This window comes from Sciurus vulgaris (genome assembly GCF_902686455.1).
Source record: "Sciurus vulgaris genome assembly, chromosome: 5".
NCBI lineage: Eukaryota > Metazoa > Chordata > Mammalia > Rodentia > Sciuridae > Sciurus > Sciurus vulgaris.
Window position 1 is genome coordinate 150,915,718 of NC_136465.1, and position 72,089 is coordinate 150,987,806.

The window sequence follows — 72,089 nt, forward strand, 5'->3', positions numbered from 1 at the left end:
AGGTGTCTTTATAATTCAAACCAGGAACAACAATATGTAAAATAAAAACAGCAATAGCAGCGATAATGAAAACAATGAAATGAGTGATAATAAAATAAGATACCTAAGGTGCAAACTCATTTCATGTTTTTAAAAGCACTTTAATGTATATGATCTTCTTTTATGGTATTTGGAAGCAGGAATGTTATTTTAGTCCTCTTTGATAGACATAGCATTTGAGATCTGAAATGTATGGGAACTTCCCTGAAGTGTGCAGCTAGTAAATACTTTCACCTATCTTTAAGTCTGGCTAAGATCCTTTCATTAATAATTTTCCTATTCTTCTTGATAGGAGGAAAAGCTACTTTTCTTTGTTCCAGAGAATAGTAATAGAGTCTGAAGATGGTATGCACAATGTTGGGAAGAAGGCTTTGGAGAATTATGGGAATTCCTTTGGAGAGGAATCATAGCTTCCCCCCTTCGTAACCTCAGATATTTTAAGACTTTCTGGCCAGATTGTGAAAGAATTTATGGAGAAGCAACTTCTTCCCTGGCCAGATCTGTTGTGAATTACCATACTGAGAATATTGCTTCCTCTGGTGTTACACACGAATGTGTCTGTAAATTCTAAAAATTCAATCATTTAAATCAATTTGAATGATTCATCTGTACAGAGCCCTATAGAATATATAAAGGTAAGCAAGATACTGTCCCTGACTTCATGCAGCTTCTAATTATAACTTATAAAGCATATTGGAACTGTATTTTAGAAAGTAATCCATTCGTTCATCCATTTGATAAATGATTTGATATCAACTATATATCAGATCCTGTGTTAAGTGCTAAAGACACAAGGTGGACACTATGCTTCTGTCACAGTCCTCACAATTTCAAGGAGGATACATGAATATTACCTTTGCTCCTACCTTGTGACAGCTACTTAGAATAGCCTATGAGAAATTCCAATGGTTTCTTAAAATTACCTTGTTATGATGAAAGTAACCCCATGGCGTTACCTTCAATGGGTGTATATCCCTGCAACTTCTACATATGAAATCTAGGATGTTTATTTTTTGTTTTCAAAAGAGTAGAGTTTGAATTTTAACAATTAGTTAAACCAGAAAAAGTAATAACCTAGTTGATCAGATTTACCTAAAATATACAGAAACAGCGATGTGATGTAATTGTTAGGAAAATGCCTGGTCAGTTCAACTTGATTTTCATGATTTGGGTGGCTTTGAGAGTTCAAAGATCTAGTCAAGCATCCAAATAACATAAATCAGAAAACTTGTATAGGTGGATGGAAAGGGGATATGACAGAGAAAAATTAGGAGAACTTTTCAGCAATCTAGGAAAGAGTGGTTAATGACTCACCTCAGTTGGCAGCTGAGAGAGGCACAGGAGAGATTATAGAGGTAAAATGTGTAGTAACTGGAATTGATGGTGAGAAACAAAGGAGAGAAAAAACAGGTGACATGGGATTTTTAAGCCTGGTACTGTTACCCAAAGTACAGTACACAGAGAAGAGGAATTTGATAAGAAATTATAAGTAAATAAGAACTACAGTGCTCTATGATCCAACAACTTAAAAACAACGTCAGCAGATCATCCTGGCTGAATCTAAAGAGGGATTGGGATTGTGGGGCCCAGAATCCTACTCTATGCCCACTTGAGGTCCATAGGTATGTGCTGATATGCATACCATATTTTTGGATTTTGGCTGAAGAGGGAAGAGAAACTGATAGAAATGCACTTAGAGAAGAGGAAGGGGGGTAGGGTGGGGATAGGGTGTTTTTTTTTTGTTGTTGTTTCCTTCAGTCTTGCTTCTGGGACTAAGTTGATCTTTTTGGCAGAGAGAAAGGGGAAGAAGAAGAGGGTAGAGAGAGAGGGAGAAGCTTGACTGTAGCTATTCTGAGCCAGCCCTTGTGAGACTGACCCATATGCAGGTGGTTTGGGGAGCTCTCTTGGTGGCTGGAGGTCTTCCCCTGGAGAATGGGAATAGGAATAAGAAAACATAAATTATTATTGTTGCTATAATCATTATTATGTGATTTTTTTTTCTTTTTTTTGTACAAGAGACCGATGAGACCTGGAAACTTCTGAGCTACAGACAAGAACCTCTGAGAGTTATACTATTAAGTCAACACAAATGTAGTGGAATAGAGATATTCAAAATGGATTCCCTGCCCAATTGGACTGGGGTATAACTTGACTTATCTAAAAAATATATGTTAATTAAAAAAGAGGTTAATCATGCTTGGAAGCCTTATAGAATTATCTTATCAATCCCCACAACAGTCCCTGAAGGTCGTTATTATTAATTTTCCCTTTCTAATTTCTCATATGAGGAAACAGAAGGCAAAGAAGTAAAGAAACTCGCTCAAGTTTACTCACTCAAAGTTGAAACTCAAACCTGAATCTGTCAACTCTTAAGGACCATGAAAGGGAGAGGAAGTACAAATCAATGTACTAAGTATTGTGACCTCATGATCACAATTATTCCAAATATTTCTCATCCTATTAGCCATTCTGGGCCTAGATACACTCAATATTGATTCATCTGGTTATGTATCTTTGCTGTGATTCTGTGATCATTGAGCAACTTTCTGAATAAAATCTGGCTTCTCCTCTGTGTCTTCCACCATTAGATAGACATAACTCTTCTGTATGTTATCATGTTTGCATCTCTTTGAAAATTATTTGATATCGGGACAATAATCTCACAAAAGCAGGAGTTGATAACACCAGTAAGCACAATTTAATTCTTAATCTGTTTTAAAAAAATCAGGTAATATATGGAGAAACAAATCATTTTCACCCCATGAGAACTTTGGGAAGACAACAGCATGATATCTTTCTTTCTTTATTTATACAAGTGCTTGCCTATTGTTATCTTTCATGACTTCACTTTTCTTTGTGTTTTTCTATGGTGCCCAAGTCTGTGTCAATCATTGGAGACACATGGACAGCAGCAAACATATTTTTCTTGTACTTGAGACCTAGTTTACTATGAGTATACGTGGATATTGAAAAAAATCCTTGTACATGTAGTTAACTTTTACAATAGAAGGCCTACAAAGAACTTCAGCGTACAACACAGGCATGAAGTGAATGGAATGAATGGACACGGGGAATCAGTGTTTCTCTGTGGATATTTCTCTGCATTGGTTTTTTTTAAATTTTAATTTATTTTTATTGTAAACACATAGGATACATGTTGTTTCTGTTTGTACATGGAGTAACAGCATACCATTTGCGTAATCATACATTTACATAGGATAATGATGTTTGATTCATTCTGTTTTTTCCTTCCCCCGCCACCCCTCCCACCCCTCTTTTCTCTCTATACAGTCCCTTCTTCCTCCATTCTTGCCCCCCTCCCACTCCCCATTATGTGTCATCATCCACTTATCAGCAAGATCATTCTTCCTTTGGTTTTTTGAGATTGGCTTAGCTCACTTAGCATGATATTCTCCAATTTCATCCATTTGCCTGCAAATGCCATAATTTTATTATTCTTTATATCTGAGTAATATTCCATTGTATACATATGCCAGAGTTTATTTATCCATTCATCAATTGAAGGGCATCTGGGTTGGTTCCACAGTCTGGCTATAGTGAATTGAGCAGCTATGAACTTGATGTGGCTGTATATCTGTAGTATGCTGATTTTAAGTCCTTTGGGTATAGGCCTAGGAGTGGGATAGCTGGGTCAAATGGTGGGTCCATTCCAAGTTTTCTGCATTGAGTTTTGAAGACGAATTATCTTCTTTACACTCAACAGGAATTTTTGGAGAGATGATGCTAGGGTTTTAATTGGTGCAACAGTTCATTAAAAATGCACCAGCAAGTGATCTAGGAATAAGTTCTGAGAACTTGGAATTGAGAGAGAGGGGGTTAGGAAATAATGCTGATAGCTTAAATGATGGTAGTGACTGAAGAACTGAAGATGATGTCAGAGAGTAATAATGACCTCTAAAGCGTTCATTCTACTCTTCTGTTTTATAGGTAAGTGTATTTCTGATTCTTACCTGAGCACAATGTCACCCAATTAAAAGATTGCATATTCCCATCTCTTTTACATCTTTATATAGCCACAGAGTAGTTCTGAACAATGACATAAAGACTTATTCTTGAGTTTAACATCTGGCAAGTATCCTTTAGAAAGAGAGATAATTTCTTTCTCATTTTCTTCATTCACTAGTTGCTTGCTATGTTGGTGTGATGCTTGAGGGTCCAGTAACCATGTTGGGACAGAATCCTAGCATTATAAGGATGTTAAAATGTCTGACATCTTTCTTCTATTTTCTCCATTCTAAGTGAAGGTATTAGCTTTGAAGAGAAGAAGAGAGGGCATCAATAATTTTTTGAGGTGTGTGTAATGGTAAAATATTGAGGAGATTTTATAGTCTTTCATTATTTTGAACAAATAATGGTGATACTTCCTGTTTTCCTTGATTGTAGGAAAGATAATGCAGATCCTTAAAAAAGTATAAATGATCTCAAACTGACAATGGTTTGACTTATGATTTTTCAGAATTGTATGAAAGCAATATGCATTCAGTAGAAATCATACATCACATTTTGAATTTTGAAATTTTGCAGACTAGCAATATGTGAACAAGATTCTCTTGCTGTGCTGGATAATGCTACTGGCCAAAGTTTTTGGTTAGCCACCAGATCAGAGGGCAAAAAACTGATGCTCTACAGTGTTCTGTTTGCTAAGCTCTGATGTTTGGTGGACCAGGTGTATTGAATACATTCTGAACTTATGATACCTTCAACTTATAATGGGTTTGTGGGCATGTAACACCATCACGAGTCAGGGAGCATCTGTGTAGTTTTGTTCTGTCTCTGAAACCGTTATTAAGATTTTGAAGGCCATGTTTTCACTTGTCTTTGTGTTTTCCTATGGTGTCTAATAGACATCATATCAAATGGTACAAATTCATCTCTGTTCTATGTGACAGCAGCTCCTAGACCACAACTGGTTGGACCCTGGTAAGACACCTGACCCAAAGATGATGCAATTATGTTGACTTTTTCAGAGTCTTGGAATTAGGATTTGAAGATACTGGTCACTTGAATGAGAATACTTGAAAACTTTGAGGCAATTACTATCCCATAAGAACAAGACTAAAGATGACAGATCTGAAGAAAGATGGAATAAGAAAGCATCCATGTCAGAGAAAAACCTGTTGAGAGAGCCTGACAGAGTGGCTTCCTTGCTCTTTCTGGTAGGATTCCAAGCTTCTGCTGCCTACCTACACATCCACACACCCCTCACACACACTCTCCTGAGGGCTCTTTGTAACTCACAAAACAACAGCAACAAAAACCACACACCTTAATCTAGGATGTTTATCCCACAGTTCCATAGAGACCATCTAAAGGAAAAGAATAAATCCTCTCAACCCAAACTTAGAAGGCCTGATTTTAGTTTTGTGACAGTTCCTAGTCATCCAGAAGAGTGTCCTGAAGGTCCCCAGGTGGCAGAGACACAAGACTATAAAAACAGCCAGGAGTAAAAGCCTGGTACTTGAGGGTATGCTTGGGACTGTAGCTGTAAGTGATAAAAGTGAGTAAGATGATCAGTTCCTGATTTTCCCAAGCTCAAATGCATAAGCAATCAGAGCATTGTGTACAGAAAAGAAAAAAAAAAAGTGCATTCCTAACTTTAAGATAATTATAATCAACCAACACTGAGAAAAGTGAAATATATATACATATCTATATACACACACATACACACACATACACACACATATACACACACACACACACATACAGCTAGAGCTAAATGAACACTGTGGATTATGAGCATCAAATTCAGAACAGACAGCTATTAGTGCTGGACTATTATTTATTTATTTAATTTTAATTTTAATTAAAAATCATAAATTTACATAGGGCAATGTTGTTTGATTCATTTTGTTATTTTTTTCCCTTCCCCCCTCCCCTCCCACCCCTCTTTTCCCTCTATACATTCCTTTCTTCCTCATTCTTACCACCCTCCTTATCCCTAACCCTAAACCTAACTCTAACCCTAACACTAACCCCTCCTACCCCCCCCCCATATGTCCTCATCCGCTTATCAGTGAGATCATTCGTCCTTTAGTTTTTTGAGATTGGCTTATCTCACTTAGCATGATATCCTCCAATTTCATCCATTTGCCTGTGAATGCCATAATTTTGTGATTCCTCATGGCAGAGTAATATTCCATTGTATATATATGCCACAGTTTCTTTATCCATTCATCAACTGAAGGGGGCATCTGGGTTGGTTCCACAATCTGGCTATGGTGAATTGAGCAGCTATGAACATTGATGTGGCTGTATCTCTGTAGTATGCTGATTTTAAGTCCTTTGGGTATAGGCCAAGGAGTGGGATAGCTGGGTCAAATGGAGGGTCCATTCCAAGCTTTCTGAGGAATCTCCATACTGCTTTCCAGAGTGGCTGCACTAGTTTGCAACCCCACCAGCAATGTATGAGTGTACCTTTTTCCCCACATCCTCGCCAACACCTATTGTTGCTTATGTTCTTGATAATCGCCATTCTAATTGGGGTGAGATGAAATCTTAGGGTAGTTTTGATTTGCATTTCTCTTATTACTAGAGATGTTGAACATTTTTTCATATATCTGTTGATTGCTTGTACATCTTCTTCTGTGAAGTGTCTGTTCATTTCCTTAGCCCATTTGTTGATTGGATTATTTGTATTCTTGGTGTAGAGCTTTTTGAGTTCTTTATAGATTCGGGATATTAGCGCTCTATGTGAAGTATGAGTGGCAAAGATATTCTCCCATTCTGTAGGCTCTCTCTTCACATTACTGATAGTTTCCTTTGCTGAGAGAAAGCTTTTTAGTTTGAATCTATCCCAGTTGTTGATTCTTGGGCTATGGGAGTCCTGTTAAGGAAGTCTGATCCTAAGCCAACAAGTTGAAGGTTTGGATCTACTTTTTCTTCTGTAAGATGCAGGGTCTCTGATCTGATTCCGAGGTCCTTGATCCATTGTGAGTTGAGTTTTGTGCAGGGTGAGAGATAGGGGTTTAATTTCATTCTGTTGTATATGGATTTCCAGTTTTCCCAGCACCATTTGTTGAAGAGGCTATCTTTTCTCCATTGCATATTTTTGGCCCCTTTGTCTAGTATGAGAAAATTGTATTTATTTGGGTTTGTGTCTGTGTCCTCTATTCGGTACCATTGATCTACCTGTCTATTTTGGTACCAATACCATGCTGTTTTTGTTACTATTGCTTTGTAATAGAGTTGAAGATCTGGTATTGCGATACCCCCTGCTTCGCTCTTTCTACTGAGGATTGCTTTAGCTATTCTGGGTTTCTTATTCTTCCAGATGAATTTCATAATTGCTTGCTCTATTTCTGTAAGGTACATCATTGGGATTTTAATTGGAATTGCATTGAATCTATATAGCACTTTTGGTAGTATGGCCATTTTGACAATATTAATTCTTCCTATCCATGAACATGGGAGATCTTTCCATCTTCTAAGGTTTTCTTTAATTTCTTTCTTTAGTGTTCTGTAGTTCTCATTGTAGAGGTCTTTCACCTGTTTTGTGAGATTGATTCTCAAGTATTTTATTTTTTTTGATGCTATTGTGAATGGGGTAGTTTTCCTAATTTCTCTTTCTGAAGATTCATCACTTATATATAAAAATGCATTGGATTTATGATCATTGATCTTGTAACCTGCTACTTTACTGAATTCACTTATGAGTTCTAAGAGTTTTCTGGTGGAATTTCCAGGTTCCTCTAAATATATAATCATGTCATCAGCGAACAGGGATAGTTTGAGTTCCTCTTTTCCAATTTGTATCCCTTTAATTTCTTTGGTTTGTCTAATTGCTCTGGCTAGAGTCTCAAGAACGATGTTGAATAGAAGTGGTGAAAGAGGGCATCCCTGCCTTGTTCCAGTTTTTAGGGGGAATGCTTTCAGTTTTTCACCATTTAGAATGATATTGGCCATGGGCTTAGCATAGATGGCCTTCACAATGTTAAGGAATGATCCCACTACCCCAATTTTTTCTAGTGTTTTGAGCATGAAGGGATGCTGTATTTTATCAAATGCTTTTTCGGCATCTATTGAAATAATCATGTGATTCTTAACTTTTAGTCTGTTGATATGGTGAATGACATTTATTGATTTCCTGATGTTGAACCAACCTTGCATCCCTGGGATAAAACCCACTTGATCGTGGTGCACTATCTTTTTAATATATTTTTGTATGCGATTTGCTAAAATTTTGTTGAGAATTTTTGCGTCGATGTTCATTAAGGATATTGGTCTGAAATTTTCTTTCCTCGATGTATCTCTGTCTGGTTTAGGTATCAGGGTGATATTGGCTTCATAGAATGAGTTTGGGAGGGTTCCCTCCTCTTCTATTTTATGGAATACTTTGAGAAGTATTGGAATGAGCTCTTCTTTAAAGGTTTTGTAGAACTCGGCTGAGAACCCATCTGGCCCTGGACTTTTCTTTGTTGGTAGGCTTTTGATGATCTCTTCTATTTCATTGCTTGAAATTGATTTATTTAAGTTGTGTATGTCCTCCTCGTTCAGTTTAGGTAATTCATATGTCTCTAGAAACTTGTTGATGTCTTCGAGGTTTTCTGTTTTGTTGGAGTATAGATTTTCAAAATAGCTTCTAATTATGTTTTGTATTTCACTCGTGTCTGTTGTGATATTTCCTTGTTCATTCCGCATTTTAGTAATTTGAGTTTTCTCCCTTTTTCTCTTTGTTAGTGTGGCTAAGGGTTTATCAATTTTGTTTATTTTTTCAAAGAACCAACTATTTTTATTGTTAATTTTTCTGATTGTTTCTTTTGTTTCAATTTCATTGATTTCGGCTCTGATTTGAACTATTTCCTGTCTTCTACTACTTTTGGTGTTGGTCTGCCATTCTTTTTCTAGGGTTTTGAGCTGTAGTGTTAAGTCATTTATTTGTTAATTTCTACTTCTTTTGTTGAATGCGCCCCATGAAATAAATCTTCCTCTCAGTACTGCTTTCATAGTGTCCCAGAGATTTTGATATGATGTGTCTTTGTTCTCATTTACTTCTAAGAACTTTTTAATTTCCCTCCTGATGTCTTCTGTTATCCATTCATCGTATAATAGTGTATTATTTAATCTCCAAGTATTGGAGAAGTTTCTGTTTTTTATTCTGTCATTTATTTCTAATTTCAGTCCATTATGATCTGATAGAGTACAAGGTAGTATCTCTATCTTCTTGTATTTGCTAACGGTAGCTTTGTGGCATAAAACATGATCTATTTTAGAGAAGGATCCATGTGCTGCTGAGAAGAAAGTGTATTCATTCTTTGTTGGATGGTATATTCTATATAAGTCGGTTAAGTCCAAATTGTTGATTGTGTTGTTGAGATCTATGGTTTCTTTATTCAATTTTTGTTTGGACAATCTATCCAGTGATGAGATAGGTGTGTTAAAATCACCTAGTATTATTGTGTTGTGGTCTATTTGATTTCTGGAATTGAGAAGGATTTGTTTGACGTACATGGATGAGCCAATGTTCGGGGCATACATATTTATGATTGTTATGTCTTGCTGATTTATGCTTCCTGTAAGCAGTATGTAATGTCCTTCTTTATCCCTTCTGAGTAGTTTTGTCTTAAAGTCCACATTATCTGAAATGAGGATGGATACTCCAGCTTTTTTGCTGTGTCCGTGTGCATGGCATGTTTTTTCCCATCTTTTCACCTTTAGTCTATGGGTATCTCTTTCTATGAGATGAGTCTCTTGCAGGCAGCATATTGTTGGATTTTTCTTTTTAGTCCAATCTGCCAGTCTATGTCTTTTGATTGATGAGTTCAGACCATTAACATTCACAGTTATTATTGTGATATGATTTGTATTCCTAGTCATTGGACTCATTTTTGTTTTTTGACATGATTTGGTTTCTCCTTTATTTGGCTATTTCTTTAGGCTAATTCCTCCCGTTGCTGATTTACATCGTTGTTTTTCATCTCTTCCTCATGGAATATTTTGCTGAGAATGTTCTGTTATGCCGGCTTTCTTTTAGTAAATTCCTTTAGCTTTTGTTTATCGTGGAAAGATTTTATCTCATCGTCAAATCTGAAAGTAAGTTTTGCTGGGTATAAAATTCTTGGTTGGCATCCATTTTCTTTCAGGGCTTGATAAATGTTGTTCCAGGCCCTTCTAGCTTTTAGGGTCTGGACTAAAAAATCTGCTGATATTCTTATTGGTTTCCCCCTGAATGTAATCCTATTCTTTTCTCTCGCAGCCTTTAAAATTCTGTCTTTATTTTGAATGTTAAGTATTTTCATAATAATGTGCCTTGGTGTAGGTCTGTTGTAATTTTGCATATTTGGAGTCCTATAAGCCTCTTGTACTTGGTTTTCCATTTCATTCTTCAGATTTGGGAAATTTTCTGATATTATTTCATTGAATAGATTGTTCATTCCTTTGGTTTGTTTTTCTATTCCTTCCTCAATCCCAATTATTCTTAAATTTGGCCTCTTCATGATATCCCATAATTCTTGTAGATTCTGTTCATGATTTCTTACCATCTTCTCTGTTTGGTCAACCTTGTTTTCAAGATTAAATATTTTGTCTTCAGTATCTGAGGTTCTGTCTTCCAGGTGATCTATCCTATTGGTTATGCTTTCTATGGCGTTTTTAACTTGGTTTATTGTTTCCTTCATTTGAAGGATTTCCGTTTGGTTTTTTTTCAGTATCTCTAACTCTTTATTGAAATGCTCTTTTGCTTCCGTTATTTGCTCTTTTAACTGTTGATTAGTGCGTTCATTTAATGCCTGCATTTGTTGTTTCATCTCCTCGTTTGCTTCCCTGATGGTTTTAATTATGTACCTTCTGAACTCCCTTTCAGACATTTCTTTTGCTGTGCTGTCATTGCGTTTTATTCATATAGTATCTGGCTTGTTTGGGACATTTTCTTCCCTTGTTTTCTCATATTAGTCAGATGTCAATGGGACTCTGTGATATTGTAGATTTCCTCTATTGGCTTATAGTGACCCTGTAGATTTCCAGTGTATCACCTACCAGCCTTCAGTAGCCAAAAGTCTTGGATTAATTTGATAATGCAGTGCTTCCAAAGAACGCTGCCCCTAACCCGCTACTGGTTCTAGGGAGAGAGACCCGGAGAGGTCTCTTGTTGCACAGCCCTGGTTCCAGAGGCTGGTTGTAGGTCAGAGGTCTCCACTGGCTTGGGGACTTGTGGCTGGCTCTGTGTAGACAGGCTCTCACTGGGTGATTTGCCCTGAGAAGCTAGCCTAGAGAGGTGCTTCCCACCGGAGGGGGGCTGGGCTGCTTGGGGAAGTCCCTGGCACCCTGTGCTGGTTACTGAAGCAACCTGCGGGTGGGCCGGAGCTGGCCATGCTGCTTCTGTGCAGAAGGGCTCTCACTGGGGGGCTTGCTCCGAGAGGCTGGAGGATCTGTCCCTGTGGGCAGAGCCCACCGCCAGACTGCACTGAGCTGCTTGGGGGAGATGCTATCTGCCCTGTCCCACTCTAATAAGCCACTCGAATCAGGGCCTGCCGCCCAGCTGAGCTTCGCTGGGTGGGGGAGACTCACCCCGTGGTTCTATTTTAGTCCGAGACTCTCAATGCCTCCCCTTCTTGAATCCTGGGTTCTGGGGCAACTGGAGATGCAGTCACCCTCTAGTCCACCATCTTGGATGGCCCCGTGGAAAAAGCCTGCAGCTGGAGGGGGACAATGCTGCCTTGAAAGGTCTCTGGCTGCCCAGCCCTGGTCCCAGAAGCCGCTTGTGTATCGGATGTCTCCGCTGGCTTGGGGACCCGTGGTTGGCTCTGCGTCAGGAGGCTCTCACTGGGCAGTCTGCCCCGGGAAGCTAGCCTAGAGAGGCCCTTCCCGCCGGAGGGGGCTGGGCTGCTTGGGGGAGTCCCTAGCGCCCTGTGCTGGTCTCTGAAGCAACCTGCGGGTGGGCCGGAGCTGGCAGCGGGCTGGTCTGTTATTTTTGGGGACTGATTAAGGCTATGCAGTGTAACAGCAATCATGCTGGAAAGAGTAGCCTACTTGAGGACAGCTTTTCCTTTCAGTAGTTTTGTGATTGTGTGAAGTGAGCCACCACCATCACCACTGCCATTTCTTCCTTTATAAAATGATTGCCTTGTATTAGATTATAAATCTACATTTTAAATGCCCACTATAATGTACAGAACTAGGGATGTTAAGTAAATAAAAGATTCAATCTTTGTTCCTCAGGAATTTATGACCAGGGAGGAGAGATCTCAATGCAATTAAGTGTCAGTCTTCTAAAAAAGGAAGTCACTATGGTTGAGTGGTGAACAGACAGTGCGACATCACTGGGCTGCCTACAGGTAAGGAAAATCATCACTGGGACTGTCTTTGGATGAATAGGAATTGCTAAGTGAATCAAACAATGATGAAAATTTCCAGAATTGCATGAATCTTTGCTGATGTCTCCTGTAGCATTAATATTTTTCTTTGCTTCTGCTTTTTCTGGAGGAGGAAAGAGTGAACAAATGTAGGGTAGGAGTGTGGGTAAGGATTAATAAAGAGAAGATAGAATAAAGTAACTTTCCGGGTTTCTTTAAACTCCTTAAATGTATTCAAAGTAAATTTCATGAAGAAGAACACATGAAAAAGTAGTTAATTAAAGCCTCCTTTGCCTCCTCCATATTTCTGTCTAGAACAAGGTCTTAGAGAGGCTGCACAAACAGTATAATCGGATTCATGTCCCTTGTAGACATTCAGTACTCCCATCCAGAGGCTTAAGAACTTGGCCTTTGAACACAGATCACTTGCCAACAACCCCTTACTAGATCTTAAAAAGTTGTTAAGCTCTTTTGGTCTTTGTCCCCTCATCCATAAAAGAGAAATGCTAACAATAGCTACTTCCTCTTCTGAGCTTTAAATGTGTTAAATACATAAAGTGCTTAGAATCAGTCTGGCACATATATGCATCAGAGTATTAGCTGTTAGTACTGCTTATTCATGGTGTCCACCACCCTGGTGAGGTGAGTAATGGTGATGTGTCTGTGCATTGATGAGTAACCTGAGGGTTCTTCCCTCTGTATGACTTTCAATGGGTTGGTTTAGAATCCATTCATTTAATTATGATACAAAGGTACATTCAGTGAAGCTCTGTTCCAGGTACTGTGAACCATATCAAGAGAAATAAGCAGTGATTCCAACACAAGGCAATACATTGTAAATATCACATGAAGGTTTAAAAATTCAGAGGAGACTGCTGTAACTGCTGCCTGGAACATGCAGTGGATGTTCCTGGGTGGCATCGGAAGTGTGCAATGACAGACTTCACTTCAGGAATTAGAGTTAGGATTTGCCTCAGCTGGTTCATACAGCCCCTTTGCATTCACAAGCCTTCCTTCCTTCTACCCTGTGCTTTGAAAGGAAAATTAAAGCCAGCAACCCAGGACACTGGAGCAGAATCAAGCCCGGAAAAGTATAATACACTAATAGCCACCAACATAAAAGATGTTTTTAAACAAAAACAAATTTTTAAGCATGCATGAAAAGAAACAAAAGGCTTTTCTAAATGAATCCTGGTTAGAAACGGTTCTTCTTGTTCTGTGACTTTTATGTCACTTGGATGACAAGTCGGTGCTTAGAAACGGTTATTCTCCTGTCGAGGTCACCGCGTGGCTTCATCTCCTTAGAACAGTTTGAAGGCATTAGCGCTCAATCCCAAGCACTGCTCACTGGAAAAAAACAATAGGGATATCTATGCTGGGTGTCTCTCCCTTGATTATACTGCAGGCACAACCTGTGTGGGGAAACAATATCCTGGATCACACTGAAGGTTCGCACAGATGGAACATTAGTGGGAGGAGCTGCCAGCTACTTCCCTGCCAGCTCGTTAGTGCTGGAGACAGTATCCCCTTGTTTTGCCAGTTTAATAGAGGATCAGTTGTAAAGATTCTCTGTAGGCTCAGCAACATAATTATTATCTATGGTCTCTGCATTAACTGTGAGAAAACATCATGGTCTGAATCTGCCTCATTTTAAATGCCAAGCTGTGCCCACATTCAGCCCACAACAGAACCTGAAAACTCAATATACCCTCAGCACTGCCCCTGCTGTCATCATGGCGGATGTGAAGTGCATGTTCCTCTCGATCATGAGGTTGCACAGTTGCTGCACAGTCTCTGTATTTCTCCCTTCCCCTGACCCTGTCCAGCACCAGTGGCTTCACCATTCAAAATTATTAAAAAGGTAAAGATCTGTGTCACATTTAGTTCTGGTACTCAGTCCAGAAGTGCCAAGCCCCTGCAAATTTGGAAAACAAACTCCTTAACAGATGGGCCACATAAAGTTTACAACATGTGCAGTGTGGGAGGTAGCATGGCTCTGGGCGAGAAGCAGAAGACTGGAAATTTGGGAGCTCAGAGTTTTTGAATTTGCTCTTGTTTTTTGCTTGTAGGCAGATCACAGAAGCATATATTCTCCATTTCTTGTACACGACCAAGTATTTTAACCTTAGAATTGAGTGAGTAATAAGAAAATCAGACACATTTTTTTTTTCCTTCATAGTAAAACAGGATCAAAATGCTTTTTGCTACTAGTAGGATTATGTCTAACTGGTATCCACCTGAGAATAAAATGTGGCTGCAGGATCTAGAAAACTCCATGATATAATTTTAAATCCAAAAGGCAGTTCCCTTTCACTGAAGACAGGTGTATAAATAGTGGGTGAGAGTTACTGCTGAAAAAGATGTTGCTACTCTTGGAAAACTCAGTGAAACATTATTGGATTGTGATTTCTCAATCTGTACTGGCAACATTCCCCATAATTGATCTCTGGAAATCTAAGAGATGTTAGAATACTGAATGGTTATGACATGAATTTGATAATGATTTAGGAACAAAAGAATGTCAGATATCAGTGTTATCTAGGGGATCTATGGCCTAATCAACTTTCATCTCCTGAGGATTTGTAGTTGTGACATTACAATTCCAGGTAGTTAGTGGCAGGGGATGGACCTGCTGGGACACGGACATGTTAACTTGAAGTTTAGGATGACTATATTTCCATTTTGTCATGTGCCTGGAGGGGCAAGGAAAGCTGGGCAGCATTTAAGAAAATAATAAAGAATATGAAAGTAAAACTCATGGAAAGAATGAAAAAAGGAAGGAAAAGAGAGAAGAGAAAGGCAAAGGGAAAAGGAGAGAGAGAGAGAGAGAGACTGTTGTGGTTCTTTATGCTTTCCCAGATTTCATTTTCAGTACCTTGCGAGACCCACTGTATCTCTTTAGTTAAGCTAGAGTTAATGTATATCTATTGTTCCAAACGCAGAGAGACTTAATGAAGACATGTGAAAAGGTGGGTAAGGAAGTCACAAAGATAGGGAAAATGATGAGTCAAACTGTAGAGGGGAGCACAGGGTACTAATGACATGATCTTCATGTCTTCCCTTTTCATGACCCGACTTTTTTTCAATTTTATTGTAAACAAATGGGATACATGTTGTTTCTCTGTTTGTACATGGAGTAAAGGCATACCACTTGTATAATCATAAATTTACATAGAGTAATGTTGTTTGATTCATCTTGTTATTTTTTCCCTTCCCCCCACCCCTCCCACCCCTCTTTTCCCTCTATACAGTCCTTCCTCCATTCTTGCCCCCCTCCCTAACCCTAACTCTAACCCTAACACTAACCCCTCTCACCCCCCATTATGTGTCATCATCCACTATGACCCCACTTTTGAATACTAAAAAAATGAAAAGTTAATAGAAATCTGTTGACTTAAACTACCAATTATAGGAAAAGGAAATTTTAAGAAAAAAGTGAGTGTGCAAATTGCATTTAGAGGAAGTAGTATGAAAGCGTGCAAACAGGGCTGGAATTGAAGTCATACGTGTCAATCAGATTGCAGCCTTTGCTTTGCCATTGAATGCATGATATATATTACTTTATAAATGACCTGACTTGTCTAGAACTTGGCTGCTAAAGGACAGTAGTCCATAAGATCAGTGGGTTCATCTAACTCAATAATAATAACAATAATAGTAACATCAACAACTACAAAATCATTATCATTCTCTGGCAATTTCTAGTGTCCCTCTATTCTCTTGTATTCTGAAATTATTTATGCTTGCTTCTTTTGATATCAAGTCTTGTGGAGGGCTGTGACACCTAGATGCATAAGTCATGGTACCTGTCCTTGAACATATCACAGAAAGACATATATAGTGTAAGTGTCATAGAGATAAGTCATGATAAAATTGCTTGCAACAATGATACGGACAACATTCTAAAAAATTGTTTTTCTTGGAGTTAGGATGAGATGCTGGCAAAGGTTTATAGAGCAAGGCAACACTTGAAGTAAATCACAAGAGAAGGGCATTCCATGCTAAGAAAAAGGTATGGAACAGTTATTGATTATTGGCTTTCAGGTTCACATTAACCCTCATTGTCTATTTGCCGTTTGTTTCCTGCAACAGTGGATTCAAACCCTTTGATAATTTCCCTTGACCAGTTAGAAGGGTATTAAACTTTGTTGGTAGTGGGTGCTGGAGCAACATTACAAGAAGGAAAGGTTTTTGTTTCTTAGTGCTGGTGTGGCTGGGTGCCCATGTTCTCTTGTGGCTTCTCCCTTCTTGGCTTCTGCAGTGCACATCAACCAGCAGCACCAATAGCCAGCAGCTGCTGTGGGAACTCCCTGGGTCATAGCAGAGTGCTTCTGGTAAGATGCCTTCCCAAGAACAAGTTCCAGAGTATGAATTTCCAGTAGGTTCTCCAGAGACTTCTCAGCCATCCCTGAGCCATGACCATATCCTCTCCAACAAAGCTGTGACAGGAGGTGGTTCTTCCTTGCATGTTCTCTTTCAGCTCTAGAGGTAATGTCTTCACCTTATACCTGCTATTCCTACATTCTTTTGAGTTTGCTTTCCTCCTTTTAGGCAGTTCTGAAGTCATTTAAATCTTCCATGTAGGTAATAATTCTTTATATTAGGCTTTCCCTGTTCAAAAAAAAAAAAATTTTTTTTTTTTCTGCTTGAGACTCTTATTGTTACAAGGCAAAATCAGAGAGGCTTCCAGACATGTAGTGTACTCAGAAAAGAGTGGGATTTTCAGTCTAGTGATGCACAGTTAGGTAGGATATGATGGGTGCAGGTAGCTGGGCTGGAGAGTGAAGGGATCTAAATGCTGTGGTGTGGCTTTCGAGCTGGGAATGAGAGATTTGCTTCTGTGTTTCAGAAAACGTCAATCTGAAACCAGTGTGGAGGATGAGTTGCTGTGGATGGCAAGGCTGTAGGGAAGATGCTACTTTCTAGGAACATGAGCATGGTATCATAATCCAGGAAATACACACGAGGGACCTGAAGTAAAGTACTAAAGTGACCGATGGAGAAAGAGGCAAGAATTCAAAGGGAGTCAAACTGACAAACTTCGATGACTTTTTGAGATGGAGATGGAGGATGATTTTTTTTTCTTGATGACTTGATAGATTTACAGTTTGAATAATGAGAGAGAGTGATTTTATAACTTAAGATACAAGATTAATAGCACAAATAGGTTTCAGGGAATATTAAAGAAATACTTGTTTGCATTAAGTATGTTGATTTTAAAGAGACAAGAACAAAAATGGTAGGCATAATTCTGCTTCAGATATGCTGTACAATAGGTTCTCTGTCCAGGTAAGCCAGTTACTCATGTAATCTCCAAAAGTTTAGCAATTTAAGTGAGGCTTTCCTTCTTAAGGTAAATAGGTACCTTGGATTTGCTTCCCCAATGTATTCTCGGGATTGCTTTAAGGGTCTTTTGGAATTTCTTCCAGCTGATAAACCCCTAAAATGTAGAAGACAGGGAATATTCTTCTTTTAAAAAATATTTGTGTTTTAGTACGTCAGAATCAAAATGAGAGTCCCAGAGAAGAAAGGACCTGGAATAATATCCCCTGTAGGCTAAATATTCAGACTTTGGATGTTGTATCTCATCACTTCAAAAAAAGCATTTCTCTAGAGCTATATTAATTCTGCCAGCTATCTGCATTTCCAGAAGGCTGTGTTCATTCCCTGAGTATTTTGTCTGGTAATGATCAGAACCCTGGTAGCCTTCAAGCGATCCAAGACCCAGAGCAAAGCTTTCAGAGAGAACAATGTATGTGTGCAGACTGCAGCAGAGAACTGTGAACACAGCACCTGCTGGAGCAACAAATCCTCTTGTGCTGCCAGGGTGCTGCTGGACACTGCCTGCTCCCTGAGATGGTCAGCTGACAGGCAAGAAAGAAGCCTTCAAAGACTGGCTTCGGGCATTAACATCAGGCAGTTAAGGAATTGCAAGCAGGCAGCTGTCTCTGGAACGTGCCAGTGTGTATTGCGTGGAGCTTCAGCAGAATGCCATTTTCTGTGATGCAGCAGGAATTTATAAGCATGTGACTTGTGCTACATTAATGATTTAACTTCAGAGAAGCAACCTGTATTAAGTCTTATGACTTATTACAATGCTTTCCTCTTTCTCTTTGTATTATTTATTTAGCAGCTTTGTCACTTAGCATTTTACTGTGTGTGTGTATGTGCCCCCCCCACACATGCACACACACGCACACACTAAATCAGAAAAAAAAAAAAAAAAATACCTGGCAAACCTTGAAATAGTAATTATCAAAGACAGGAGGAGATTCACTCCCCTGTAATGAGGCGAGCATAAATCTGATGTAGGCTATCTTTTGTCTAAAAAATAGAATGGAAGCAAATGATTTATAATGTGCTTGGGTTCACCGTTTACTAAGATGGGAGTGATGTGGTATCAGTCTGATTATATTTTTGCTCAATGCTATATGTTCAGTAAATTCTCTTGTGTGTATGTATCTGTGTGTGACTGAAAGTAAAGCTCAATAAGGTTTTCTAGCAGTCAAAGCAAAACATTTTAATACTGTTAAAAAAAAAAAAACAAGGGGAGAGCGGTTTGATTTAAACTTTGCTTTCGCCTGCTACTTTTCCTTTAGACTTAATTGCTGAATGCCACACCTATAATTCCAATGAAAGGAATGTGAGGAAGAATTCAAAGCAGGCTACCTTATGTGTGCTCTTACTTCATGGGGAGATACTTTCTTATATTGATAGTGTTGATTCTTGACCTATAATAATGTGAAAGTCAGCTTTATTATTTTTTCAAACACTTTCTTTTAACAGGTATTTGTACATCAGACTGAGGGCCCCCAGCATCTTTGTCCCATCTTAATATACCTCAGTCACTGTTGGGGCACTCACCCTGGTTTGCATAGGCTTTATAGAAGGTTAAGTCTAGATGCAATCCACTCAAACTTTTTGAAAGTCCAAAGGCTAAGATTATTTTTCTAACGCCCTGACACAGTCAAGTGTATGAGAAAGACACAAGTGTCCTCATGTGAAAATTTTCTTCTAAAATTGTGATTGCAAAGCAAGTAATACGAAGCCACAGAATGTCAAATATACCCATCTCAGTGGCCATGAGTGGGCCCGACTATTCTTTCTGTGTAATGGTTTATGTGGTTCCTGTTGCCTTGTCTCTCAAAACTACAATGTCTTATCCATTGTTATGTCTAGTCTTATCCTTACTCGCTAATTTTATGAAACTTTCATCAATACATTTCCTCAAATTAATCAGTGACTTTGCAACTGAGTTAACCATTGGTTACATGTTTTATCCTGTGCTAACTGCACAGAATGTGATGGTAACCACTAAGGACTGGAGGTCAAAAGATGTATATTATGCTCAGGTCTGAGAAATTGCCTATATAACTTTGGGCAAATCATTTAACCTCTGTGAGTCTCAGTTCTATAATCTATCATAGAAGAGATTAGACTTGAAATAGTTCCATTCAAATGCCCCAATTCTATAACTATGGGCTACAAACCAACTTTGTTCTGATTGCTGTCTAGAAAAGGAATGCCAATCTCAAACAGACTGCAGAATAAGGAAATCAGAGATGAGACAGTACTTCAAACAAGGTAAGAACTTGTGGAGAATATCTCTTGTCATTGATGTCCTAATTCTGGTAAGAACATTAGGATTTCCCTTTGGCAAACCACCAGCCCCCAATCTTGGCACATGTTCTTCAGGAAGGACTGAAGCCATTCTGTGCTCAAGGGATGACAGGCCTGGTAAATAAGAGTATCACATACTTCTGGTTACAGTAATTATTTGGGGATCTTATGGCATCTAAACCAGGCTGTAGTTGTAGAAATTGTCATAAAAAGTTCTTTCTGAGAGTACTGCTAAGCTTCTGGTCAGATATCAGGGGCCAAGTCATCTTCAGATGGAGAGCCTGCTGATGAGGAAAGCGGAGCTAGAGAAGAAGGGGTCCATTATTTGAAATTATTGGTCCATCAGTGACTCAGTCTAGTTAGTTAGATCTTGAATTGTCCAGGTATAAGATCAGTAAGTCCCTTCCACCCACCCTTACCTTATCCAGAGGAGTCGACTCAGTTGTTTGCAATCAAAATGATCATATTCATTATCCTATATACATGTATGATTACACGAATGGTATGAATCTACATCATGCACAATCATAGAAATAAAATAATATATCCCATTTGTGTACAATGAATCAAAATGCAGTTTGTAAAAAATTTTAAAAATTAATAAAATAAATAAATAAATAAATAAATAAATAAATAAATAAAATGATCATATTAATACAGCATGCACATATCTTTTCTCCACATCACTTAGTTGAAAGCTTGTATAAAAAAGCTAAGACTGGGCATTTGGTATAAGTGGAGAGGAAGGTTAGCTTAGTAGAGTGCTGGTTTATGGGTTGGGCAGATGAAAAGAGCAGCTAAGAATTTCCTATGGATTGTAGTTATGAATTTGGATCAGTGAGTTTCCACATTGTATGTCCCCCTCCAAAAGGAAAATGTAACCGCTGTGGGAAATTTGTTTTAGCATTTTGAAGGTATGTGAGAGAACTGGGACATCCCGATATCATAGAAGGGGAAGAAAGAATGGCTGAACAAAGATTATTCTTAAAGTCACTTCTCAAAGGCATAAGTCATGTCTACTAATGTTTCATTGGCAAAAGCCAATGATAAGCTCAAATTTGATGTCATTAGAGAGGACTTATCATCCTTTTAATTAGAATGAATATTTAAGGAGGGACTGCAAAAGAGGAGCAATGATTTTTGGTAATTGCACAGTTTGCTGCAGTCTTATATGATGCTGGTTGCCATGACAGAGAAAAGAGAGCTTTTGCAATGACACATAAATACTTATCCTGAAGTGGCACTTTATTTCCACTTTCTACTTACTGACCGTAAGTCCAATACTCTGACCCAAGTATTAGGAGGCCAGAAGGTACGCTATCCTGGCCTGAAAGTGGCAAAGAATGTGAAGCATTTGGCAACTAGCACTAATTGAATAGAATGTTCTTGATTTGGCAAGTTGCCCTTCTGGTTGCCCATTGAGATGTTGTAAGATCATATGATAAAGCTGAAATTCATGTATACAGGCAAAACGTTCTCAAAACAGAAGTTAGAATGCAGTCTGTTATATTAGAATTGACTATCTTCTCTGTGACAGTATCTAGTCTCCTTTAGTACTAGGAATCTTTATCAAAGACTCAGAATCTTATGTGTAAAACAAAAATGTAAGGTCCTCTGTTTAAAAAGCAGAACTTTTTCCTTCTTTCATGGTCTCTTTCTTGATTGATTATATATTTATTTTTTGACCTGCTATGTCACATTCCCTAGAGCACAGAGATTCTTGCATGACACACACATTTTGAATGAATCATAATTTGTTACCTGGGGAATAAAATCTAATCTTAATCTCCTCCAAGACCATTGTTTGCTCTGAAGAAGTTGCCCTTAGCAGTGTGGCTAGAATACCTGGTGGATCTAGAAGGGTTCCTATTATGGATAGAGGGATTGGGCAGAAGGCAAGACCTTGTGTGAGTCACGGCTCTAAACTCCTCATGCATGTTCCATTATCCCATTGGTTTTTACTTACAAAACACCAATTCAAAGGAAAATTATTGTTGAGAATTTCAAGGTGGTGACCACAGAGTATTACGTACCAATTATAGTGACCCCTTTGAGTTCTAGGGCCTGTGGGACTGCATTGGTTGCATGCCCATGAAGATGGCCTTGGTTGAAAGAGTCAGAAAAATTCCAGTACCTTTAATATCCAGTTCAAATCAGGAGCCCCGCCCCCCACATGTTTGTTCTGCAGTTTCATAAAGTGATGTCTCATCATTCCATACCTAAGGAAGTATATTCAGTAAAGGGTAAGGTAGAAATGTCATGCTTTTTGACTATTGAATCTGAATATTAGTTCTGACATGGGTCCTGTGCAGACTTTCAGCCTTTGATGACAAACAAGCTGAGCTGGAATCCTAGTGACGACAGAGAAGATGTGGCCTTGAGCAAATTCAGCTCTGAAAATCAGTGTCTTCATCTATAATGTGCGAGTTAAGAATAGCTATCTTAATCTGTTTGGGTCACCATAGCAAAATACCCAGAATGAATGGCTGCAACAACAGAAATTTATTTCTCATAGCTGTGGAGCTTGCAAGTCCAAGGTCAAGATACTGGTAAGGTAGGTTTCATCCTGATCTCTTCTCTTGGCTTTTGGTGACCTTCATCTCATCATGTGCTCATGTTGGTGGAGAGAGAGAGAGAACTTTCTGGTGTCTCTTCTAACAGCCCTGATTCCACAGGGGCCTACACCTTTGTCCTTTGTGACCTTATCTAATTTTGATTACTTCCCCAAGTCCCATCTCTAAATATTATTGCATGGGGGCTAAATCTTAAACAGATGAATTTGGGGGAACCCAAACATTCAATCTGTAACAATAACTTTTGATTTTTTTTTCTCCAGATACTATATTTATAGTATTTGAAGTTCAACCTCCAAAAGCAAGTGAGACAAGGTCAGCTCTTTTTTGCTGTGAAGAAATACCTAAGAAAGTCAACTTACAGGAGGAAAGATTTATTAAAACTCACAGTTTTAGAGGTTTCTGTCCACGGTCATTTGGTCCTAGGTCTTGGGGCCTTTGGTGAGACAGAATATCATGGCAGGGAGCCTTTGCTGCCATTCAGGGAGTAGAACTGCACCGCTCATGGTGGCTGGAAAGCAGAGAGCAAGAGGCCAGAATCCCATAATACACTTCAAGGACATACCCTCAGTGAGTTACTTATGCCAAACAGACTCCCCTCCTGAAGTTTCCACACCTCCCAGTAGTCAACTCCTCCTATCCTGCTGGGAACCAAGACTTCAACCTATGAACATTTTGGGGGACATTTTAAATACAAACTATAATAGCACCCAAGACAGAAGCCATTCTTAATATAACCTAACCACAGTGGCAAAATCCCATTAGTTTGTGACATTGTATTCACTAGAAGTAGGTCAGTAGGTCTGGCCTACATTAAGCACAAAAGCATAAGGTCAAAATATTAGGAGGTTAAGATCACAGGAGGTCATCTCTGTCCGCCTTCTTCATTTTGCTTGACTTTTATTGTTTTAAGTTATTAAAAAAAAGGCATTTTTGCATGTATCTTTTGGGACTTGTGTTTTTATTCATTTGCTATTATATACCTAAGATTCATCTATATTTTATATATAATTATTAATTTTCATGAATGTGAAAATTACACTAAAAATCTTAACTGGAAATATCCTTATTTTTAACATTAGTAAAATTACTTACAACTTTATCCTAATAAATTTACAACTGTATCAAGACTAGTGAAGTGTAAGGTGTCTGTATAGCTCCATTTATCCATAGAATTTATTCTATTAAGAATTTTCAATAAAAAAATACTGTGATCCCAAATTGCACAAAATAATTATTTTCCATGTGATTTTGACATCAACTTGATATACAATTAAAATTCCATTTATTTCTGTTTGTTTTCTATGGTAGTCTTCACCTTTCTCTTTTTCTTTTACATTTTTTTGAATGTGCTAATACTTTTATGATCTAGAATGAAAATATATACAAGGTCTATGAAGAGAAGTCTTCTTCATTCTAACTCCTATTCTCCTTGACCTTAGAATTAACTGTTTTAGATTTGGTTTTTCCTAGTAGAAAATACTTTGGCAAATATGAGCACGCGTGCGCATACACACACGCACACACACGCATCTCTTTCTCATCCACTTTCTTTATGGAATAAAGAAACTCTATAATCCCTTGTTTATAGAGTTAATGTATGCATCTGACTGCATTTTTTCCACTGAATAATATACCATAATCATGTCCTCTCAGGGAATAAAATATGTCCTCAACACTTTTTATAGCTGTATTGAATACTATTTTATTGTTCTTTATTGATGGGTATTTGAATTATTTCCAATATTTCTTATTATATATAATGCCATAATTAAAAATGATGTATAAAAAGTTATTCTTTTCCAAGGACAATTTGAGTTATTATTTAGAAACAGGAATTATTAGATCAAATTGCATAATCAAATATTACCAACTATGTAAACTAAATATTCTCAAATTTTCCTGCACGGAGTTTGTTTCATTTTATATTTTTAGAAGAAATATAAGGCTGTGACTGTTTTCTCACAACCAACAGAGATGCTATTAAAGCTGAATTTTTGCCAATCTGATGGTGACAAAAGAAAACTTAGAAGTAATTTAATTTATATTTTCCTGCTATGAATTGATCACCCTTTTGTATGTTTGAGAATTCGTTCCTCTTTGAATTTCCTGCCCATATCTTTTTCTTAGGCTTATATCAGATTATTTAATTATTTCTTCTTTATTTTTAGGACTTTTTATATGTATCATTAATCTTTTGTCTATGACAGAAGTTTCAGATAATTTTTAACCAGTTAACTGTTTTGTTTTTGCTTTGTTGGTGATATTTTCCCCCAGTGGTAATAAAAGCAATGTAAATATTTTTATTAATCTTCTTTTGAGTTGGGTTATAGATAGGAGGATTTTCTCTAATCACAGATTGCAACATAAATTGTTCATCTTTTTCTTCAAGATCTTGTATGTTTTCTCTTTTGGAAAATTATAGGATCTCTAATCTATTTGGAACTTATCTTAGTATTCAGAGTGAAATACAGATCTGAATTTATTTCCTCCTCTCCAAACACATTTGGTTGTTTCATTCTCTTTATGTCATTACATTTCTCTCACTACTAGGTCAGAACACACACACACACACATACACACACCACATATGTGAATACATGCACACACGTCTGTGTGTACTTACATATATATGTGTATATATTTTAATAGTTATGTTGAAATTTTATCATGCATTTTTAAAATATCCAATTATAATAAAATCCATATAACAAAAATTACAGAAATCACAATTGTGGGACTGTTCTAAATTATCTAAATCACTTTCAAATATTGGAATTGTTACTTTAAACATTTCACTAATTTTGTGGAGTTTAACAGCATTCCTTTATGATTTTCACTTTTATTACTATAATGCCAAATGAGCTCCAGCAGCTTTTCCTGGGTACTGCGCATTCGGACATCCTCTTTTGGGAAGTGTCATTGTGGCTTTTGGGAAGGTCCCTGACTTCCAGACTTGTAGATTTTTCCTCTTTTTTAAAAAACTTTCTGGATATTATTTTACTCTTGGTTACATGCATTGCAAATTTGTTTTCTCAACTTCTCTGTTGTTTGAGTTTTTACTCAGGGATGTCTTTTGATAAACTTAAAAGTTTATAATTTTAACGAAATTAAATATGGCACTTGCATTAAAGGAATTATAAAGAACAAGGTTTTAGGAATAAGAAAACAAAAACCCAAAGTTCAGAATTGAGATCAGAAATGCAAGGATAAATGTTGAACAAATAAGAACAAATAAGGTTCGATAGCGATAGAACTTCAGAAAATATTGCTATATAAACATGAATAATCTCTAGTTTGTGGAGTAAAAAATAAAACTGAATTAATGAAAAAAAATTATGAAAATATACAGGCAGTTGATCAGTGATAACGTATTCTGTGGGGAATTAAGCAGTGTTTAACTTTAGATTTTGTTACACAAAATATCCATGGTTAAAAAGAAATGCTGGCAATAAAATGTCTCAACTTCTGAAATTCTAAAATAAAACCGAATATGTGCTTTGACCACAGTCAAAGATTTGGAAATCAAGCACTACACTTTTAAATAACCCACTGGGCAAAGAAAAAAAAAGATCAGAGTGAAATATTTTGAACTGAGGGAATTGAAAATATGACATTAAAACACAAGGGATATATTTTGGAGGAAAAATAATAGACTGTAATGCAGATATTAAAAAAAAGATAAAAACAAAATAAAAAACCAAGTGTCCATCTCAAAAGTCAGGGAAAGAACAGAATAATAACCCTCAAAAACAAAATAAAAAGAAGCTTAAATACTAATCGATGAAATAAGAAGCATGTGTACAATAAAGAATATAAAAAGCAATATTTGGTTCTTTGAAAAAATTAATAAAATTGTTAAAACTCAAGCAAGACAAAACAAAAATGAAAGAGTAGGCAGAAATAACAAATATAAATATTAAGAAAAGGAAAAGAGTTACAATTTCTAGGCATTAAAAAACAGGACAATAATGTTTTAATGTACATTGTAGGACAGCAAAGCACATTAATTATACCACTCTTAAAGCAGTTTTGAAAACAAAAGTTATTTAAGATGTTTTATTGAGGGGAAGGAAAGAAAATAAAAATTTTCTTGAAAAGATTCTATCTTGATAAGAATAACTTTATTTACCTACCAGTAAAGAAAATTAAATTATTCTACATTGTTGAGTTTTTGAAGATGAAAATGGATATGTGTCAAAATTAATTTTTCTTTCTATTCTATGTGAAATATTTAAATAACGTTTTGTTCAATTTTGTGTCTTGTTTTCCAAGAAAACATAATACTAAAAAAGTTCAATTATACAGCAATGTTGAAAGAATTCTATAAGAATTCAATACCCTCTCTGATGCACTCCATGTAGATTATATCACCAACATTTTTTAGTTTGAGCTTCAGCATATACTCACCCATATATTCCTCTGTTCACCCAACTATTAATATCTTCTTATATTTGGTTCATGTCAAAATAAACTGTGGACATCAGTATACTTCCTTCAAGCACTTCAGCATATGCATTGTTACTTTCAGGATAGACTAGTTTTCTTGAGGTAAAATTCACATTTTCACATTCAAAAATTGGAATGAAAAAATATGTCTCTCAATAAGATGCAAAATTGTAGGTTTTTACTTAATGAAATACAGCTCAGCAATAAAAAGGAACAAATTACTGATACACAGATCGGTATCAACCCAATCTCAAAATGTTGAGATCATAGAAGCCTTAAATGAAAGAAGGTGCACTATATGCAAAATTTTACATGGTGGCATTTAATAGATATCTAATGTTATAACTTTTGTTTAATTTTATTGCTGTGTTGCAACAGCTAGGGTCTCTAGTCCAAGGTCAAATGTAAATGATGAGGGCAGGAATCTTTGTCTTACTACTAACCTCAGGAAGTATGAGATTTCATGTTATTTTAAAACTCAGTTTGAAGAAGTCCCTTTTCATGCCTTGTTTGCCAAGAGATTTTATCATGAATGTAGTTTACATTTTTCAAATGTCTCTTCTTTATTTTTGAGAAAATCATATTTTCCCCTGCTTCTAGTACATTTAATATGCTAAATTAAATTAATGAATGCTAAATCAACTTTGCATTTTTGGAATAAATTCTACTTGGTCTTGATGTATTATCCTTTTTTTATGTTGCTCAATTCAATTCACTATTTTGCTAAGTATCTTTGCATCTATTTATGAAGGATATTGCTTTAGAATTTTTTAATAATGTTTTGGTTTTCTCTATTTTATGGTGTAGTGATTGTATAAAATTGGTTACATTTCTTTCTTAAATGTTTGATAGAATTCAACATAGGAAAAAGCTAAGGCTGGAGCTTTCTTTTTAGAATTTTCTTATAATTGATTAATTTACTTAATGGTGGAAGAGACATTCAGATCTTTCCTTCCTTCCCTCCCTCCCTCCCTCCCTCCCTCCCTCCCTCCCTCCCTCCCTCCCTCCCTCCCTCCTTCCTTCCTTCCTTCCTTCCTTCCTTCCTTCCTTCCTTCCTTCCTTCCTTCCTTCCTTCCTTCCTCCCTTCCTCCCTCCCTTCCCCCCCTCTGTCTCTCTCTCTCTCTTTCCTTTCCGTTCCTTTTCCTTTTCTCTCTCTTTCCTTCCTTTCTTCCTTTTCCTTTCCCTTTATGTTCTTAATATTTTTGGTCCTGGGTATTGAATGCAGGGTCTCATGCATATTAGGCAAGTACTCTACCACTGAATGATATCCTTAGCTACCTATTTTAGTTTTAATATTTGTAACTATCTCTTAGCAAAGATTATATAAATCTGTTTATCTTTTCAAATGATCAAATTTTGGATTTGCTATTTGTTCTAGTGTAAAGTGGAAACTTAGGTTATTGTTTTTGGACCGATCTTTCTTACTAATAGAACTTCTATCTATAATTTTTCCCCTAATCACTATTATAACCAAATCCCTCAATTTTTGATAAATTATGTTTTTATGCTTAAGTTCAAAATATTTTATAGTTTTCTTCTGATCATCTCTTTGACTAATGGATTATATAGAAGTATCTTTTTATATTTCAAACTAGTTGTTATTCTAGGTGGTTTAGTATTTAATTTCATCATGGTCAAACACATTCTCTACAAATTCAATCATTTCATCTTCATTGAGACTTGCTTCATGATATAGCATATGTTTCTATCTTAGTGAATGAATGTACTTTGTGCAGCTGAGAGGTGTGTCTTGAGATTCCAGGATATAGTGCTATATAAATGCCAACAAGGTCAAGCTGGTTCACAGCTTCTTTCAGGTCCTGCATCTGATGTTTATTGATGTTTCTTGTTGTTATTTTATCAACTGTGTAGAGAGGGTTGTTAAAATCTACTACTATGATTGAATTGTTTATTTCTCCTTTAATTTTTTTCAATTTTATCTTTGTAAAGTTTAGCTCTCTTACTAGGTACTTATATATTCATGATTATTATCTTCTTGAACTGAATATTGTATCATTACACTATGGTCTTCTTTTTCTCTGGTAATATTGTTAATCTTGAAACTATGATCTGATACTATTTTGGTTAAAGCAGACATCTTAAGCTTATTTGCAATTACTTTCAACCTATTTTTTTTTTATTTAAAGTACATTTCTTATTGGCAACATTTATTTATTTCTTTTTAAAATATATTCCAAAAAGTTCCAACTTTTAGTTGGAGTGTTTATCTCATAATCATTTAATGCAGTTATTCTTATGGTTTGGTTTATGTCTATTGGTTTGTTTCATGTTTCTATATCTCTTCTGTTTTAAGTCTATCTGTTCCTTCCTTGCTGTTCTCTCTGGGATTATTTGATATTTTTTTGTTTTGTTTTGTTTCCAGAATTCCTATTTAATATCTTATTTAGCTACAACTATTTGCATTTTTCTTGTTTTAGTGGCTGTTCTGAAGTTTGCAATTTATGTTCTAAATTTTCATATTCTTAGAGTTAATATTATAACACTTCAGGTATAATGAAGACAACTTGCAGCCTTATAAGTTCATTTTCTCCCTTTGTGTTTAAGATAGAATTGTTCTACATAAATTATAAAGTTATAAAATAATTTTATTACTCTGTTTTAAATGGCCCATGTAGTTTAAAGAAGTTTAGGGAAAATATTCTTTAATATCTTTGAGACATTTAACACTTCTGATGTTCTGTGTTTCTTTCTGATAATTCAAATTTCCATTTCTATTTCCTTTCAGCTTAAAGATCTTCCTTTAGCATTTAAAGTGACAAATTTTCTCACTTTCTCAGATGACAAATTTTCTTGCTTTGTTTCATGTAAAAATGTCCTTACTATCAGTCTTCAATAATATTTTCACTCGGTGTGTACTTTCAGGTTGCCATTTATTTTCTTTTAGTACCTGCAAACTATTGGTTTACTGGACTGTACAGTTTTTGATTAAAAGTCAGCAGTTTTTCAACTAGTTGCTTCTTTACAGGTACAGTGTTAATTCCCTTCAGTTATATTCAAATGTTGTCATTATCTTTATTTTTTAGCAACTTGATAATTCTATGACTAAGCATGATAATTTTTTTCCCTGTATGTTTCCCTGCATGTGATTTTCTGAATTTCTTAATCTGTAAGTTTGTTTTGCCTGAGATTTGGAAAATATTTATTATGCATATTCTTTTTCTTCTTCTGAAATACAAATTCTATACATATTACACTTCCTGTAATTGTCCCAGAAAGCAGTAAATTTCTGTTATTTAATTTAAATGTTTCTGTCTGTATTCTGTATTCTTCAAGTTCAATATTTCCTATTGCTCTACCTTTATATTCATTTTCTTTGTTATTTTCTTTCTGCTATTAATTTCATTCAAGTTAATATTTCTTTTAGCTATTTTGTTTTTAAATTCTAAAATTTCTACTTTAAGAGGTTACATTCCTCTGCAGATGTTTCATCATTACCAATGTATTTATTTATCTCCTGGAGACTATCTTATTTCTTATAAAAACATTTTAAAATATTTTATCTTCTAATTTTCAAAATTTCTATTATTTTAGGGTAGTCTTGAATATTTTTTCTCTTGAGAATGAATTGCATTTCCCCAGAGATTTACATGCCAAATAATTTTGGTTTATAGCAGAAACATTTCATATGCTATACTTCAGAGACTCAGGATATTTTAAAATTACTTGATTTATTCAACAAATTTGGTTACTGTATTTGTCTCTTTTGCATGAGGAATTACTAAATATATGATATACTTGGGATATGAATTGAGATAAGCCAAGATAAAGATCCAGACATATATAACCCATGGGGAATATACTAAACTTTTCTAAATCATCAGGGTCAATATTAATAAACAGTACCCCAGTCCTTATCCCCATGATTGTGTAGGTTTTGTAAGAATGGTCATTCACAAAACAATTTATTATCCAGAGTCATATTAGAATACTATGTAGAATTCACTTCATTTTGACAAAAAGTATTTCACAGAGGGCTTGGGTCACAAAGCATACTGCATTATATATGAAATAGCTGCCGTCATTATGTCCATATTTTCTTATGTTGGAAACATTTTGGGAAAAGCGTAGATTTATCAAGTGTTATGCCCCTCTGTTTTACCATGAGTTTTGTTAGATGTTTTACAGCATCTCATCCTGTATCAGAAAATATATTTACATATAATCTCCATTTAAATAATTTTCAATAAACTCCCAGTAGCAGATTTTTCTGGATGTAGATAACAATTAACTGTACCTATACACAGAGCAAAAGAACCCACTTTCTAAAGTATGTGTGGCAAAGATTTTCTCTCATTCTGTAGCCTCTCTCTTCACATTACTGATAATTTCCTTCACTGAGAGAAAGCTTTTTAGTTTGAATCTATCCCAGTTATTGATTCTTGCTTTTATTTCTTGTGCTATGGGAGTCCTGTTAAGAAATTCTGATCCTAAGCCGACATGTTGAAGATTTGGACCTACTTTTTCTTCTGTAAGATGCAGGGTCTCTGGTCCGATTCCAAGGTTCTTGATCCATTTTGAGTTGAGTTTTGTGCAGGGTGAGAGATAGTGGTTTAGTGTCATTCTGCTGCATATGGATTTCCAGTTTTCCCAGCACCATTTGTTGAAGAGGCTATCTTTTCTCCATTGCATGTTTTTGGAACCTTTGTCTAGTATGAGAAAATTGTATTTATTTGGGTTTGTGTCCATGTCCTCTATTCTGTACCATTGATCTACCTGTCTATTTTGGTACCAATACCATGTCATTTTTGTTACTATTGCTTTGTAGTATAGTTGAAGTTCTGGTATTGCGATACCCCCTGCTTCACTCTTCCTGCTAAGGATTTCTTTAGCTATTCTGGGTTTCTTATTCTTCCAGGTGAATTTCATGATTGCTTGCTCTATTTCTGTGAGGTAAGTCTTTGGGATTTTAATTGGAAATATATTGAATCTGCATAGCATTTTAGGTAGTATGGCCATTTTGACAATATTAATTCTGCCTATTCAAGAACATGGGAGATCTTTCCATCTTCTAAGGTTTTCTTTAATTTCTTTCTTTAGTGTTCTGTAGTTCTCATTATAGAGATCTTTCACCTCTTTTGTGAGATTGATTCCCAAGTATTTTATTTTTTTCGAGACTATTGTCTCTTTCTGAGGATTCATCACTTATGTATAAAAATGCATTAGATTTTTGAGCATTAGTCTTATATCCTGCTACTTTACTGAATTCACTTATGAGTTCTAAAAGTTTTCTGATGGAATTTCCCAGTTCCTCTAAATATATAATCATGTCATCAGCAAATAGGGATAGTTTGAGTTCTTCTTTTCCTATTCATATCCCTTTAATTTCTTTGGTCTGCCTAATGCAAATAACCCAATCAACAAATGGGCTAAGGAAATGAACAGATACTTCACAGAAGAAGATCTAAAAGCAATCAACAGACATATGAAAAAAATGTTCAACATCTCTAGTAATAAGAGAAATGCAAATCAAAACTACTCTAAGATTCCATCTGACCCCAATTAGAATGGTGATTATCAAGAATACAAGCAACAATAGGTGTTGGTGAGGATGTGGGGAAAATGGTATACTCATACACTGCTGGTGGGGTTGCAAATTAGTGCAGCCACTCTGGAAAGCAGTATGAAGATTCCTTAGAAAACTTGGAATGGAATCACCATTTGACCCAGCTATCCCACTCCTAGGCCTATACCCAAAGGACTTAAAATCAGCATACTACAGTGATGCAGCCACATCAATGTTCATAGCTGCTCAATTCACAATAGCCAGATTGTGGAACCAACCGAGATGCCCTTCTATTGATGAATGGATAAAGAAACTGTGGTATATATATATATATACACAATGGAATATTACTCAGCCATAAAGAATAATAAAATTATGGCATTTGCAGGCAAATGGATGAAATTGGAGAATATCATTATAAGTGAGATAAGCCAATCTCAAAAAACCAAAGGGCAAATGATCTCACTGATAAGTGGATGATGATACATAATGGGGGATGGGAGGGAGGCAAGAATGGAGGGGGGAGGGACTGTATAGAGGGAAAAGAGGGGTGGGAGGGGTGGGGGATTAGGGAAAAATAACAGAATAAATCAAACATCATTGCCCTATGTAAATGTATGATTACACAAATGGTACGCTTCTACTTCATGTAGAACCAGAGAAACGAGTTGTACCCCATTTGTTTACAATTAAAAAAAAATCCACTTTCCATTTTGTCTGATACTGCAGATCTTGGGATGAAGACATAGCCATGATGTTATACTTAAAAAAAAAATATCTGCAGATGCCTCCAGGTACTCAATGCATGTTCTACTTCTAAGATTGCTCACCTGCCAAGGAGAAAGCATAGACTGGCCTGCATCTCCTGGAGAATTTTTTTTTTTCTAATAGATTAAAAAGAATTTTTAGAAGGACATGGACTACTGCATACATAACAGTGTAGATGAAATAACTGGAGACAGACATGGTTATCATAGTAATATCATCTGGCATAAACTCTGAGGAAGAATTTGGTAGGCAGGTTCTAATTTTGCCACATAGTGAAACAACAAGTGAGCAATGAAAACATGGAAGCAAAAATTACTGAAATAAATGTCTTCAGGGTATTAGGAAGCGCTATCTTGAGAAAGTGCTTCAAGACAGAGATTTTTCCCCTTGTGGTGTGAAAATGAGAGACTTCCATGGAAAGAGTACGGCATGTGGTCCGCTTCATACATGACATGATCTTACTTTTCTGGAATAAAGGCACACCTTTCCTGATTCTCCTGTGATGTCCACAATGAAATTCCCCATATCCCCAAATAGTAAATGTACACTTGTAGGATGAAACTGAGAGAGATATAACTTGATCCATACATTTTCTTAATGGCCTGGAGCTTTCCTGTGAAGACCATAATGATGTCTTTCTCTACCATCTCTGTTTTCAGATCCTGTAGGACCTGTCCTCCTTTCATACCATCAGATAAGATGAATGCCATGCAAGCCCAGCCACAATGAAGTACTAATGGGATTGTCCCATGATCCAGAGCTATGCTTGCTGGTCCTCTACAGAGTGATGGAAACTTGTCTTTATTACTTGATGTGGGATCAAAGGGCCTATGGGTGATCCATCATGTTATTCATTCCCCTTGACGGGAAGTTGATGATTACCAGTTTCTTTTTTGAATTGATTCATCATTATTGTTGTCACCAGCAGAAGAACCATCATATAGGTTTTCTGATATGTCCATCTCATTATTTTTGTGTTTTTCCTTTTTTTTTTGTCAACTCGTGTTTAGTCAATTTTACTGCCTTCAAGCATTTTTGCACTTTCTCTGATGTCACTTCCAAGTAGTTCTGCTGCTGTGCACATTTGTAGATTCTACATTACAACTGATTCATTCATAACAGAATTTTTCATTTTAATGGTAGGCTTCTACTTCTCCATTTACTATATTTTTTTCTCTTGATCTTCAGCTCCTGATAAATGATCAACACACTTCTGTGGATGACTCTCAGAGAAACTCATCTTGATTATTCTTTTGCCCTCCATCAACAGTTCACATTGTTATTTTTTGCTTTCAGGAAGCATTTTCAATATTATCTGCACCATTTTCTTCTTTTCCAGTTGCCAACTGTTTTTCCTTCTGTAGATCAGGTGGTGAAAAGGAAGAAAAGGAAACCTGTGGATTCTGATGGTTTAGGAAGTATTTCAACAATGTCTTTATCTCTTGGTTATTAGAATTTATGTCATCGTACAAGGTTCTATTTTCTGTTTTCCCAATCTCATTTTTGCTTCTTTGCAAACAGCAAAGGTGCCTGACACCGAGGTTCCTGAAGTCATTCTTATCCGTATGCAAGGGTCTCAACCAGTCTTGGGGGCAGAGTTCCACACTGAGCAACCTCAGTCAGATTCCTGACCAGGGTGCTGGAGGCAGTATAGGAGACATTGGGAAAACTGAAGCCCTCACCCGGACTGGGACTCCTGAACTCTTTGGGCAGCTAAGATTCAGGATTTTGTCATATATTCCTCCACAGAGTACTGAGTACTGAGTACTGAGGATCTTGTGATTGCGGGCGATTAATTTTTGAGCACTCAACTACAAACTCTTCTTTGGTAGGTGACAGTTAAGACCTCAGATCACTTTAAAAAAAATCTTTACCTGGAATGTTTTGAATCTGTCCTGTGTATGCATCAATCCAATAATTGGGCAAATTTGTATACAAAATTTGAAACTCAACCTCTCCAGAACTCTGCATTGTAGAATTTTCTTATTTCCAAGATTTAAACAACTTTTCTCTGTACTGTATTCTCTGAATGTTCAGCATGGAAAAACTGCAGATTTTCTATTGTCATTTTCATGCTAAATATCATAAAATAGGGAGTTAATTTCTTGCAATCCATTCTTCCAAGTTTCAAATTTCTTCCAGAATCTGTTTTCCAGCTCTCTTAACTGAATTCAGATTACATTTTGAGAAGTATTTTGTTAAGATCAAGCGAGAAAGGAGCTGTATCAGTATATCATTTCATGCACTATTTATCTGAGATAAGTGAGTTTTTTTTTTTTTTTTTTTGGACAGTACTCTGATAACATATTATACTATTCAAAGTCAGATTCCTGTTTCCATGAATTAAGAAATTTTGAAGTACTTTGGTCATCTATTAGCCCAAATTTCTTTTGCTCTTTTATTATTTGCTTATTTGGGATTTCTTTTTTTTTTTTTTTTTTTTTTTTTTAATAGTTTTTCTATTTTCTACTCCCCTGGACAAAAGAAAAGTTGTCACTAATCACCATGTGGATTATCCATAGCCCACATAATGTGATAATCAAGTTGACTAGAACCATGTTTGAAAACAAAGTAAAAAATGCAATCTTGAGCAAAGTCTCCAGACGTATCCTTTGAAAATGTGGGATTAAATTAGAAAAAATCGTGGTACTTCAAATACCTTATTTCTTCTCCTTACAAAATCAAAACATATCCTGGCATTTTGTATTTTTATATAAAAGGACTCTGGATATTTAAGTGAAAAAAATTTGGCTTTTTTGACAAGTATATATATTTTCCTTTCAGGTTCCAGTCACATCTTTTCTCTCAAAGAGAAACTGTCAATTATTTAGATATACCTACTGAATCTACCTGATGTTTCAATTTGTTAGCTATGGTCTTAGAAAGTAAAAAAGGGAAAAACAAAAATGAGAAAAAAATCTTTTGCCATAATCTGTTCTTATTGAAGTAAATTCTGAAATAAATTTTACTAAAAATTTAAATTGATAAGGGTTTATTCAACTTCATAATGGCAAAAATAATAATAAGCAAAACTAAAAATCTCTTTCTTATTTAGCAGTGCTATCATCAAAACTTCTGTAGTACCAGTAACGTTTTTTGGGAAAATTTACTCCCAGTACTGGGCTAGTATTTTCCACAGGAAATAGTGGTTCAGGATTCATACTAATTTTGTCCACGGGAATTTAAAACAAGACACATTTTCGTGGTTTAGGTTACACATAATCATTTTGAGAGCCAAACACACTACTTTAATATCCCCCAAAGAACTGTGATTTGAAAGTATTCTTTTTCTCAGGGTAGATACAGTCTTGAAAGTATTGCTTTTTCAAAAGTGAACATTCTAATTAAAATGAACACCAACATATTGAGCTCCTTTAGAATTGTTCTAAAGGGAAATATTTTATTCTAATTAATCTTTCATGTAAGTTCTTTTACTGCTGCTCTTTAGTTCAGCCAAGCATTTATAAAATTTTGGAATAATAAATACTCGTGATAAATGAGAGTCATTATGCATTATTTTCTTAAAAAATTGAATGTCTTTGAATAATATGTTTTAAAAATGTAGGTTTCTAAAAGTATTCCAAGCTTTTATGTTTTTGGAATTCTGTCCATAATTTTTGACAATTGTAATAAAAATATCACTAATATTTCACTTTAATGATATGGTGCTCTGGAATGAAAATATAATAGAATAAAATTCTATCTGAATATCTGTACTATACCCTGCAATCATGCTAATGAATCCATTATAATTAGTTTTATGAGATTCAGACATGAAATTAGAGTTTGGGTTCATATAGAAAAGAAAATATTTTTTAAAAAATATTTATTCATTTTTGCTATTATTATTATTATTACCTCCTGGTTTGCTTGGAAGCTTCTAGATTGTCATCACACTGCTGCTTATTTACTTGTTTTCTGGTTCTTTCTCAGAGAAGGTATTAGTATAAGGAGGTTGGAGAATTAATCTTGTAACTAATTTCTTAGAGTGTTCTGTCAGTTGCTATTCTAATGAAACTACAAAATTCAGATGGATCTCATCTCAGTTGTTTCCCATATTTGATTCTACTTCTTTTGATCTCTTCCACTATAATGAACAGCAGGGATCTACCATGCCAAGAAGTTAAAAGACAATTAGCCACAGATAAATATTCATGAAAACTAAATCTTGAGTTTATTTTCAGGGTTGGCTAAAATACATTCAAAGTTGCCATGACCTTGGTCTTGATTCAAAACATTGCCTGAGTGTCAACTCTTGCCAGGTATAGTGCTAACTGCAAAGAAAAAGGTGTCAGAGGTACTTTTGAGTACTTATGTGGCTGGTGTTATCCAAGTGCCTCCTGAACTTGCCTTCCTCTGATGCACCATGATTATTAACATCCCTCTTTAACAGAAGAAAAAATAAGCACAGACTATCTCAGACCACATGATGTTAGTGCTATTTGGGCCCACACATGCAGTCCTTAAGGAAGGTATGCTGAACCATGAACTATCCTGTGGCATTACTCAAGAATAAGATATTGCCTTGCAGTTCAGGACACCACATATCCAAACCAAGCGGGAAATGTACTTTCTCAGCGGTGTGAGTCTTGAGTGTTAACTATTTGTCTCTGGGTGAGGCTCTGCCTGGGTGATCCCATAACATGAATGCTTTTATCTCATCTGCATTCCCCACTGGACTGTCAACTCCTTGACAGCAGGAGTCATGTTGTGTGTATGATTGTATCCCTAGAGTCTGACCAGTGATTATGTATCCCAGAGCCTATCTGCAGCTAGACCTGGCATCCGATATCTTTTCTTAGCTGAGTGACTTTGGACATGCTATAGAATCTCTTGCTTTATCTCTCTAAAATGAGCATAATACAAATCTACCTCATTGATTTGTACTGATTGAAAGAAGATCATATCTATAGAAAGTATGTCACATATGCAAGGAACAATAAAATACTTCTGTTGACTACAAGTTTGGGGTTTATGTATTCAGTTAATACTTACTAAAGAAAACCACATGGTGTTCATTTCTTATAAGGTCTCCAGAAAGAGCAGAGGGTAATGACATTTTGCTTCTTTCTTCATTTTGTCCTCTTCCCCAGATTTGGAGTGGATCTCAACAACAAAATTCTCTTAAAGTCATCATTTTTGTAATCTCTTTACACTTATAAAGAGGCAATGATCTGACAGTGACTATTGTGCATTGCACAGACACCATCAGGCCACAGGAGAAGTCACATGCTCTTTGGGCTTTCCTGAGCCATCACCATTGCTATCTTGTCTTGAGGACCTTTTCTCAAATTTCATTTTGTTCTGACTTCCAGGATTGGGAGTACCTGGAACTTGGCAGAGATTTGTATTTCACCTGCTTCACTACAGGTGACCTGTCTTCTCCAATGCACATGGGTCCATAGCCGGCCACAAATAGCTCCTTGTGGGATTCAGGACACACTAATCCCAATTATGGCACCGTGGATTTTCAAAAAGCTGCATAAACAGAAAGGGCACCCTTATCTTCTGGCCCTTCGCTTCTGAGGCAGATCTTAAAATCTTCATTTCAGATGACTCTTCCCTGGATCTGGAGGAAAGGAACCTCCTTATGCTCAAAGATACGAAGATGCCAAGGAGAATCTGAGCAAGCAGGTGTTGCCACATTCCCCAAGTTTCTTACTACTGTATTATACCCCTTCTGCTCAGTTATACTTCCCTGACTGTCCTATCTTCTTCAAACAGCCCACAAATGTGCTTGTTTTCTTGTTTCTGCAAGTCTTCATTTCTAAAGCTTCCTGTGTTTAATAATACAAGTTTTAACTTATGTAAAACTTATATTAAATGCATTCATTGTACTCTTCTTATTAATCGGTCTTTTGTTACAGGGGCCTCAGTCAGGAACCTTGCAATGGGTCAGCAAATGATTACTTGTTCTCCTCTACAGTAGTATTTATTGAGACTTTATTTGGTAGGTCCTATGCTAAGCATATTAAATGCAGTATTTCACTTGATCTGTACAACACAGGAGTTACTAGTATTATTTCTGCTGTAGAGATGGAGGGAGAGAGTTGCAGACCTTATCCAAGGTCAAAATTCTACTAAGTTGGGAAGCTTCTCATTTTCCTAAATCAACCACAGTCACCATTATCATCACTGCTGAGAGTGAGGACATTATCTTCTTTCTTCAGGTGTTTAGATGATAAAAAGTGGGTCAATTGAGGAGATGCATTTCGAAGATAGTGAAAAGAAGCAAAATGAATCCTTTATAAAGCTGTGAAAATGTTTGCTTGTGCTCACGTAAATCAATATACAAAAGGAAGAATCGGGAATAAATAATTAACTAAAAATGATTTTAAGTGTTCTCCTTTCCACTCCCAAATGAAGCCAGTTATAATATTTATAGATAAACTGACCTTAAATAACCTCATCAATCTGTTCAAGAGAAAGGGGAAAAATCTGTAAATCTGTTACAAAGAGATGAGTGAGTGGAATTTAATTACAATAAAAGAGAGGTTTGAAGATTCATGGCAAGGAGTATAATTTCTGAAATAAAGTAAAATATATCATAGTTGTCATATTATGTTGTTTTTAATTTTCAGTAGATCCATTTCAAAGCAGTTTCAGGTTTGCAGAATTATTGCAGGTCTAGTAAGAGTTTCTATAAGCCACACTGTTTTCCTGTTACTGACATTTTATATTTGCATAGTATGCTTGATGAAATTAATGAACTGATCATGATAATTATTCTTACCTAAACTCTATAATTGATTTACATTTCCTCAGTTTCCCCCAAATGTCCTGGTTTTGAATCAGGATCCCATGTTGGAAACTACATAATATCTAGTTGTGTTTCCTTTAGCTCCTTGTGGTTGGGGATAGGTTCTAAGATTTACCTTAGTTTTGAATATTTTGATAGTTTTGAAGAGCACTGGTCAGATATTTTATAAAAATTATGTTTTTAAGATTACTTAGATTTATCTGATATTTTTTTCTTAAGGTTAGTTGACTACTTTTAAGTATGTTAACAGAAACTATTTGCAAAATATCCAGAAAATGAAATTAGTTCTTTGATAAAGGGAAAGGACTTGACCTTCTTTAGAACATTATTCCCCAAAACTATTAGCTTCATGCAGTGGATTGAGGGGCACAGCTATTTAAGAGGTTGGGACTTGCAGGTAGTTCACAGACCCAGAGGGAGTCAGGAGGATGCTATATTAAGAGGCTGATTTTGGGTTGGAGAGTAAATAGTAACCAGAGAACTTTTTTCTGAATGTTTGTGTCTCTCCAGAATTCCTATGTTGAATTCAAATCTCCAAGGTGATGGCATTTGGATGTAGGGTCTTTTGGGGGTGAATAGGTTATGAAGGTGAAGTCATTAGAGTCATCTTGTGTAGGATCAATGCTCTTGCATGAGAAGCCCAAGAAGTTAGCTAGCATCTTTCACTATGTGAGGGTGCAGGAAATAGGTGCCATCTAGGAATCAGGAAGCATCAAACATCAAATCTGTCAGTGCCTTGATCTTAGACTTCCCAGCCTCTAAGACTGTCAGAAAGAAATTTCTATGGTGCCAAAGACACCAGCTGATGGTATTTTGTTACAGCATTCCAAATGGACTGAGATGTAGATTATCCAAATGATGAATAGACACTTGCAACCAGATATCACTATGGTTTTACAGTGGTTTTTGAAACAGGGGTCAGAGAAAATGAGGATCTTCATCTCCAGTCCTCAGAATCCAGTCCTCAGAAAGAAAGGTCAAGGATCAGAGTCCTTCCACAATGTTTTAGGTGCCTTCAGATGTTCTTGGCAAGGGATGTTTACATGGTGTTGCCTGCTGGATGTTCTGGGTGTCTAGGGATATAATGTATCTGTTTCTCTGTTCTTTTATAAGAAGTAAGTTTTATTCGTTAAGTAAGAAATTTTACCTAATTGTGAAGATTAATGGGAATTGTTATTAGCCCAGACTTCTTATCAAGGTCTAGGGCAAGTTCCAAGGGTGTTAATAAATTTATCTGACTCAATAGTAATCAACCAAGATGGATCAATAATTTAGTCATTCTGTAGGACTTGTGCCTTCTTCAATTCCTCAGGCTTTTCCCCCAGCTTTTTCCAATGAATATTGCATCGCTTTTGCTAATTAGTACATGCATCCTCCTTCCTCCCTTTCCTGAGTATTTTCAATGATGTCCCTACTACCAATTTTTCTCTATTCAATTATGTAAAGAGTACACTCATTAAAGCATCACAGTATGAAGAACTGAGCTAGGAAGAGTTGAACTGTTAGATGTTGAGGTGACTGATTAAGACAATGAGCTAAAATGAAAGTAAGAGTCAAAATTAAGGAAGAGCCCAAAAATGCTAGTTGTCCCTAGTTTCCAACTTTTCCTCATGGAACAGAGCCAAGGAAGAGTCAGATGTATCAGGACAGACATGGTGTGGGCAAAGGATTTTCTCACTGTAGAGGGATCTCTCAATAAAGGTTCCAGCCACGTGTAGGACCTGGAAGGTGGAGGTGGAGGAAGGAGAGAGGGAAGGGCTTGGTAAGGAAAAGTACTAGATAACAGTTGGAGTGGAGACACAAGTCTTGAAGATCCCCAGATAAGGTGATTTCAGCAGAATCACCTGAGAAAGTCCATAGCCAAGAGTCCTATAGATAGGTATAAGAACATTTCCAGCTGGGTAACCCTGAGTCCTGGACCACAGCTCCCAACCAAAGACTTCCAAGCACTGTCCATGCACAAAGCGTGGAGTGAGGAGGGCAGATCTTTTCCATGAGGCCAGTGGGGTAAAGTATTTGTAATTACCTAGGGTTGAGCCTGAAGATGACACATAGGATTCTGGTCTGGAGCTAGACTCTTCAACTTCTCAGGTATCAGCTGTCATTATTGCAGGTTGAATTATTTTTTAACAATCTTATGCCACCCTTTGGTATTAATTCCATGCAATCTGGTGCTATGTCCATGACATCCCCCACCCCCAAGTCCTGGTTTAATGTGAAGGGTACTTAAGCATACAATAAATATTCATTGAAAACACACAGGTTCTATATCCACAGATGGAATCAACCACGGATCACGAATATTTGAGGGCTGTGGATATAGCTCAGTTGGTAGAGTGCTTGCCTTGCAAGCACCAAGACCCTTGGGTTCAATCCCCAGCACCACAAAAAAAAAAAAAAAAATTGAAATATTGCTCCTTTGTTGAACATGGACTTTTCTCCTTGTCACTATTCCCTAAAGATCCTACAATTATTTACCTCAAATTTGCATTTTACTAGGTATTGTAAATAATCTAGAAATGACTGGAAGTACACAGGTAAATGTGTGTAGTTTATATGCAAGCACTTCACCATTTTCTCTAAGAAGCTTGACCATCATGGATTATGGTGTCTCTGTGTGAGGGTACTGGAACCAAACCCCCTTGGATACTGAATGACTGCATTTACTTTTCTTCATGTAAAAAAATAAAATCTAGGAAAATAAAATCTACAAAATTTGGGCAAGAAGGGCATGTTTATTTCACACAGCTAAAATGTATTATAGAATACCTATTTATTTTATCATGGTCATTTAATATTTTTGTGGTTTACATAATTTACTTGTCACTTTAATACAGTGAGATAGATATAATTTAAATATTGCAAATACACATTAAAAATGGTAGTCCAAAGTAACATTTTATTTTTTAGTTTAGCTCTCCTAGATTTCTTTGCAGAGAGAAGAAATTGATTTTAATGTTAGAAAGATTAGGAATAGTGATTTTGTAAGGAATTTAGAAAAAAACTTTTGCAGGAAATAGAGCAGGTGATTTTGATGATACAAGAGTGTCTTTTTAACTCTTCTAGAAATCTGGGTAGAGATTGGTGAATTTAAGCTACTTTTCCTTAAATTCAATAGAGAATTGGGGGATTTGCTGTATTTCTATTTAGTTTCTATGAAACTCTGACTTTCTTTTTATCTTGTATAATATTTTAATGCTGATCTCTAGCTACAAATTGGGTTATTTCTGAATTTTTTTCCAGTGGATCCCTTTGATTTCTGGACATCTGTTTTTCCTCTGTTTTTGAGACTTCAGGCTCAGCCACTATTTTTGATACTGCACATCCAGTATTCAACATATATTTTTAAGTTTTCTATTTTCTTTTACAGTTAACACTGTACAATACAGTGGGTGTCTAATAAAATGAGAAGTTTAGTGTATTGACAGCATGGCCATTTTAATACTTGATTCAATTGTATTATCAGTACTTTTATTTTTCTACTATATTGTTAAAACAAAAATACTTTGAGATAAGCACTTAAAATAGCATGTACTGATAGATCTGATGGAATTTACACACACACACACAAACACATACACACACACACACACACACACACACACACACAATTTTGGTGAATTGGGTTTCTTTCCTTGGAGACCACATTAAATCATGAGCTTAATATTATATTAATTAATATTAATATCATATTAATTAATATTAATGAGTTTTTATTATATATTATTAAATTATTTCCCTGTCTTAATCTGTTTTTGTTGCTGCTTTAACAGAATGCCACAGACTAAATTATGAACAACAGACTGGGGAACATTACAGTATTAGTTTATTTGGTTCACAATTATGTAGACTGGGAAGTCCAATACCATGGGGCTGGCATCTGGTGAGGGACTTCTTGCTATGTTACAACATGGTGGAAGAGCCAGCAAGCACTTCTGAGACAGAAGAGACTGGTCTCAATTCACTTTTATAATAAATCCATCATCTCAACCAATCCATTACCACTATAACAACATTAATCCATTCATGAGGGCAGAGCCCTGTTAAAGGTCCCACCTTTCACACTGTTAAAATGGCAATTAGGTTTCAACATGAGTTTGGGGGAAACATTCAAACCATAACATTCTCCTAACTGGATTTACCCTTAAACTCTGAGTGCTCTTTGAATGCTAGAATGTTTATATTGCCTGTATAACCTCACCCAGTATCAATGACTTACAATTAAGTTCATGAATAAGTGCTTTGTCAGAGTAAAACCAAGGATAACCTTTGTCATTTATAAGATACACAGCATGTACCAGGTATTGTGTGGGTAAATACCCATTATTCATATATTCATGTGTTTTTATAAATTAATCATACCAATCCTCACAATATCCCACAGTGTAGATGTTACATGTTTCAGATAAAGAAAGAAGTTCTCTCCACTGTACCTTGCTGCTCAGTGAAAGGCAGCTTCAGTGAATGTTATAGACCCCTTTGACCCCTCAGAGATTTTAGGCTTAGTTCTTTAAGTGCCTTCTGGAATTGATTTTTTACTTTTTGGGTTTAGTATAAATTTTATGTTTTTGAATTTATTCAAGATTAGTTTGACTTTTCTGGATATTTGAAGGCCTTTTTACATTTCACTGGCTAATTCTTGAGTTTGCTATGGAATATATACAGTACACATAAATACATACGGGACTATTTCCACTTAGAGTGTATAGATATATATGGTATTATATATACATGATATATGAGCATTCTCTATTTCCTCTTTCCTTTTGGTAATAGAATCTCTTGGGTTATGACAGACATATGGCTACCTAGGTACAGACAGTTTCTGGTCTGCTTTGTGGCTAGATAAGAACATATAACTACATTTGGTATGTCCAGATATGAATAATACCCACAATTCCCAATTAATCTGGTTAAGGAACAAGGTGTTCTTTTCTTGGACCTTCTCTTTTCTATTTTTATACTATAGAATGGGAATACAATAGAAATACATTAAGTATTCAATGTAATACATATATACTTATCAATCATTAATGCTAAGAGTTTTACTGTTCAGAATGAAATGTAAATCTTTGCAATTTCTTCCAGAAATGCAAAGGTTGTATTGTTCTTGCAAAGAAGAAGAAATATCTGGCTTAACTTACTTCTGCAGTATAGGGACCAAGACTCTCTTTTCAACCCTAGTAATTTGCCACAGCTCTTGTACAATATTTGTTATAATAGATTTCAACACTGGTCTACCAAGACAAAATTTGTAAGTTTGGCTCATGATAATGAAGTATATTATAATATGCAAATCCACTTTTAGTGCAAAGGAAAATTCTCATAGAGATTTGTTGTAATCACTGAAGCTAGGAATAAGCTTTATTCCTAGAATAAATGTTATTTTAGGTAGTAAATGAAGATTTGGTAATTATATTCTACTGTGAATCATGCTTCTTTCCATTTATCTCTTCTTTTTCCCCAAGTCACCTCTTTACAATTTATATTTGTAGTGCATTCGAATTGCTGTAAAACTACAGAAAATGATAAAGTCAATGCTGTAGACACAAGAGGTCATAAATCCATTTTAGTTTAATAATTAAAAGATCATGGACTTTTGAGTAATTGAGATTTATTTCAGAGTCAGCCAATTAAAGGGATTTTGATTATAGAAATCATGGAAGAAATTTAAATGACCATCACCATCTGAAAAACATGTTTGAACTCTTGGAAGAATCCTAAATTTTCTTAAATGCTCTTTCTTCTGAATTTTTTTCTGTAATTTTACATCAAAAATAAATAAATAAATAAATAAATAAATAAATAAAAGGGTTACTTTTATCTGAAAAAAAATTCTGGTCATATTTGTTATAGTTCTGAAATTATGAAAATGTATAGTTTTGTCTTTTTTAGTACACTGGATATAATATGCTATATATTACGGCCATATGCTATATAATATGCTATATAATATGGCCAATTATTTGACTGATATTTATTTAGCCCTTGCTAGACAAATTATTTTGAACTCAGTTTAAGTTCCTTCCACTATTATGTAAGCAACACAGGATGAATTTTATCATATTCCAAACAGTCTATTTTTGTGTCCTCATTGGACAAACTTAGAAGCAATGAATTGAAGATGGAATTGGATAGTTGACTAAGAATTACAGAGATGGTAACTTTAGGGTAAATGCTAAAAAATAAAAATAGCCAAGATCACTGACAACATTTCTGCCTTTATTCATTTATTTTTATCACAGACTTGCAATCATTGAAGCAAAATAGCCATATTTCTTGAAATATGGTGTGTGATCAGTTGGATCATAATGATGTCTGTTTTCTCTCTCTGCATGTGTGTGTGTGTGTGAGAGAGAGAGAGAGAGATTTTATGGGGGACAAAGTAAAGTACTCACATATATTGTTCATTTACTATCTCCCAGCCATTTGTTCTTTAGGAAAACCTTGAAAAATGGTAATTTTCAAATTGGGATCTGGTAAATTACTGTTGGGGGAGTTAAGGAAGGGATTCGCAAGTCATAGATGAGCATTTTTAAATTTGAGTTTCCATGTTAATATTAAACATTAACATAAAACTATTCTATATTATGTAGACAGCTATGTCATATTCAGATACATTTGTGTTTATGACCACAAAATCACTCTTTACCTTATTTCAGCTCTCTAGGCTCACAAATAAAGAACTGAGGACAACTTAAAAAGCACCTTTTCCTTTTGCACAAAGGCATTTTCTGATCCTATGGTGCACAAGTGCTTTGTAAAAACTGATCTACCTAAAGAGGGTTCCTTGCTCATCACAAAAGTACCACATGGACAAGAAGAAGGCTTAAGGGGAAGCCTGTAGCGAACATATTATTTAGATTTGTAGGACAGGGCATAGCTTCAAAGAAGCATGGAAATGATTGCTTTTGTGCAAGTTTATTGTAGAATCCAATTCAGGTTAAGAATGCCCAAAGCAAGTGATTTCAGTCAGTCTAAGTAAGCTGAGATCCTTGGCTTGGTCTCATGCAAGTTGACATGACATTGGGCAATTGAACCATCTCTCTGGGTGTGGTTCTTTCTCTCTGCCATGGAAATATCAATACCTGCCTCATAGGCAAGTGTTATGTATAGAAGAGATCTGAACCTAGGTGTGTTCCAGGCATCGTAACACCAGATGCAAACATCCTGAGGCAGGAATCTATCTGGGAAGAGCAGGATGCTATTGTGTCTGGGACTGATTGAATCCTAGTGAGAAGGGGAACAGACAAGAGAAACAAAAAAATTCTATTTAATTTCTCACAATTTACCCTGGAAGCTAGGATATTAGTGACAACATTGACTAACCTGTGGCCGATTTTGCTGCTGCTTTTGCTTCTGCTAGTTTTCTTTCAAATTGCTCATCCAATGGTGGGTTTGACTCCTCATAGCCCTTGTCCCTGGCAGGGAAGATGAAATAATCAGAGGTCATGTTGCTACTGTAAAGAATCATTCTTCTTCATGTTAGCGGAGAATTAAATGAATATAAATTTATGAGTTTCCCTTGGCTATGTCTAAAAGTACTTGAGAATAGGAATTCATTAATCTCTAGGTAAATTTGACACCATCGTGATACATGCATTTTTTTAGGTTTAATGCTTGGAATTAAAAGTAGGTGCTGCAAAGATTTTTCTTAGTTTTGTGCTTTTATTATAGGTTGCTTAAGCATATAATTAAAAAATTGAATAAGTAGAAATGTTGAACGGTGGTGCTCTTCCCTGGATATTATCCTTTGACTCTCAGTTTTCTTCTCGCACCTGCTCTGCCGGCTTTGTTTTTTGGAAGCACGTTGACCTCTGTAAATCACGATTTGTCTGAACTTCAAACACTCCTGCTTTAAACTGTTACACAGAATAACAAAATTAAAGGCAATTTGTCATCCCCCAAAAGTGTGCTCCAATACTTTGGAATTTGGGAATGACAATTTCTGTCTGCTTCTAGTGGCTTTTAGTTTTTGTCATGATCTTTTGTATTCTCCTTTAGTTCCCTACCAATCAGAGAACTATGGTGTGAGTCTGCCACACAGGAACATAAACACATTATTGGTCCACTTTGAAGTAGTGTGAGAAATCTGGAAAAAGCATTTCAAATTATTTCCATTTTTATATGATGATTAGAGTTACTTCAGATCATCGTAGCCTTAAATAAAATTTTAAAATCATATATCCAAGTGAGCAGAATACCCTAATGGTGTTGGGGGAACAGTGATTCTGCCAGTCATCCTTCATCCTATCCTTTCTCTCTCACACTTTCTCTCTAACCCAACCCATAACACTGATGTTCTCTGGGGTACTCTCTGGAATAGTTATAAATTACTGTCTCTCAGCCTCAAACCCACTCTGCTATAGCTTGTCTGTGAAGTTGGAAACAGAACTTGGTAGACCATATTTCTGCTCTGCCAGTAGGAGACGCTGGAAGAATGGAAGAAGGGGAAGGCATTGGTCATTTTTGTTTGGTACCTAAATTCCTACATGCTGATGTGCCCACACTTTTCCCAGTTCATCAAGTAAATGTAGATATCACTGTGAAGAGAATTTGGAAATGTAATTAAGGACCCCTACCAGCTGATTTTATGTTGGGGTATTATCCTTGGTGGGCTGGTTCTAATCAGGTGAGCTTTTCAAAAAGATGTCCTTCTTGGCAAGGGAGATTAGAAGTTCAAGTGTTATTTTAGCAAAAGGAATATTGCTTGTTGATAGTTTTGAATTGAAAAGGCCACATGGCAAAAAATAAATGAAGCCCATAGAAGCTGAGAATGGTCCCCAGGTGACCACCAGCAAAATGACAGGGACCTCAGTCTTATGGTTGTATGACACTCAATCCTGCCGACAACCAATGAACTTGAAAGCAACCCTGAGCAGTAGCTCTGGCCCAGACCTCATTTTTTGTCTTCTGGGAAGACTTCTCTGACCTATAGGGCTCTAAGTTAATGAATGAGTGTTGTTTTAAGCTGTGAAGTTTGTGATGATTTGTTATACAGAAATAGAAAATGAATATACTAGCCCACACACTTTCCTTATGGATTATGACACCAATTGGTTATTGTTCTTTTTGCCAAGGTCTGGAACTCCCTGAATTCATGACACCAGGGGAACTAAATGCTACACCCTTGTGCCAGAAAGAGTGAAGTTAACTCTCTCCAGTGGGCCCACGTAGCCCCAAATGGCAGCTTTGTCACCTTCGAATCCTCGTGTTTTCTTGAGCTAAAAAGGTTTGTCAGCTTGTTTTCTTTCTATTGAGTTCCAGAAATCCAACAGCTTTCCTTTATTTTAAGAACTTTTGGTGACATAGCACTCTCAAAAACTCTCATATATCTCTACAGGGTTCTTAACCTTTAGACAAGGGTTTCCTTCACAGATCTTTTCTAAATAATTCCAACTCTATCCCTGCTCATTTGCTTATTTGGATCCAATTAACCTAATGGAAACACATATTCTATCTCTACCAGTGTGTCCTGTATATCCTTGGACCCATCTCCAGAGCATACTTTAGCATTTTTTGTGATCTGGACAGGCTGAGAATATCCCAAATCATCAAATGCAGGCCCCTTTCTGCTTACTAATTTCTTCCTTCCTTTGTCTTTTTACTCTGACATTTTGGGGAAAGCATTGAGGAAAAGTAATGCTGCACCCTTAACACTTTGCTTGGAAATTTCCTGTGCTGACTTTTCTAAAGTGAAAACGAGTTCTGTGCTTTTTCACCCCACAGCACAACACAATTCAGCCAAGTTTTCTGCACTTTGTAACAAGGATCACCTTTCCTCTAGTTTCCATGAACATGGTCCTCATGTCCTGCCAAGAGATCTCAACAGAAACACCTTTAATGTTCATATTTCTTGCAACTTTCTGTTCGTGACTATAACACGTTCTTTTTAACAAGATCCAAATCTTTTCTATATACTTCAATTCTTCCTGAGTTCTCACCAGAATCAACTTTAATGTACATGTTTTAGTAAGGTTTCTTTTAAAGGCAATGTATGGCTTTCTAAGCACACACTCCCAAACCCTCCTAGCTTCCACCCACTACCATACTTCACATTTTCATGTACTTAGTACAGAGCTTCCTGCTTCCTGTTACCAAAATCTGCATTAGTTTCCTGAGGCTGTTGGAACAAATGTTTACAATCTGGGTGGTTTCTCTTAGAGTTCTCGAAATGATGAATTTGGAATTACGTTGTTGGCAGAATCTTGCTTCCCGCAAAGGCTCAAGTGCTTCCCCTACTCTTGCTTGAGGCTTCTGGTTGCTCCTGGCTCTCTTTGCACTGTGGCAGCTTAATTCTAGTTTCTGTCTCCATTTCACATGGACTTCTTCCCTATGTCTCTGGATTCTCTTCTTTTTATATAATGACTCTTTTTATAATCATTGGAATTAGGGTCTGTCCTAAATCCAGTATGACCTTATCTTGAGATTTTTAGATGCACATGCAAAGGCCTTATTTCTATCATATTCACAGTCATCAAGGGTTAGGACTTGATGTAACACTTTCGGGGAAAAAAAAATTTACTAAAAACCCCCAATAAAACTGTATCCACCATGCTGGGAAAAGTTCCTCTGGTTGTTCACACCTTATACTTGCTGTCACATATTGTTTCCGGAAAAATTAAGTGCATCCATGTGTTCCCACCACAATAGAACCACTGAGTACTTATGCCTGATTTTGCTGAATCTTGTCCTCTGCCTCTCTTCCATTGGCAGGTTTTAATCTGTATTGCTTCATTTTAATGTTCCATAACCATAAGTACAACAGAGTATAACACATCTTCTTGGTTTTGTGAATCCTTCTATTAAATCACTGAGTATGACCGTCGTCTTGGGGACACGTGTAACATTCTTCCACAGAGGTCTGAATGGTAGTACTTCAGGACATCTTTAAGCTTCTAACTTTTCATTGTCTCCACTTCTTCTGTTCTCCCAGTCCTAGGGCTAGAAAATGCTTTGTGCTGTTGCTATAGTGCTCCATTTTGATATTTCCAGTTTTTCAATACTAATTTAAGAATCTCTATATTCTCTCTGTTTGAAAAAAACAAGAAAACAAAAAGGTAAACAAAAAAAAAATGGTGAAGTTTCCAATGGACACACTAGAATCCCTACTTTCTTCTCCTCTCATTCTGTCTGTTTTTCCTTGGACTGCTCTTCTGCACTGCAGACACACTCAGGTCTACACTCCAGACAGGTCACCCTGATGTTCTTTATGTGAACATGCAACCACATTGGGCATCTCTCCTGTTCTGTGATAACCTGTGTCAACCACAAATCAAGTGGTTCCTCCATTCTCTACCCTCTACCACATCTAATTAGTTTTTTCATTATTTTGACCTGCTAGCTTTGCTTGTATCTTATTGATTTCCTCATTCCCTTTGGCATGAAAGACAGTTTATTGTGAAAAGAGACTAAGGGTTGAAATGAGACAGTTACGGTTCCAATCTTGGCTCTTTCATTTTATGGCTATTGAGACTCCAGGCTAAGTCACATGCATTCTCTCAGTCCCAGTCTCCTATTGCAAAATAAAATAAGAGCTCCATTCTCACAAAGTTATTTTGAGGAAATAAAAATAAATGTGTATGAAGTGCCTGGAACTTCTACAACAGTGATATTGATTGCACACCAGACACTCATATATTAATTTTCTTCTTTTGTCACTCTTCTCTTTTACCTGGATAATTATAATTATCTCCTAGCTACTTTCATCCTTTTCTTATTGATTACCCATACTACTTTTGAAGATTCTCCTTTACTAAGTAGTTCTTTTGCTGACATGACTTCAATTGCTTCGGATCTCTTCCACAATAAATGCCAATCATCTTAGCATGACAGCTAGCATTTCTTGACCTTCCCTGGCCCTATCCAGTCTTACCATCTCTCATTCGCCTCCTTGTAGTGTGCTATTGCTGTGTCACAGTCTTGCTGATGCAGTTTGCTCTGCTCTCAAATGCTCCCCCTGTGCTGCCTGTTCCAGCTACCACCCACCCCCACCTCCTACCTTTCACTTAGAAAATCTTACTTATCCTTTAAGACTCATCTAAAGCTGTTTTTGATGATAAAGTTTTGGGAATGAGGTTTTGAGCCCTGAATCCAGACACCCACCATTTTCCCTCTAGAAGATCCCTATTACAAAGCGAGGGAGCTTTATAAAGAAGGAATGATAGACGAATGTGGGAAACAATTTCTATTGTTCCATTGTCTTCCAGCTCTGGTGAGCTGTAACATAGTATGTGACTTAGGATTGGAACAAGAGGGACTTCTTACTCTACTTAGTGGCATCTAGAGTATCTGAAGTTGTGAATAGATGCATGGATAACAGGCTCCTGCCCAGGCTACTCTTGTACGAGGCAAGAAATGAAAGGAAAGTAACAGAAGAATAGGCTAAGAGCATAGCCATTATAACTAAGAAACTACTCCACTAGAAAGCAAGTTCCAATGTCTATTTTGGTATTTCACTAATAAGGTTAGCAAGTTCTTCCTTGGAAACTTGTTAAGGCCTAGATAGAGAAATACACAAACTTGTACTGAAAGAAAGATTTCTTTTCATCTATGGACAAAGGTTCTAGTACCAAGGTACAGACGTTCCTTTTAAACAAAAATACTGAATTATTACTTTTTTTTTTAATTGCTTCTCTGTTAGTCACAAAGATACCTGCTCATACATATCTCTACTTGTCACAATTTGCTGCCACTATGATATTGTACCTATCTGCTGTAACTAGTAGCCATTCTATCTCCCGACTAAACTGAGTGCTTAGGATGTGGTTGAATATTAGTTTAGTAAGGATGAATGTGTTTCTATGATCCTGACTTTTATAATTCCAATTATATTGAATTCAGTACTTAAGGGATATTTGTTTAATTCATAAATTGTGTAGTTCCAGACAAGCCCATATGAAATTGCTTTCACCTTTGTGTGTATCATTTTTCCTGTCTCTTTGGCAAGAGTAAACCAAACATTAAGACCTACCATTTCTAGCTCATTTGGGGGCTGAATTTAAGCATTGCACATATGCTTATATGTGTAATAGGACCTTGAAATGCTCATGCTGAGATTACCTGAGATCACGGCTATACTTCACCAAGAAGACCTAATGCCTTGAAAATTAGATAATTCATATTTTGTGATCAAGGTGTTTTGCAGTCAAAGTTTGTTATAGTTAACTTAGAAGAGATTAAAGGATCAGGATTTCTGTATTTCAGAATCTTTCATATTTATCATATTTTGGATTTGGCATAATCCCCCCAAGGCTTTTCCCTCAAGCATCAATGTCCAGAGGTGGGGATTTGGGGTTGTGATTAGATCAGAAGGTTCCTACCTCATCAGTGGATTAATCCACTGATGAATTCATTATTTGAAGACATTAGTGGGAGTTGGTGGAAACTTTAGAAGGTAGGGCCTAGTTGTTGGAAGTAGGTCCCTGAGGATGTGCCCTGAAAGAGATTTCTTGTCCCTCCCCCTGCCTCTGCTTCATGGCCGCCATGAAGTGGGAAGCTTTCCTCTGCCATGCTGTTCTGTCATGATGTTTCTTCCTTGGAGTCAATTGACCAATGACTAAAACCTCTGAAAACACCATGAGCCAAAATAAATCTTTCTCCAAGTCAGTTTTCTCGGGTATCTGTCACACAGTGAGAAGCTAACGCAATATTCTAGGAGAAGATTTCTAGTAATTTGGAGATGGGTAAGTTTTATTACAACAGTTAAGTCTGGGAAGATGTCACCACTTCCCTTATGTGAATTATGGTGGAGTGGTCTGTTCTTAAGACTTCAAGGTTTGAAGGAGTCCACGTCTCTGAGCCAAAGGATATAGCCAAGTTGATTGATCTTTCTGGTTAAGCAGGTATTATGTGTTTCAAAGCATGCATGCCAAAGAGAAGCAGGATACAACAGGAAGCCTTGCAGCTTAGGAAATGTATGTATTCAGCTGAGAAAAATGGAAGGGAACTTAGATGAGAATTTCCTGTGCTATGAACTGCATAGTGTCACTGAAATATCTCATCTTGAAGCTTTAACCGCCATGATGATATTATTTTGAGATAGAGCTTTTAGGAATTACTAAAGGTTAAATGAGGTTCATAGGGCTGAGGTCCTGGCCTCATAGGATTAGTGGCCTCATAAGAGAAGGAAGAAATTTTTCTCTTTCTCTTTTCAAGTATACAGAGAGGAAAGGTCATGTAGACCCACTGCCACCTACTTGCCACCTTTCTTTTGACCCTGGTCTCAGATTTTCAGCCTCCAGGATTGTTAAAAACATAAATTCCTTTTGTGTAAGGCATTTTCTGTGGTATTTTGTTATAGCAGCCTGAGAAGACTAAGCGTAAATGACCAAGAATACATTTGGGAATATATTTGAGAGGTGGATTGGAGCAGGATATAGTTTTGTTTAGAGGAGGGTAAATTTGTTGCTTTTATGTCAAGAACAAAGTCCTTGGTTAATAGACTCTGCAATAAAGGTCTACTGCTCATGCCTGTTTCTTAACTATAAATGTCCTCCTTTTCCATTCTCTACCTATTTAAGTCCTAGTAGTTTTATAAGTTGTACTGATTTCTTCTAACTCCTTGAATCTAGTTAAGCTTAAAAAGTACTTTTTGAGCACTTAAGACATACCAGGTGCTATGCTGGGTGCTGGAGTATAAGCAAAAATCAGGCACAGTCCATTCTTCCCACAGGGTATTCAGCCTAGTGTTTTAAGTGGAAATGCTGACTCACAAGCAGAGGTCATGTTCTTTGTTTTTCTGACAGTATGAGTCAACTACCTGAAGAAACACAGTGCCCATTGTAGTCAATAGTATTTATTTCCTTGATTATGTACAAAATGAATTCTTAGAATGCTGAAGTTCATGGGAATCAAGCACACACTTCATTGTGTTGCCCCAGTCATCCAAACTAACCAGAGAAAGACTGAAGTCAATGCCTTTAGCACACTGCAATGTACTTTTAGCATTTTATTTCGTGCTGTATTTGTGTATAGCCCTTAGTGCCAATAAAGAGATAAAGCAAATACTATTTTGTCTGATAATAGCAGGATGATCATGAAAAATTATCTCTCATAGAAAATATAGTTCTATTACAAGACTATATATATTCATGCATTAAAAATAAGACATTTAGAGCATCGTATGAATCATTCAGGTCCCAAAATAAACTTCTGACTTAACCACAACTATGGGAAAGAGTCAGTTTAAATTATAGAGACAACATTTCCATTGCTTTTATAAGTACCAGGTAAACATTTATTTTCTCTGTAGATGTTTGGCATAGTCTTTTGTCTCTCCATTAGATGACATACCTTTTAAGGATCTAAGAATGGCACTTCTACATTTTCTTCATATTGTCTGCCAGAGTACTTATGGAAAGTGCAAAGTGGCCGTTTGTTGATTGTTAATTGCTATTACATCTTCAGACTCCACCTAAATCCACTTCCTCCGACTCTGCTGAAGCAGAAGCTAAAATGGTGAGGGTCCATTGCTGCTGAAAGGAGGTGCAGAAGAAAGATGGTAGTCGGAAAATAGTCTGGCATATGAAATGTCTTTAGGCCTGGACCTTGTAAAAACACAGAAGTATGACAGAGAAAAAAGTCTATAGTTACCAAATCAAGAGCAAGGGCTGTGGTAGATAATATACTCTGTGGAGTAGCACCTAGAAAGATGTAAGCATGAATGAGTAGGTCCAGAAATTCAGTGAAAGTTTGGTTTTCATTAAATGCTTGCAATATATATATATATATATATATATATATATATGTGATTGTTGGATTGTAGATGCTCTCTACTATTATGAATATTAATATTATCTACCTTTAAAGCTATAGAGCCACAGTTGACAGGGGAAAATATGAAATAAAGGATATTGTTAAAATTAAAACTTCAAGGTTGAGTAAGTAAGATTCTTTAACTGGATAACCTATGAATAATCCTGTCAAGCAATTGCACTGTTCTTGGTAGAACTAGCCAGGACATACAGGACTGAATTCATTCTGATAGTTATTCTCTGTCTTCACAAATATTTAGCCATCTACCCAAATAACTCCCTCTGTTTTTTTCCAGAACAGCATCTCTTATTCTTCTAAATATTCAGTATTATGTCTTGTATGAATTTTGTGCAACATCTTGCTTGAATTGCATACTTAGAAGTTGGAAGTATCTGATGTCTTACACTTCTAACTTGTAATTGTAGGCTTTCCAGAGAGGCACTGAACCTCCTCAAATTTCTTCAATTGGGCTAGAACTCCCAGGCTCAAAACAGATAAGAGCAAGCCCACTGAGCATTACAAGATGAAAATATGGCTGTTAAACAAGAAATTTCTGTCACTTTCTCCAGCCAAATGACTTTATAGCACTTGATGCCTTGTCTGCTACTAGAAATATTTCTGTTTGGCTTAGTATATGCAGAATGGAAAAGGAACAAAAACAGTACCAAGATTTATGGTCTGCTTCCTTATGAGCTGTTTCTCTTTTTTTAATACACTCAGTCAGGATATGACGGAGGTGCTCTCTGGCTGTCTCAGAGTGTGTAAACGTTAGTCATTCCCAAACACTTCTTCTCTTTCTGGGCACACGGCTACCTTGAAGGCTGTTTAACAGCATCCTGGCCAGTTAGGTAACATCGCATGAGTAAACTTTGATTAGAAAAAAGTAAACACAAATGTGGTACACACATTTTACTCTGTTCTTTAAAATATTTTAGTAAACCTGGGACACCCTCTTCTTTCCCATTTGCACCATACAAACAGGATTGAATTCATACTGATCTTCATGGAGAAGAAGCCCCATAAATGGAGCAACCCAACCTTGGAAGCCAATTCTTGGAGATGGCAGAACTGGTACACCAAGCAGGTCCCTGAACAATTCCATGGGACAGAGTCTGCCTACCCCCTCAAACTGTTGCAACACAGAGAAATAAATGTGTATTTTTTAAACTACTGCTTTGAAAAACTTTTGCTACAGCTACTTAGACTTCATCCTAATAATATATTGAATGAAAATTAAGTGGAAATCATTCTTTCTAGCTGTGATTCTGGACTTCATTTCAATTAGAAATCTTGAAAGAGAGGGAAAGTCTTAAGGCATCAAATCTGACCTTCTTCTGAATGTGTCAGAACCAGTGTCTGGAATGTCAAGAGGGGCTACAAAAAGCATTTATGATAAAACCCCACATATGTTTTGTGAAAATATAGGAAACACAAAGTAAGTTGGGCTCTCTTTTATGAGCTGGATTTTCATTTCAGAGAAAAATGGGAAAGACAGCCTCAGAATTTAGTCTTGTAGAATATTTCAAAGCAGTAGAAAAGGAGAGATCAGTTCCAAATGCATTTCTGAAAGACATTTTTGTGAAATTCAGAGGACCTAGTATATTGTCAGCATCACTGTTTAAGAAGACGAGTTTGGTGCAAGGTATAGATTGCTGAAAAGTGTGCAAAGAAATACATAAAGTCATTGCCTCTTGGGCTCAAATTCCTCACTTATCTGAACTCCTTTTGAAATGGTCAATAATCTAAGAACTATTATTAAGAGAAAAAAAACAAAATGACTTTACACAAACTCAAGTGATTTTTCTTTGTGTCATTATGTGCCATTTGTGTTTACATTTTGTTTCTGATTCGATTATATTTCCTGAGGTCAGAGTATTAAATATTACATCCTAAATATTTCTAAGAGCTATAATCTCCTCCTTCCACACACGCACACACACAAAATGCTCCACAAATCAAATTCCCCGTAATCATTGGACAACTATATTAGGTAAATGACTAGAAATATTTAATGTTCTAAATATTCATAAAGACATCCTTGAAGAGAATTGACTGTTAAAATGGTTTAAAAGAAAAACACCATAGGAAAGTTCTTAGCATACAGCCCTGCTTCCCAAAATAAGTTTTTAATAGAGTTTGTTATGCAATCACATGTTCAAATTGACAGCTTTGCTGTATTTTTTTAAGATGTAGATTTCTTTCTGTGTGTAGGAGCTATAAAGTATTCTTGGAGCTATTTTACTAAAAATAAGGCATCTATGTCAATAATGAGTGCTCATTGTACAATCTAATATCATTCGCACCTGCAAAGGTTCAAGAAGGTAACTTTAGGTGAAATTCAAAACCCTTTTTATATAACCAAATGACATGTCTTCTAAAATCTTATTTATTAAGCTAGTTGAGTTCTTAATGAGTTCCTGTGCTCCAAATCACAGATTCTTCACATATTAGGCACAATAGTAGCATGAAGAAGTGGTAGTAAGTGGAATATATGGAATTAATAACAGGTATAGCTCCCTCAATCTGTGTGTTCTCTACAGGACCCTCTTGACCATGGCCATGTGTAATATTTTGCATTTGTGCAGTAACTTGGGACACCTAATGCCTTTCCTAATTCCCATTTTCCCTGACCACATGCATTCTATGCCATATCCTGCTAATCCTACTAACTGGGGATTATAGAGCCATAGTTCTCCCATTTTTCTTAGACTTGTACCTCCCTCAATGGAAGGATTACATTTAGTCTTGAGCCATGGAGTTAATCTGAAAACATATATATCATCCCAGAAAGCAGGTCATTCTGCAAGTACAGGCTAAGAATAAGTAGACTTGCAGGAAGATGCTTAGGAAGATTTTGTTTCCAGTCTCCAGAGCCAAGGCCAAAGAACCACACCCTCTCTACTTCTTTAAATGTATTCTATAAAAGGCAATTAAAATGAGATTTGAATAATTCAAGGTTAACTTTTTTGTATCTTAATTATTAAATGTGTTTTTTAGACATTGTTTTCCATAGTAAAAGTTCTGATGGAGATCTCCATGTTGAAATGTATCATAGTCTGTCATAAGATATTTAAGGCATTTCTTCATAGTCTGAATCAGTATTCAGAAACCAGACACAAGGAAATGATAAAATAGTACTTAAAAATTGCAGGTGATTTTGATTATCTCTGCCATGCACTAAATTCCTGTGACCATTAGCTATAAAAGAGGTTTTGATAGATTGTATGAGAAGTCAAGAACCTCTACTCTGGCATATAACTTTTCAATGAGCCATCATAAGAAGAAAGCAAATATTGCAGAAAGAGGTCATAGTTGTTATAGGACGATGCATATACAACTTCACTGAGCTTTTGAAAGGGCCCTTTACTGCATTTAGAGGTAATCTAACATCTGTGATCCCAGCTACTCTGGAGAGAGAGGCAAGAAGATCACAAGTTTGAGCCCAGCCATGGTAACTTAGTGAGATCCTGTCTTGAAATAAAAAAAAAAAAAAAATACAAAGGATTGCAGTAGCTCAGTGGCAATATGATCCTGGATTAGATCCCCAGCACATCAGATAAAAAGTATGAGATAAGCATTAAAACAGAGTATGTGTTACAAAGGCTATAAACATATAAACTAATTTATGGGATAGTTTTACAAAACTGGTGTATAGCCCCAGATCCCCTTTCCTGTCTAGGAAATTGCTGGCCATTTATGAATAGACCAATCTTGAATTTTGGATCTGTTTTTTTTTTTTTTTTTTTTCTGTTAAGGAACTCACTCAGAATTAAACTTAAAACCATACCCTAGTCAATTGAGACCCCTTAGAGACTCACAATAGGATAACTGTGTGAATTGAGGATCCAAACACGCTGGAAATATGAATTATTTTCTTCATTTCTTTTTCTTATTTTTGTGCACCATTGCTGTTTACAGTGGGCCAAAACAGATTCAATCATAAGAATATACTGTAAGAAAACTTTCCAGTCTCTATTCCCAAAGTCACTTTGACTCCTTACTTTGAGAGTGTTATTTGGTAGCTACCTTCTTTGCCTACCATCCCTACTCTTCCCTAATAGAGATGCCATTAGCTGGGTTGGTGTTACGGTTTAGATATGTGTTGTCCTCTAGAAGCTCATGTAGGGGACAATGTAAGAAGGTTTAGAGGTGAAATGACTGGGTTATGAGAGTCTACAGCTAATCAATGCATTAATCCTCCATAGGGATTAAGTGAGTGGTAACATAGGCAGGTGGGGGGTGACTGGAGGTGGGGCACCGGGGGTGCCTTTGGAGTTTTAATTTTGCTGTTATTGAGCAGAGTCCTCCCTCCCTCCCCCCCCCCTTTCCTGGAACTAGGTCCCCAGCTGAGCTTCCTCTGTCACACCCTTCCATCATGATGATCTGCCTTGCCTCTGGCCCTGAGGAATGTCATCAGCCATCTATGAACTGAGACTTCTGAAACTGTTTCCTTCTCTAAAATGGTTCTTATCAGGTCTTTTGGTCACAGTGAAAAAGTTCACCAAAACAGTTGGAATCATTGTATTTTCTAAGGTGGTTCCGTGGCTTAGCTGGGTTAAGGTTCTGTTCACTATTTCCCACAGATCACCGCTTGGTCAGGACCATAGTTGCCTGGGCCTGGGTCCTGCAGCCAGGTTCCCCCTTGTGACTCCAGAGAGTGGCGTTAATACTAATAATAATGATCCTGATGGTAAGAATAAAATCTATTGTATATTGGGCACTGTTCTAGTTTGAATGAATTTCTTTCTTTTTATTTATTTATTTTTGCTGAGGAGGAAAATAAATCTTAGAAACATCATGTAAGTTTCCCTTTATCACAGTGTTAAAAGTGGCAAAACTGTCCAGAGTTTTCTCTCATGATTTTCTTTCCTGTTTCAATCATGACCTCATTTCAGCCTTAGAAGAATCTCTCTTTTTACCCAAAGGGACTTCCTTTTTGAGTTAGTTTTCTAGAGTTGTCTTAACAAATTACCAAAACCTGGGTGACTTAAAATAAAAATATATTTTCTCATGGTTATGGAGGCTAGATGTACATAATTGCAGTGCTGGCTATGCTGGTTCCTTCTTCTGAAGTCTCTAAGGGCGGATCGGATCCTTTCCTTTCTCTGAGCTTCTCTTGGTTGCTGGTCATCATTAACCTCCCTTGACTTGCTGCTCTATCCCTCTGATCTCTGCTTCCACTACCACAGGGTGTTCTCCCTGAGTGCCTCTGAGTTCTTGTGTTTACATGTAGACATGAACCACTGAATAAAGGCCCACCTAAGTCAGTATGACTTTATCTTGATTTTTGGAAAGACCCCATTTTCAAATTAGGTTACATTTATAGATACCAGAATTGAGGACTGCAACTTATTTTTTTTGTGAGACAAAATACAATCCAACACTTGTATTTCCTATTGCTCTTTAATTACCCACTAGTAATTTTTTCCAGAAACTCACTTATAAGAAATGAATGTCCATTGGCAACTTCTGTTATCAACCTGGTAATAAGAAGGTACCTCAAAGCAAGGTTGTACATAAGGAGTCTAGGAGAGGGGAGCAAAACACAAGTCGATATCTCAAAGATTGTTCTGACTCTCTGATGGTATTTTGAGTGATGGCTCAGTGCTGCCTTCAACATAGCTCAGGAAATGGTTCCTCCTTCTCAGACCATGCAACACGGGCAACATAAAACCATGTCAGATGTTTCTTCCTCTGCTTGTTTACAGAACAACATTATTCATGAGCATATCACCTTTCCTTGGAGAATGGATATTGCCCTAAGTCTCCATTGACAAATATGCTCACATATGATGAGTGAAGGGCAGAGGAGAATTTCTGAGAAATTAGGCATCCTAATTAACTTAGAGTAGAGAGGCCTGTAAGTGACAGGGTTGGAGACAACAATTCAGACAAAGAAAATAGGAACACTAAGTTTATCAGTTAAAAAAAAAAAAACAAAAAAACAGAAATGTCACTTCTAATTGCTACCAGTGCAGTAAAACATGGTCACCGATTAGGGAATCAAAGCAGAAAAGACTCTTTGGGGTCCAGATGGTAAGAGGTAAGGCTATTATGTGTATTGAAACACCATCTGTATTTTTGAGAACACTGACACCATATTCTAATATCCAAGGGAACCTGTGTGGATTTCTGCTTTCTCTAATTGCTGCAGTACCTGAAATGTATTCACAGCCTCTCCATCTGTACCACATTTCTGACGCCTGCCATGCACCATTTGACAATCTACAGCACCGTGCTCTTTGTATGACCCCATCTTTCCCACTGCATCATTTAGCTCCAATATGTTCGGCCACAAAGGCTTTCCAAATCACTCACTTAGTGACCAAGGGCAGAGTTACCTACCACCCACCAGGGAATGAGTCATCGTTATCATGAAGGCTGTAGAAAGAAAGTGATATTTGTCAACAGATTCTGTGTGTTGTAGAAGATGAGTTCAAATGTAGGACACCACACAGATTTAGTGGTGCATGATAGATGAGTGAGTTTTTGACAAGAAATGTCAGGCATCTTCAGAATTTTAAACAACAAGGAAATGGAAAGCTAAATGTTTGTTGTCAAATAGCTTCTGTGGGATCACCATTTAATAATCAAAGTTCTTTTCTCTGCCAGTATTACACTCTGAGAAATAAGCAAGGGAAGGATGCTCTTGAGACACTGAGGCATATCCTGGGTGTTCCCTCTCACCTCAGGACATTCCCAGGATCAAGACTCACTCATTAACAAATTGCAAGCTAGACAAAGTTTATTTCCTGTATTTTCACATTCCTACCTTCACTAATTGGAAATTCACTTTTTCTTCACATCCCTATCTCTCAAAGTGCATCAAATGAATCTTCCTAAAAATGATCCTCAAGCAATTATAGAAATATTGAAAAATAGAGATAAGCAAATGAAAGTGGATCATCTATGCTATCATTTGCCTGCTCTATCTACGGATATTTTGGTACACACTATTCTGTGTTTATTTATTTATTTATTTATTTTTGGAATATGTGGTGACAAAAATTTTACTCTTCACTCACATTTTCAGCTTACGTTGCTTTCTTATACAGTTTCGCCATCTGTGAATAGGCCCGTAGTCATTATTAACAAAGACATTGGCTTATGTTGCATATTTAGACCTTTGGACACAGATTTTTTTTCCATATTTTTCCCATAACAAAAGGGTTGTAAACCTGGATATTTTCCTTAGGTGAATTCTAAGCAATAGAATTCTTGGGTCCTAGGGTCTATATATTTTTAAGTCTTTTGTTATGTGGTACTGGATTTTCTTTCAAAACTTTGTGCTAATTTTTGCCCCCATACAAAATGCCTGTCTCCATAGTAGAGATCATTTTATTCTTTTTAAAAATATAATCTGGTAGGTAATAAATGATAAAAATCATTACAGTTTCAATATGAACATATTTAGTTTTTTATTCATGTTTATACATCTTTATTTTTCTTCATTATGAATTGGTTATTCATAGGTATTTCTGAGTTTTCAAAGTTGTCTTGTATAATAACTATTATATTTGTAGATCTTTCAGATAGGCAATAAATCTCCTTTAATTATCAGTTTTAGATTTGCAGAAATATTGCACATGTGTTACACAGTTCTCAAGGAACCCTTACCAGACATGTGGTTTTCCCTATTATTAATTTCTTGCATTGGTATAGTATCATTGTTGCAATTAATGGCTTACTATTGATAAATAGTTATTAGCCAAAGATCATAGTCTATATTAAGTTTACACCTTATGCTGTACAGTTCTATGAGTAAGAGAAGGGGCTGAAAGCTACTCTGTCCTTATTCACTATTACACTATTATATAGAATGGTTTTACCACTTTAAAACTTCTCTGTTACATGTATTCATCCTTAGCACCCCAAGTCTCTGGCAACCACTTTTCTTTTTTCTATCTGTAAAATCTTTTATTTCTTCCTTATTAGGGAAAACAAATTCATTCGATTTGACTTCCTACTATTATTAATAAGATCATTTTATTTCTCACACTCTTTCCTCCTCTCCCTGTATATCTCTCCTTCGTTCTGGCTGAATCACCATTCAATGCAGAGATAATTATGATGATGCAAATATCATTAATAGCTAAGCAATGTTGTATATTATGATTACACTTTGTTTCTTGCATAGCTATTTCTTTTTCTTTCCTGTAGTTTTAATTACTCTTCAAAAACTGAAAAACCCTCTAATTATAATCAAACACCTCAGTCTGTTACTCTTAGTTTTTACATATTTTGATTCCCATTTTCTTTGTTTTGTTTTCTGGAAAACTCTGTCCTCTTGCTTCAATTTAGATTGACTTCTTTTCAGACATTTGCTCAGTTGTATTTTTCCCTTCGTCTTTCCTTCATTGTCAGCCTCAGAGTACTGTATCCTCCAACTCTACTTTGATCCTCTATTTCCTGAATCCCAAATCTTTTTCTTTGTGATGGTTTTTGCACTGTGTTTACTTAGAGAAACTGGAGTTCCATTTCCCAGAATGTCCCTGCTTATGGGATTTTGGGTTAGCACTGGCTGCAGGCAACATGTTGCTCAGAATTTGTGGGATGGAAGTGAAGTAGGAGCAACGTTGCTTATTCTGGAGAGTTGGTGCAGGGCACCACACACCGTGGAACCTCCTCCTACTGTTGCAGATGCTGGCTCACTCATATGTCATGGAATGGCCCCTGGTGCTAGATGACTTCTAGCTCCTCCCAGACTCTTCCTTCAGCTTCTCCAAGTTCTGGCTCAGAGCCTGTGTAGCTCCAGAGCTAAGTATGTATGCCAGCTTCTGCGGGTTTTTGATGCTCCAAGGTGGCAGGTGCCAAGCAATAGAGCAATAGATGATGGTTCTTTGCAGGTTTGTCTTCACAGGTTCCAGTTGTTTTCATGGCTTCCGATGTATCCTGTCTGGCTCCTGTTTTCCCTTCCTCTTGTCTATGTCCTGTTTTTCTTTCCATCTTCTTGTCTGGTAAACATAAAGTGACTTCACCCTTGACACTAGGTGCCTCAACAATTCCTAAAATGCCGTGTTCCAATGTTCACAGTGAACTCCTATGCTACATCAGACAAAGCATTTCTGATTTTCTGATTATATCCTAAATGACATACTCATTTTGGAGGAGTACTCTGTAAGTAATTCATAGAGAGATGATGCATAGTGGGCAAATCCTTAAGAGATTTTGCTTGTCCAAATTTATATGCATCTTCATATTTAAAGATAGGTGTAGAACATTAGTTTAGATAAACTTTTCCCACAGAATTTAAAGACGCTACTACACTACTTCTCCTTTCAAATGTTGCTAGTGATCATCTGGTGCCGTCCTGACTTCTAATTCTTTCTATGTGACATTTTTTGTTTCTGTGAGTTTTTAGGCTGTACCTCTTACCTTTGAAATTTATCCTTCAGATGATGCAATTAGATGTGCTTCTTTTTCATTCACTGTACTAGATATTTAGTGATGTTTTGAATTCTGAAAACTCATTTTCTCCAACTCTGCAAAATTTTCTTCTCTTATTTTATTGATTTGTCTGTTGTATTTTCTGCACCTCTTAATGGGAAGTTCCAACTCCTGAATTGATTCTGTAATTCTAGTTACCTTTTGGTTCTGTCTCCTGAGAGGTGTCTTGTTCTGTTTCTCTTCCCCTTTTCCTCTGAGCTTAGTATTTATGCAGTCATATCTATAATGTCTGAGTGTTTTTCCTTATTGTTGAAAATGTTTTAGGCCTTAGTTTTTATTTAAAAGATGCTTTATCTTCTTCCATTTTGGTCAGACTTTGATTATATATAGATATTTCAATTTCTGTTTGCTCAAAGGTCTCTCTCTCTCTCTCTCTCTCTCTCTCTCTCTCTCTCTCTCTCTCTCTCTCTCTCTCTGTCTTCTTTTTGCTTATGTCTTTATGATAGAGTCCTTCCCTGAAAACATAGTGGTCTTTGCATGCACATTTGAGGAAGAGGCTTCAAGATCAGCTGGGATCTGATCACATAGGTAGTGCATGTTGGTGCACACATCACTTGCATAAGGAGCTCTTCCTGACTTTACCAACAGTGCTCACTGGAATATGTGGTCTGTGTGTCAATCAGGAAGACAGGGGTGGATGGTATTTTAGTCAGCTAGGCTAGCACTTCCATTATCAAATATCATACACTGGGTAGTTTACAAACCACACATTTTTTCCTTGTGGTTCTGGGGGCTGGGAGGACTGTGATCAGCATGGCAGATTCTGATGAGGAGCTCCTCCTGGCTTGTAGATGACTGTCATCTTGCTGTGTGCTCACATCACCTCTGTGTGTGTGTGTGTGTGTGTGTGTGTGTGTGTATGTAAAAGGTGAGTAAACTTGCTGCTGACTCTTCCCTAAAGGGCACTGATGGAATGATGTAGGCGTCAGTCCTCTGATCTCATCGAAACCTCCCAAAGGCCCCATCTCCAAACACCATCACAATGGGAGGCAGGGTCTCAACACATGAATCAGGGTGTAGGGGATACACAACTCAGCCTATAGCTCTGGGTGTCTCTGTTTAACATGGGATCACTCAGTTCCTCTGACTTCAGTACAGTGTCTCATCTCTCAGCTGGTTTTATTTGTTGTGTTCAATTTCTGCAACAGTAAATTATATTCTCAGGTCACGCAGTCACACATGTGCTGGGTAGGAGAAGGGATACAGCCTGATTTTCCCTTAGACAGACTTTTACCCTCTCCTAATTTCAGCACCTTTCCTTGCTCACCCCCTTAGAGCTCTTTTGTGCTTCTAATTTGTTTCTAGACTATGATCCTTTTCAATGGCTTCTATTTAAGCTCATTAGGTCACAGGTATTGCTGCTTCTGCTTGCTGCTCTATTCTTCCTCGCTAAAACAGTGCCTGGCACATAGTAGTGCTTCTTAAATAATAGTAAGTGATAAATGCAAGCAAGTGCTTTTTTCACTCTGTTAGATCAATTACTATTTCCATCTTCTAAATCTTATTGCCATTTTTTCTTCTCCTTCTTCTTCTCCTCCTCCTCCTCCTCCTCCTCCTCCTCCTCCTCCTCCTCCTCCTCCTTCTTCTTCTTCTTCTTCTTCTTCTTCTTCTTCTTCTTCTTCTTCTTAACTGGGGATTGAACTCAGGGGCGCTGGGTAGAGCCACCTCCCCAGCCTTTTACTGAGGCTGGCTTTGAACTTGTCATCCACCTACCTCAGCTTCCTGAGCCTCTGGGATTACATGTGTGTGCCACTGTGCCCAGCTATCTCTTCTGTTTTCTTCATTCACAGTATTTTTGATTATGTGAGCAGTAAGTCACCGGAAAAATATTTTTATTTATATTTGCCTATGCTCTTATATTAGTGGGTTTTAGAGTACAGTGGATTAAATGTGTGCTTTTTTTTAATTAAACATGTTTACCTGGATGTCAAGCAATAGTTTGTAAATTATAATATTCTTTAAAAATGTTTATCTTTAGATTCATTTACAAATCTCTCAGTAAAATTATGAGGTCTCCAGATAGGAATATTTGCATGTTATTTTGAGGCTCTTGAAGCTTCTCCAATTTACTCTCATTTATTATAGTATTATGTTTACTACTATTTTTAAATTCCAGTAGCTCTATCATCTGACCACTTACAATTTTTCCATGAAATAAGTCCACTAGACTTCAGGAACTCTTGGGCTTTCTCCTTTCCCTGAACTTTAAATAAATTATGACACATTTATTTTGCAGCAGAATTAGGTGCCAGGAAAGATCAGAAAAATCTATCTTCCATTTCTCGGATGGCGGCAGATCATCCCAGAAATCTGTGTATAATGACTCACTCATTATTGATCAAGGGTCTAGAAAGTCTGGGGAGTTTGCATTTTGAGAATTTAGGAGTAATTTATGGTAACAAGCAATAATGGGAAGATAGTTATTCTGCACGTTTTGTTGCTAAATGCATCTGTCAAACCCTGATGCCAAGGGGTGTGAATGTGAAGAATATTGTCACAATACCCAGTGTTTCCTGAAGTAAAATAACTCAGTTGCTTAGTGTCATACAGACTAATGGTCTTTGGGCTTATTTTCTCTTGGCTTCTTACCAAAGAATAATAACTTTGGTTAAAAAGTATGGATGTGAAAACCATAAAATCTTATGCATTTAAGACTATGCTTTTTATCTGTAATGAGTGAAGATAGATGTCTTTTATCTTGGATTAATTTTTCAGCGTGTTAAGCATGGCACCAGAGCTATAAGATTGCTACCCACCTGTCAAAAATTAAATTTTATAAATTGATGTCATTTGATGAACTCCCCCTCATGACAGAAGCTTGTTGAGTTTCTAGCATTGCTTCTCTCCTTCACAAACAGTAATGGTATTACTGTTCTGAAGAGAGATGAAAATTGTGTTACTTCAGTTTTAAATCTAAGAATTCTGTGGGATTCAATAAAGTGTTTACTAAGTGAAGATATAACTTGGTGTGATAGAAAGCGCTTGTCTGCAGAGTCATACCCAAGGGTGAGAATGACGATATTGAACAATTAGATGGCACACTACAATCAGAAAGGACAGTGGCTAGAACAACCCTGCTGTAACCAGTATTACCTATTAGCTTCTAAATGGAAAGAAGGTCCATGGGGCCTGAAGAGAAGGACTAAGGACATACAAGGGACTCATGACAGCAGTAATTTACCAAGTCATACAGAAATATTTCAATATTTTAACAACCACCACTGATGTACTAGTGCCTTTTGGTTGAATCTCAGCTTGAGTCATACTGAATTTGAATTACTCTCATGGCAATTCCTTACAGGGTGACCCAGGGACAGTTCCCTTACCTCTCAGAGTTTAGTAATTTTCATCTGTTGCAACAGGCTCTGTGGCTGGGCTGTAGCTCATGTGTCACTTTGCAATTCCAGTCCAGACCATCTAGGTGCATCTCAGGCAAACACTCTAAACCTGTGTTCTCTGGGAAGGATACTCTATAGGAGAAGTTATAAACTCCACATGTGTACCACAAAGAGGACTAGAACTCCACCATGAGGGATCCTACTTGTGAAATTAAAAAAAGCCACCTCTACGACGATCAACTCCAAAACACCACTGCAATTTTTGAGTGTTAGAAGACTCCACTACTAAATCTGGCAGCTATTAATGTTCCTGTGAACTAACTATGCTATGCTCTGTATGTGAAAGATGGATGACTTAGTTTTTGTCCCAATTAACTCAGTCTGAATCCAATTCAAATTTCCTACCTGTGCATCTGAATGTAAGAAGCTACATCCCATTTGGAGTTCTAGCTATAATGCAATCAGAAAACATGTAGTGTCCTATCCTTTCAGCACAAGAAAGCAAACTGAAGGGCTTAAGTGTTTTGAAAAATGTATTCCGCATTGTGTCACTCACACAGTTTGATCTCTTTCACCTCAGAGGCAAAGCTCATATCTGATACATCATCCTACATGATACTTCTACCTTAATGATTCTTTGATTGACTGTAAAGCATCTGAACTCAAATTTGCAAAATATTAGTCAAAGTTTTCATAAAAACTGAAAAAACACTACTGCCATTTTTATGCTGACATTTAGAGATTAAAGGGACTTTGACAGATGAAAAATACGAAAAGTATAGAAAAAAAGTTGTATTTAAAGATCCGGGTCTTGCAATCCAAAATATTCATTGTACAGATTATAGCATATCAAAATACTTGAATTTATTTTATTTTTTATTTTTAATTTATTTTTATTGTAAACAAATGGGATACATGTTGTTTCAGTTTGTACATGGAGTAACAACATACCATTTGCATATTCAAATATTTACATAGAGTAATGATGTTTGATTCATTCCGGTATTTTTTTTCCTTTCCCCCAACCCTCTTTTCCGTCTATACAGTCCCTCCTTCCTCCATTCTTGTCCCCCTCCACACCCCATTAATGTCATCATCTGCTTATCAGTGAGATCATTCCTCTCTTGGATTTTTGAGATTGGCTTATCTCACTTAACATGATATTCTCCAATTTCATCCATTTGCCTGCAAATGCCATAATTTTATTATTCTTTATAGCTGAGTAATATTCCATTGTATATATATACCACAGTTTCTTTATCCATTCATCAATTGAAGGGCATCTAGGTTGGTTCCACAATCTGGCTATTGTGAATTGAGCTGCTATGAACATTGATGTGGCTGTATCTCTGTAGTATGCTGATTTTAAGTCCTTTGGGTATAGACCAAGGAGTGGGATAACTGGGTCAAATGGTAGGTCCATTCCAAGTTTTCTAAGGAATCTCCACACTGCTTTCCAGAGTGGCTGCACTAATTTGCAGTCCCACCAGCAATGTATGAGTGTACCTTTTTCCCCACATCCTCTCCAACACCTATTGTTGCTTGTATTCTTGATAATCACCATTCTAATTGGGGTGAGATGGAATCTTAGTGTAGTTTTGATTTGCATTTCTCTTATTACTAAGGATGTTGAACATTTTTTCATATATCTGTTGATTGCTTGTACATCTTCTTCTGTGAAATGTCTGTTCATTTCCTTAGCCCATTTGTTGATTGGGTTATTTGTATTCTTGGTGTAGAGTTTTTTGAGTTCTTTATATATTCTGGAAATTAGTGCTCTATCTGAAGTATGTGTGGCAAAGATATTCTCCCACTCTGTAGGCTCTCTCTTTGTGTTGCTGATAGTTTCCTTTGCTGAGAGAAAGCTATTTAGTTTGAATCTATCCCAGTTATTGATTCTTGCTTTTATTTCTTGTGCTATGGGAGTCCTGTTAAGGAAGTCTGATCCTAAGCCAACAAGGTGAATATGTGGACCTACTTTTTCTTCTATAAGATTCAGGGTCTCTGGTCTGATTTCCTTGATCGATTGTGAGTTGAGTTTTGTGCAGGGTGAGAGATAGGGGTTTAGTTTCATTCTGTTGCATATGGATTTCCAGTTTTCCTAGCACCATTTGTTGAAGAGGCTATCTTTTCTCCATTGCATATTTTTGGCACCTTTGTCTAGTATGAGAAAATTGTATTTATTTGGGTTTGTGTCCATGTCCTCTATTCTGTATCATTGATCTACCTGTCTATTTTGGTGCCAATACCATGCCGTTTTTGTTACTATTGCTTTGTAGTATAGTTGAAGATCTGGTATTGCGATACCCCCTGTTAAAAAAAGTCTTAACTCATCAAGCAGTCTCAATAGTGTGATAAATTAGTATTAATTTTGGTTAGAAAGTAGGTTGGTTTTAAAGAATTTTGTCTGTATAACTTTGATATAATTTGGTAGGATGTGTATCTCGTAACATAAAGAATATGATAGTGATTTTAATGTATCAACTTGCCTGCATTGCTAATATCCAGATGTTTGTCACACATCATTCTGGACATGTCTATGAGAGTCCATCAGAATCAGATTAATATTTGAATCAGTAGGCTCAGTGAAGCAGATTGCTGTCCTCAATATGGTTAGGCCTGAATAGAATAATATGACTGAGTTAGGGAATAGTCATCCTCTACCTATCTTGAACTAGAACATTGGTTCCCTTTTGTCTTCAAAATTAGTCTCAGACTGATATATACACCATTAGCTTTCTTGCTTGTCATACCTTCAGCATCTCCGACTAGAGCTAGTCTTTCTGCTTAGGTCTCCAGATTGCAGACTGCACATCTTGGGACTTCAATCTTCATGTCTATGAGAGTAAGTTCCATGAATTAAATCTCTATATATAGTTTGTTTATGTAAGATATACTCAGAAATGTATTTCTGTGTATCAATTTTACATATTTAAGTGCCTTAGAAATATATAATATCTCATATATTAAGTACAAATAGAGAGAGAAGATAGAGATATTTTCTATTAGTTCTATTGGGTGAATAGATAGCCTATTGGTTCTGTTTCACTGGGAAATTTTGACTAATACAATGAACTAGACAAGGAGTTTGGAATCAGCATATCAATTTTAAAATATTTGTAACTACTGAATCTTTCTCCCTGTGCATAAAAGGTAAAAATAAAGTTCTAAAAAGGAAATTTAGATTACCTTTCCTTAATTTATCCAGGATTAAACAAACTGTAAAATCAAGACTCATTTACTATTGACATATGAATTGTCAATGACTTTATGCTAAATGAAATTTATTCTTTATTGGCAAAACACATGCTATGATCAATGGGAGCCATATGTCCGCTGAACTGTTGGAATTTTGCAATATTAATTGCTATTAATAATGTATTTTGTTTATAGATTTTGGTTAAATTTATGCTACAAAGCTGTCATTTATATTTTGCTCATATGTGTGATCTAATAATTTTACTGCTTTAAAGTAGAGCATCGGAAAATCCAGTGGGTCTGGGA

The 72,089-nt window shown here is 36.5% G+C and overlaps 1 long non-coding RNA gene across 1 annotated transcript; it reads left to right on the plus strand.

The window, feature by feature from the left end:
• Positions 1-16,338: 16,338 nt before the first annotated feature.
• On the plus strand, positions 16,339-17,471 carry LOC306661472. Its single transcript, XR_013763881.1, has 3 exons — positions 16,339-16,362; positions 16,612-16,838; positions 17,200-17,471. It is a non-coding gene; the product is annotated as an uncharacterized lncRNA (long non-coding RNA).
• The last annotated feature ends 54,618 nt before the right edge of the window (positions 17,472-72,089 follow it).